This window comes from Ranitomeya imitator, chromosome 10 (assembly GCF_032444005.1).
Source record: "Ranitomeya imitator isolate aRanImi1 chromosome 10, aRanImi1.pri, whole genome shotgun sequence".
In the NCBI taxonomy this organism is placed as follows: domain Eukaryota; kingdom Metazoa; phylum Chordata; class Amphibia; order Anura; family Dendrobatidae; genus Ranitomeya; species Ranitomeya imitator.
In genome coordinates, this window is record NC_091291.1 from 32,316,305 (window position 1) to 32,388,393 (window position 72,089).

Below are 72,089 nucleotides of genomic sequence, written 5' to 3' on the forward strand. Positions count from 1 at the left end.
CCAGTTATAGAACTGGACTCTACCGTATTATATTGTTACTTGACTAAATCTTCATTATTTATTAACAAAGAAACAATGTATCACTAAACCTTGCACCTTCTCCTTCCAACACATAGAAGTCAGCAAGAAAAAAAAAAGAAAACAGAAGTCCTGGTTTACTGCAGCTCCACCGAAATCCTTCTCTCCCCATCTGACACTGCCTAATGTTACGCCTCCTACTCCCATCCAAGCCTCCTCCTTTCCTGGCCATCTCTAGCCCCAGCGAGCTGGCAGGGATCTCGAAGTCATCATCTGCAAGGCAAAGTCAGGAAGAGGGACTGCAGGCAGACACTCCTCTGGTAAGGCAACTCTGCTCTCTTTTACTCTACGCTTTCCCCTTGTTTTGGATGATGACCTCTAATTATAAAGCTTGGGGTCATTTCTGGACCACTCGCCCCGAGACCCCTCTCTGGAAGAGGTCTCCTAAGGTCCTGGGTGATTTGGAAATCATTAGGGGAGTAGGCAAAAGGCAGAAGTGGAAAACTGCACTGGAAGAAATCGAAGCGACGCTGGTTGTGTGGGGGCACATTCCGCACCTAGAAATAGCTTACAGGGGGCTGCGCTCCAAAAAGTTTACTTATTTTTAGCGCCAACATATTCCAAAGTGCTGTACGCCGTGTACAATCTAAAATCGCAGTCGTACGAGCGAGGGGTTCATTTGGGTGTGATATCTGTAGGTATGCTGTCAATCAAAGCAATGGAAGTAATAGCGGATTGTTTACTAGCTAAACGTTGTAAATTGGTTGTAGTTCTATAGCTCCAAGCTTCATTCATAAAAGTCCTAAGACGTCGGGGACAGTAAATCGCTTAAATATTCGGCCAACCGCCTGACAAATCGATCAAAACTTTGGATGGAAAATTGGAACACGCACGTGCCAAATTTATAAAGAGGTGCGCAGCTCCTAATTGGCACATCTTAGCCCAACTCCTATTGGTTTAATACTGGCGTATGAGACGAGAGTCGAAATAAAACCTTCATATAAAAGGAGTAATCCCATCTAGATTTGAAAACTTGTCTGAGAGATGTGCGGAACTTGTGCGGAGATACGGAAAAAAGTATAGCAAAATGAAGATCGAAGATGACCTAAAGGAGGTTTTTTCCGTTTTACGCTCCAAAAGTATAATTATTGGATCGCTAAAGGTTATGAAAATTTCCAAAATAATTTCAATTCATTAATTCCATTATCCTGTTACTACTCTGAAGAAGACGGGGTATTCTTTATGGCAGCCTGCCTGAACCAATGTCTATGGCAGAGGTCCCCAACGTTTCTGACCTTGAGAGCCACATTCAGCTCTGACAGAGGGTCGCGAGCCACATTCAACTCCCGCCCCATCATAATAGTGGCAACCAAAGCCCCCATTATAGTCATAATGGTAACTAAAGCTTTTCCACAAAAATCACCCCAAAGCAGTATACAAAGATCCAGGGGATCCCACAATATCCCCCATTCAGTGTTCTCCTATAAAGCACTCCCAAGACACTGTTACATCCAGCTTCAAACATCTCCTCTGACAGGTGGTGTCATCTTGTCTCCAGCGTACCATACTTAAATCATCTCAAAATCCCTAAGACCATTATATGTGCATCTAGATCTGCTCTTCTGTGCAGGGCTGCTCACAAAATTCACAATTTTCAGATGTGCTCTTCATACCGGTTTGCTAGATCTGGAACTAATGTACCAAGCTGACAGACAGCCGTGAGCCACAATTCATGGGACCGCGAGCCACATGTGGCTCCCGAGCTACAGGTTGGGGATCCCTGGTCTATGGGATAGGCTGCAGTAAAGATGGCCATGCTCACCATCGCTTTCCGCCCCCTCTCCTCAACTGAGCATGCACGTGTTCTGAATGGGAGTAAGCTTCCGCCATCCACCTCTGTCGATGGCTTTTGTACTGGGAGGAAAAATAAATTGGGAAAATAAGTACTCCACCTTTCTGTAACCCAACATTATCGGGCTAGAGTCACATGCCAAGAGGATTTCCTAATTTTTGGCAGATTCTTCATTTGTTGCCTTATTTTTTTTTTTTTGCACAAGCTCCTGATGCTTCTCGTGGCATGAAGTCAGCACAAGTGTCGCACATATGTGAGTTGCAAAAAGTTTTATAACTTTAATGTCGGTGCTTGTCCGGTATCGAGTGATGTGCAAAAGAGAAAACGATCCAACTTTCCGTCCAAAAATTGTAAAAAAATAAATAAATAATGAAAAATGGTTAAAAAATACACGGCATACCGAAACACACAAATGTGAAAAACATATTCGAACACCAAACATGTTTCGAAGGCACAGTAGCGAGTGATGACGGAAGAGTTAAGTTGTTTTCACCCACTATAAAGTAGGTCTTGTCATGGCCCTGGGCTCTTGGCAGATAGGAAGTGGGAATTTTCATGTGCCGCAGTTGTCCAGTCTCGGAGTTAGCATTTTATGTCCGTGTACAGTAGTCAGACAAATGACGGTATTCTCCTGAGCCCTAGCAAGAAAAAAATAGTCTGTGCAGCAAAGACAAATTACATAAATAGGGTGTGGCGCTTCATTTTACAAAACATGTAAACCAATAGAAGTAAAGTTCGAAATTCACCAAATGTCACCACCAAGATCCCCTGGAAGCAGACAGCTGATGGCATGGAAATTATCAGATGTTCTGTGAAACTCCAGGGTCAACATGCGCCTAGTCAAGTGGCTAGAGAGGGGTTTTTTTTTTGGGAGGAGGAGGGAGGGGGGTAAAACCCTAATAAAGAAGTTTTCTGGTTTATGTAAATGTTTGCAGTTTTCCTAAAGTGACTTTTCTTTATTATCATGAGCTATTCATCGGCGTTTTCAAATTCTTCAAAGCGGCGCGTGAATTTTGTGCAAAGTAAAAAAAAAAGTCTTTATTTTTGTTTTTAACCTTTTTAGGCTGGTTTCACATTTGCGTTTAAAAACGCAGCGTTTTAAACGCAAACGCATTTGGTGAAAAAACGCGTTTTATAGACACGAGCATTTTTGTATGTTTTAATACAAACGCGGCGTTTTGACGCGTTTACATGCGTTTTTTCCTGCATTTGCGTTTTTGAAACGCATGATGAGAAGTGTGTGACAGCTGCCAATCATCAAAATCAACAAGAAAACCCACTATAAACAGAAATAGCTAGGGTTAGGGTTAGGATGCCTAGTAACCCTAGGGATCCTAACCCTAACCCTAAGGGATCCTAACCCTAACACAAACCCAAACGCTAAGGGATCCTAACCCTAACACAAACCCAAACGCTAAGGGATCCTAACCCTAACCCTAACAGATCCTAACCCTAACCCTAAGGGATCCTAACCCTAACACAAACCCAAATGCTAAGGGATCCTAACCATAACCCTAACGGATCCTAACCCTAACCCTAAGGGATCCTAACCCTAACACAAACCCAAACGCTAAGGGATCCTAACCATAACCCTAAGGGATCCTAACCCTAACACAAACCCAAACGCTAAGGGATCCTAACCCTAAGGGATCCTAACCCTAACCCTAAGGGATCCTAACCCTAGCACAAACCCAAACGCTAAGGGTTCCTAACCCTAACCCTAACCCTAAGGGATCCTAACCCTAACCCTAACACAAACCCAACGGTTCCAGAGATATGGGCCTTTTTACTAAGGGGGCGTGACTCACAGATCCTCTGGGGCGTGTCTTTAGATTGCAACGCCCCATTGGAAAAGACCATAATAGTGTCAACTAAGCAAAAAAGTCCCATATCTCTGGAACCATATGGTGGATTTTAAAAAGAAAAAAAATGTAATATTCAGGGGAGTAGGGGGAACAAAATAAGAGCAACAAGTTGGCCACTTCCAACCCGGGGACAGGTACTCTCTAAGCCAGAAAGTAAAATTGTGGGGCTTTTGTTTGTGCCATTTTTGGCTTAAAACCTCGTAAAATTGGCCGATTGGATTGCAGGCCTCCCAATTTTCGTACCACTTTTCCAAGGTGGAGGTGGAAGGTCTCCATGCTCTTGGAGAGATTGGGTTGAAGGTGGCTTTTTATAATTTGCTCTTATCGTGCATTGATCCTATGGTACTAGTTAGCCAGTAGTACGCAGTGAAATTAGTTCCAGAAAGCCACAAATAAGACCAATGATGACAAAAACGATTGCAAAATGTTAGTCCGGTGGAGAGAAAAAGGGCACCGCTTGGATTCGACTCCAGGCAACATACGCTGAGGCATCCCATTAGACAGAGATCACGCGGAGAGGTCTTTGACTTTATTTCAATGGCTCCAAAGAAGTACTATAGAGATACAGTACCCGCTGGCTAGAAGCAACCCTCCTCTCTTCTGTCTGTATTGTTGCCAGGAAATAAAGGGATTTTTGCACACAAGATAACTTCTCCCTTTTCGTTTCATGCCCCCCTTCGGAAGCATGTGAACATCCAAGAACCCAAGACTCCGGGCTTTGAACAGAGAAGAAAAAAGTAGATTTTATAAGGAAAGACCTTTCTTTTCACACCTCCTCGGCTGCAAGAGAAGTGACAGACAATTTCTATTCTCTGTTTACCTCTCTGCCTGTCTGCCCCGAGCTCAGTAAAGATGGAGCCAAAGGCCTATTATTGTCAAAAAAGTGGATTTTTCTGTATTTCTGCACAGCTGTGAATGTAGGACAGGCGATTCCATTGGGATGATGGATTAAGTGCTGGATGGAAAAAAAAATTTACTGGAGAAAAGTTAAAAAGCAAAAGCAAACTGTGACAAAGAATAGATACCATCACAAAGAGGAAAATATGAAAAACCATCTGGGAAACAAGAAAGGAAAAGACGCGTACACTATTAGTACAGATGTCTGAAAAGAGTCTTTCGAGGTTTTCAGCAGTGGATCCAAACTATCCTCGAGGGTGCACGTTGCCTCCATCTTTTTGCCCCAACTCAAAAAGATGGGGCAGGATGAAGAAATCTCGGGGTTTCTCCATGCGTTAGTAATGGGGTCTGCCATTATTCTGGTTGGTCCAGAAGAGCGATATGGTCTTCATACCGTGCCTCTCAGATGACTACTAATTCATTGGGCTGAAGTCGGGGGACTCCAGAGCGGCTTGACGGGCTAGGATCTAATAATCTGTTGATTTTTGCTGATTTTATTGTGGCCCACTGTATATGGAGGTTTCATAATTTTCCAAAAATGGTCTTTTTTTGGGTGGACTTATTTTGGGGGACTTATCATATAACTTTTTCCACCCAAAAAAAGTCAATTTTCTTTCCCCTCCTTTATAACATGCTCACAGAGGTCCAGAGAGTAGTTTGCTGGGACTTTATTCGTCAGCTTTCCTGGAGTGCCTTGTAGGCTCCTAAATAAAGGGGAGACCACAGCAGAGTTGACACATGGAAAGTAGTGCTCCCTTGAAGTTTCCTGTGCGTAGTGTTAATCCAGGCGGTATAAAAAACGTCCAATTCATTGCAAAGCGTTTCGCATTAGAACTTACTCCTTCCTCAGGTGTCAAATGCTTGAGGAAGCAGTAAGTTCCACTGCGAAACACGTAGGAATAAATTGTAACTTTTTTATACTTACCGCCTGGATTAATCTTTGTCGGCGGCAGCACACGGGATCCACTGCACTTCTCCCTCATTAACCACCATTTGGAATAAGTATGGCAGCAACGATTGGATTATACCTCATGCATGATGCCGCAATGATCAGAAGAGGCGCAGAGGAATCTGGCAATTTTTTTTTTCAATGTGCTTTTTTTGTGCAGTTGAAAACCTGTGCTTTATAGTCCGAGCAAACTAAATTGGTTATTTAAAAAGAAAAAAATTAATTCACATGTTACATTTTTTAACCTTGCGTTTTTTTTAAATCCAGAGCATGTTAATTCTTTCTGCGTTTTTGCAACATTTTTCACGCATTCAATTATATGGGAAACATACGGTAAGTAGAAAAGCCCGCAAAAACACATGAAAAATGCACCAAAAAACGCGTGCACTGTACGCAGCATTTTTCCTGCTAGCACTTTTGTTTTTTGGAACCAAAAACATCCACCTCAAATATGCTACATGTGAACATAGTTTAAAGTTGTCAGTCTCTTATTTTGTCCAGACTGTAATAATTTAATATCAGAAGGACCACTGTCTCTATGCTCTATCTAAAAGAGGGATCCAAGGGTTAACATTTCTCCTTGCGGAGAGTGACATGTCAAGCCTGACATGCCAAGGTGAGGAGACTTTTAAGCCTTGCAATGCTCCTCTGGGAAATATGCAAATTGTCTTTTCAGCGAGGAAGAGGACTCGAACTCTAGTGCCACCTACTGGAAGTAACAATCCTAAAAGTCAATATTGACCCTACAAAGAGCCTTGCCAAGGCTTGTTAAGGTACCGTCACACTCAGCGATGCTGCAGCGATACCGACAACGATCCGGATCGCTGCAGCGTCGCTGTTTGGTCGCTGGAGAGCTGTCACACAGACCGCTCTCCAGCGACCAACGATCCAGAGGTCCCCGGTAACCAGGGTAAACATCGGGTAACTAAGCGCAGGGCCGCACTTAGTAACCCGATGTTTACCCTGGTTACCATCGTTAAAGTAAAAAAAACAAACGCTACATACTTACCTACCGCTGTCTGTCCCCGGCGCTCTGCTTCTCTGCTCTGGCTGTGAGCGGCAGGCAGCCGGAAAGCAGAGCGGTGACGTCACCGCTCTGCTTTCCGGCCGCTGTGCTCACAGCCAGAGCAGAGAAGCCCAGCACCGAGGACAGACAGCGGTAGGTAAGTATGTAGCGTTTGTTTTTTTTACTTTAACGATGGTAACCAGGGTAAACATCGGGTTACTAAGCGCAGCCCTGCGCTTAGTAACCCGATGTTTACCCTGGTTACCAGCGAAGACATCGCTGAATCGGCGTCACACACGCCGATTCAGCGATGTCAGCGGGACCTCAACGATCAAAAAATGGCCCAGGCCATTCCGACACGACCAGCGATCTCACAGCAGGGGCCTGATCGCTGGTACGTGTCACACATAGCGAGATCGCTACTGAGATCGCTGTTGCGTCACAAAACTTGTGACTCAGCAGCGACCTCGCTAGCGATCTCGCTATGTGTGACGGGGCCTTTAGAGGGTTGATATTGACTTTTAGGATTTGCTACTTCCAAAAGGTGGCGCTAGAGCTCTAGTCCTTTCCATTGCAGATTTCCCAGAGTAGAATTGCAGCTTAAATGTCTCCTCACCTTGGCATGTCAGGCTTAACATGTCACTCTCCGCAAGGAGAAATGTTAAGAAATCTATAAGAATTCCATCTTGTAAAGTATGATGTGTGTGCAGAAGACATTATTCGCCCGGTAGCGCCTTCTGCTCCATAAATGTTACTACTCTGCTCGGATTGTGCGCTGGTACATGCCAGGGAGGGTCCGCTGTACCCTCATGTGCTGTGATCTATACATAGCATGCTACGAGTACTATGCCGCATTTATTGCCCCTCTCAACTTACACCACAACCATGTGCACATGAAGAGAACTAAGACTGGTAGTAATGGAGGACCAAGAAGTGATAATGTCTTTTAAAGAGTACATAAACTTTTATTTATTACAACTTTATCCAGCATAGAAAGTTTTGAAACTTTGCAAATCACTTCATTAGAAAAGTTGTTTTCATTCCTGTAAAAAAAAAAAAAGAAGAAAAAATCCCATATAAATGGCCTCTAATCCCAACTTCTCCCAAGCATATTTGCCACCTTCAGCTGCACTGATATCAGAACAATCCTCATTTGGAGTACAGATGATGGCTGTGATGGGTCAACTCCATCCCTGAACAATCTCCTGCAGCAGCTTCTCCCCAGAGTAAGGGTTCATGCAAACATCCATGTATCTTGGTCCGATCATGGACCCAAATGCACGGACTCGCCGCTGTCTCCCGTCCTGAGCGTGAGAGTCTCATAGAAATATAGGAAGCTCTCATGCTTCGGTCTGGAGACCCGTAGCCTGTCCATATCCATGGAAATCTGCATGAGCCCTTATTGAGAAGTAGGTACTCACCATTTCACTGCCATCATCTGTACTCCAAAGGAGTACGTCCTGATAGCAGGCACGATTAGGGGAGTAGCAGGGTTTGGAAGCCAATTTTTTTTCCACATGACAAATCCTTTTAATAAAGCGATTTGCAAAGTTTTATAACTTTCCACGTTGCACAAAATTATTTAATAAAATGAAAGTTTAGTTACTCTCTAAATAATAATTCTTTAAAAGTCAAATCCAATTTATAGAGTTTGTTCATTCTTTTTTTTTTTAGTTCTTCAGTGTATCTATAATGAATCAACTTTGCAAGACGTTTTGAAATAATCTTATTTTTTTTTGTGACGGCAGTTTCTATGCAGACTTATGAGTCTCCATGGTTACAGACTACAAACAAACCATATGTAGTCGGATTCTGCAGTCATATGTTATTCTTTATCCTTGTGCCTGAAGCTTCGCTCGAGCCCGAGGCTTGCAGAATGGTGTAGATTTGCAAAACTCAGTACACTGTGCCATTAAGGAGCCTGTGAAGAAGCCATAAAGGAGTAGAGATACTGGAGATTTGGGTCATCATCATCTTTCGTTTAACTCTATGGAAGGATGTGTCTCGTATGAAACTCCATAGGAATTTTTAGGTCTTTTTTTTTTTTTTTTTGCACAGAATTCCCCTTTCCTCTTGGATTTATAAGTGTAACACAGATTTCTGTGGTCACAATGTCGGCTCATGGTGGTGGCATTATAACAGAACAGTGGAGGATTGCGGTAGTCCTTGGCCCCCTTCCATAGTTGCTAAAAGATCCCACCCAGGGGACATCACACAATCTGGAGAAGTGTCAGAGCGAGAAATAATCTCTCAAACAGAACAGCTAAAACCGATTCTATCTATACTTTTCCGAAGTTTCCATGATCGTCTGCCAGCGTGCCCTGCTCCCTTTAACTCTACTCTTCCCATGCTACTAAGAAATACTAGGGAACGGCATAAAAAGCCATTTCTATGGGCTGATGTTCCCTTGGAGTTACAGAGAACAGAAGCATAACCAGCAGCATGGTGGCGCCGCTAGTCTGAACTGTGCTCTCTTCCACGCTGCTATTAAGTGCAGTTTTGCCTCTGCTGCATCGGAGGAGTGCAGGGAACAGAACCTGCCCAGATTCAGAAACCCAGCCAGCTTCGCAGCAGCACTTGCGAGCACCTTCACTTGGAAATTCGGAGGTGGCCGGTAGCTAGGCAACAAACAGTAAACTATAAGATAAAAATCCCTGCATTTTTAAGAATAGTTATTTTTTTTTTACTAAGGCGTAAATTGCAAAGTTGCTTGTTCTTACAAGCACTTTTACATTTTTTACCCTTAAACTAACCTTACGAAGAGTTGTAGACCGTGTGTAGCAGTGGTGGGGGCTGGTGGTTTGCTCCTTGACACTCCAAGGGTTAAATGCATTTAATATTTATGTATTGTATGTTATAAAAGGATGATACCCACTGGGGCTGTAGTTAGCTTAGACAGAGTTAACTGTAATGGCCGGCCCAGTTTGGGAGGGGGGAGCTGAGAGTTAGTGGCAAATCTAGGAAGTTGACAGGGACAGTTAGAATGTGAAGTAGCAGGCCTAAGCCAAGAGGCTGCTAGGGACAGCGTGGGCCTAATACTCGGGGCAGTGGATTGCCGAAAATACCCTTTTGTGTTATTCCGTCTATTGGCCTGGGGCAACCTTGAGATGGTCTTCAGGGTTCTGGGGCACACTCAGCCTGTGAAGCTACAGGGAAAGATGGACTCCATGGGGCGGAAGGTATTGCAATTCAAATATACTGCTAATGTTGGAGAAGACTCCTTAAGGCTAGAGAAGCCAGTGAGAGGGACGTTATACCTATCCCGAGAACCAGGGCTGAAGTTGTATCCGGTTCCTGTGGGAAAGATGACAAGCTTTGGGCCTTATCCTTTATAACTGACTGGAAATACTGCCATTCACCAAGTAAAAGTTTTTGTTTTTATGAGCCTTGCGTCTCCAGGATTAATTGCTGCCCTGGTTCCAGAAGATGGATGCCTGGACTCAGAAAAATAAGAAGTCTCCAGGCCTAAAGTGAGTGTGATGTACACAAACGAGTGGGACACAAATTGTCTGTAAGAATCCAAAGCGAGTGGGAACAGAAGCTCGCCCATGAATACCCCGTTTGGGCATCTGACACGTGCACTGCTCCATTAGTCCAACGACAGTCAAGTTGTGCCCAAAGTGGCTGATGGCATCTGCCTTCTTATAGTTCAGCTGTGGGTCTCTGGGAAGCTACCCCCTGATGCAGCCTGCGTTTCTCCAGAAGTCACACCAGCCACTTTCATAGGTCTGCATTGCCCCTCCGTGGGGCTTCTTCAACACTAAGCAATTAGCTTTCACAGAGCTTTCTCCAAACTACCTGCAGCTGCAATCATTCAACGGGCTCATTGTCCAACATCCTGTGCAATAAATTTGGCCAATTCCTGAGAAAGGTTTCTAAATGAATCTGCAATTCTGATTATCATCCCATGGAGCCGTCTGCAGAACGTCAGACGTGACGGCTATAATGCATTTTGCTTCAAAGCGGAACTCCATTGTTAAAGGAATATGGCAGACAACTGCCTAAATGGCATTTACCTAAAATTAATCTAAGCAGAACGGCTTCGTTTTATCGCTGGAAAATAATATTACAGAATCTTGAAATCTCCAAAGCCCTGTTTGTTACTATAAAAACACCGCCCAGGATAAAGGAAGCATTTTCCAAAATTCTGTATCATCGAATTGCTATTTAAATGGGTTTTATGGTTTCCATATAAACATTTTCATAAGTCCTATTGGAAAATTCATAGGGGTCCTCTGCTCAGGATCTCTCTTGGCCAGTGGAGAGCTTCCACAAAGAGTGTCTTTACATTGCCAGAGCTGCTGAGCTCATTAACTGGTTGCAGTGGTCATGTGCGCTGAAGTCATGGCATCAGCGATAGAGAAGTGTTGCTGAAACATCACTGGAAAGACTTGTCGCTGGAACAGCGGGGGGATTGAAGTCGCTGGAGCAGCAGGGAAGAGGAGTCGCTGGAGCAGCGGGGGAGTGAAGTTGCTGGAGTTGCGGGGTGGAGTGGAGTCGCTTGAGCAGCGGGGTGGAGTGGAGTCGCTGGAGCAGTGGGGTGAAGTGGAGTCGCTTGAGCAGCGGGGTGGAGTGGAGTCGCTGGAGCAGTGGGGTGAAGTGGAGTCGCTTGAGCAGTGGGGTGGAGTGGAGTCGCTTGAGCAGCGGGGTGAAGTGGAGTCCTGCTGGAAAATTAATCTGGAGCCAATCAGGCGCCTCCCTGATGGTATTACATGATGGATAAGTATCTGCCTGTATTTCTCACCATTATTCCTGGCCAAGTCCCCAACTCCATTATCTGAAATGCAGCCCCCAAACTTTCAAGACCCTCCACCATCTTCACTGTTCCTACAGATACACATTATTGTTCCTCTCTCCAGCCCTTCACTAAACAAACTGTTACCATCAACTATTTCACATTTTGGCTCATCAGTCCAGAGCACCTGCTGCCATGTTTCAGCGCCTCAGTTCCTATGTTTTCGTCCATAGTTGAGTCAATTGACCTTGTTTCCATGGTGAAGATACGGCTTTTTGGGTGCATTTTGTCCAAGAAGACCACTTCTATTAGGCCTCTCAAATCAGTAGATGGGTATAGCTGGGTTCTACTGGTTGCTGTCAGTTCAGAGTTGATGGCACTGCTGGACATCTTCCGATTTCAAATGGCGTTAAGCATGATGTGTCTTTCATCTGCTGCACTAAGTTTCCTTGGCCGCCCACTGTGTCTCTGTTCGTCAATGTTGCCCATTTCTTGGTGTTCTCAGTGCTGAGAAATTCAGGCGGATACTTTTTTTGGCATGAAATACTTTGTAGAATTTTCCAAGACATGCAAAACAAGATGACAAACGGCAACAACAACTGGCCTATCAAGAGGCAGACATCAATAATATTTTAATATTTACTTCTCTATGTGCTCTCCAACTTTAAAAATTATCGAAACAATCGATGTTCGGAAAAAATATTCCCCCCAACTCTTGATAAAGGGGCAAGACCAAAATGTGTGGAATAGGGTAACCTCCCCAGTGTCGCAGCGCCAACAACGAGATGCAGTGCATGTGGGAACATTTTCTCCACTACTTAGTTGATAATTTGTAATTAGTATCTTTGTATCCAGACAAGAGGGGTATTATGTTCTAAAATAAAGATTCTAGTTTGCTTCTCTGGAGACCAGGATATCCCCAGGTCTCTTTCACATTTAGCCAGATAAGGGGAAAACTAGTCTGTCTGGGATGACATGAAGAAATTGAAGGATTTGCACAAGTGACATCCAATGAGAATCTGTGGTTAGTCCTCCAAGATGTTTGGAACAATTTCTTAGCTGTAACGAGGCACTGTTTGTGGTCACCTGCCACCTCTAAAGATGCTACATGTTTGGCGCTAGCTACTTCTTTTTCCAGATCCAAGGGGATGCTGTCACGATCCATGTTTGAATCTGTGGCAGATCTGGTTTCCCTCTGATTTAAACCTTTTTTCCTTTCTGGTCATTGGGGGTTAATGCAGTTTACCCCCCCTTCCCCCTGGTGGCAGCTGGTGTTATTGCATTGCATTGCTGCTGGGTCAGGTGATGTTTGTGACCACTCCCACCATCCTTTATAAGGTCACCTGGTGCATCAGCTGATTGTTGGTTATACAGGTCCTTTTAGGAGACCAACCCTGGTGTCAGCCAAGTCTGGTGTTTGGAGCTCAGTTGCTGTACTATCTATGTTGTGGAGTCTGCAGCGGCGTGCACAAGCTAAGTTCTGAGTTTTGTTTCTTTGTAGTTTGTGCATTCACTTTTTGGTATCATGTTCCCTTCACTCTCATATTGTTTCTTCCTGTTTATTTGCTCTGTGGTGCTGTTTACACTGCTCACCTCCTGGGGTGGGGGTTGAGGGTTTAACAGGAGACAGGGACAGGTCAGTGACTTGGGCCTCCCTACCTTCAAGGGTACCCCCTAGCCTGAGGGGCAGTTCAGGGGCCCAGATTCCTAATCTCCTGTCTCCTGTTATGATAAGGTAATTCAGTACCACAATGGACATAGAGGTCAGAGCACATACAGTGACCTGACAATAACCCAAAAACATAGAACGAGCTCTGAGACGTGGGAACTCTGCTGACCGCAATCCCTAATCCTCTCCAACCACACTAGAGGCAGCCGTGGATTGCGCCTAACGCTCCCTATGCAACTCGGCACAGCCTGAGAAACTAGCTAGCCTGAAGATAGAAAATAAGCCTACCTTGCCTCAGAGAAATACCCCAAAGGAAAAGGCAGCCCCCACATATAATGACTGTGAGTTAAGATGAAAAGACAAACGTAGAGATGAATTAGATTTAGCAAAGTGAGGCCCGACTTTCTGAACAGAGCGAGGATAGGAAAGGTAACTTTGCGGTCAACACAAAACCCTACAAAAACCACGCAAAGGGGGCAAAAAGACCCTCCGTACCGAACTAACGGCACGGAGGTACACCCTCTGCGTCCCAGAGCTTCCAGCAAGCAGGAAAAAACAAATAGACAAGCTGGACAAAAAAAAACAGCAAACAAAATAGCAAAGCGGAACTTAGCTATGCAGAGCAGCAGGCCACAGGAACGATCCAGGAGGAAACAGGTCCAATACTAGAACATTGACTGGAGGCCAGGATCAAAGCACTAGGTGGAGTTAAATAGAGCAGCACCTAACGACTTCACCACATCACCTGAGGAAGGAAACTCAGAAGCCGCAGTACCACTTTCCTCCACCAACGGAAGCTCACAGAGAGAATCAGCCGAAGTACCACTTGTGACCACAGGAGGGAGCTCTGCCACAGAATTCACAACAGTACCCCCCCCCTTGAGGAGGGGTCACCGAACCCTCACCAGAGCCCCCAGGACGACCAGGATGAGCCATATGAAAGGCACGAACAAGATCGGGAGCATGGACATCAGAGGCAAAGACCCAGGAATTATCTTCCTGAGCATAACCCTTCCACTTAACCAGATACTGGAGTTTCCGTCTTGAAACACGAGAATCCAAAATCTTCTCCACAATATACTCCAACTCCCCCTCCACCAAAACCGGGGCAGGAGGATCAACAGATGGAACCATAGGTGCCACGTATCTCCGCAACAATGACCTATGGAATACGTTATGTATGGAAAAAGAATCTGGAAGGGTCAGACGAAAAGACACAGGATTAAGAACCTCAGAAATCCTATACGGACCAATGAAACGAGGTTTAAACTTAGGAGAGGAAACCTTCATAGGAATATGACGAGAAGATAACCAAACCAAATCCCCAACACGAAGTCGGGGACCCACACAGCGTCTGCGATTAGCGAAACGTTGAGCCTTCTCCTGGGACAAGGTCAAATTGTCCACTACATGAGTCCAAATCTGCTGCAACCTGTCCACCACAGTATCCACACCAGGATAGTCCGAAGACTCAACCTGCCCTGAAGAGAAACGAGGATGGAACCCAGAGTTGCAGAAAAACGGCGAAAACAAGGTAGCCGAGCTGGCCCAATTATTAAGGGCGAACTCAGCCAAAGGCAAAAAGGACACCCAGTCATCCTGATCAGCAGAAACAAAGCATCTCAGATATGTTTCCAAGGTCTGATTGGTTCGTTCGGTCTGGCCATTAGTCTGAGGATGGAAAGCCGAGGAAAAAGACAAGTCAATGCCCATCCTACCACAAAAGGCTCGCCAAAACCTCGAAACAAACTGGGAACCTCTGTCAGAAACGATATTCTCTGGAATGCCATGTAAACGAACCACATGCTGGAAGAACAATGGCACCAAATCAGAGGAGGAAGGTAATTTAACCAAGGGTACCAAATGGACCATCTTAGAGAAGCGATCACAGACCACCCAAATGACTGACATCTTTTGAGAGACGGGGAGATCCGAAATAAAATCCATAGAGATATGTGTCCAAGGCCTCTTCGGGACCGGCAAGGGCAAAAGCAACCCACTGGCACGAGAACAGCAGGGCTTAGCCCGAGCACAAATCCCACAGGACTGCACAAAAGAACGCACATCCCGTGACAGAGATGGCCACCAAAAGGATCTAGCCACTAACTCTCTGGTACCAAAGATTCCAGGATGACCAGCCAACACCGAACAATGAACCTCAGAGATATCTTTATTTGTCCACCTATCAGGGACAAACAGTTTCTCCGCTGGGCAACGATCAGGTTTATTAGCCTGAAATTTTTGCAGCACCCGCCGCAAATCAGGGGAGATGGCAGACACAATTACTCCCTCTTTGAGGATACCCGCCGGCTCAGATAAACCCGGAGAGTCGGGCACAAAACTCCTAGACAGAGCATCCGCCTTCACATTTTTAGAGCCCGGAAGGTACGAAATCACAAAGTCAAAACGGGCAAAAAACAGCGACCAACGAGCCTGTCTAGGATTCAACCGCTTGGCGGACTCGAGATAAGTCAAGTTCTTATGATCAGTCAAGACCACCACGCGATGCTTAGCTCCTTCAAGCCAATGACGCCACTCCTCGAATGCCCACTTCATGGCCAGCAACTCTCGATTGCCAACATCATAATTTCGCTCAGCAGGCGAAAACTTCCTGGAAAAGAAGGCGCATGGTTTCATCACCGAACAATCAGAACTTCTCTGCGACAAAACAGCCCCTGCTCCAATCTCAGAAGCATCAACCTCGACCTGGAACGGAAGCGAAACATCTGGTTGACACAACACAGGGGCAGAAGAAAAACGACGCTTCAACTCTTGAAAAGCTTCCACAGCAGCAGAAGACCAATTGACCCCATCAGCACCCTTCTTGGTCAAATCGGTCAATGGTTTAGCAATACTAGAAAAATTGCAGATGAAGCGACAATAAAAATTAGCAAAGCCCAGGAACTTTTGCAGACTTTTCAGAGATGTCGGCTGAGTCCAATCATGGATGGCTTGGACCTTAACAGGGTCCATCTCGATAGTAGAAGGGGAAAAGATGAACCCCAAAAATGAAACCTTCTGAACACCAAAGAGACACTTTGATCCCTTCACAAACAAAGAATTAGCACGCAGGACCTGAAACACCGTTCTGACCTGCTTCACATGAGACTCCCAATCATCCGAGAAGATCAAAATGTCATCCAAGTACACAATCAGGAATTTATCCAGGTACTCTCGGAAGATGTCATGCATAAAGGACTGAAACACTGATGGAGCATTGGCAAGTCCGAATGGCATTACTAGATACTCAAAATGGCCCTCGGGCGTATTAAATGCAGTTTTCCATTCATCGCCTCGCTTAATACGCACAAGATTATACGCACCACGAAGATCTATCTTGGTGAACCAACTAGCCCCCTTAATCCGAGCAAACAAATCAGATAACAATGGCAAGGGGTACTGAAATTTAACCGTGATCTTATTTAGAAGGCGGTAATCTATACAAGGTCTCAGCGAACCATCCTTCTTGGCTACAAAAAAGAACCCTGTTCCTAATGGCGACGATGACAGGCGAATATGCCCCTTCTCCAAGGACTCCTTCACATAACTCCGCATAGCGCCGTGCTCAGGCACAGATAAATTAAACAGTCGACCTTTTGGGAATTTACTACCAGGAATCAAATCGATAGCACAATCACAATCCCTATGCGGAGGTAGGGTATCGGACTTGGGCTCATCAAATACATCTCGGTAATCAGACAAGAACTCTGGAACCTCAGAAGGGGTGGATGACGAAATAGTCAGAAATGGGACATCACCATGTACCCCCTGACAACCCCAGCTGGACACAGACATGGATTTCCAATCTAATACTGGATTATGGACTTGTAGCCATGGCAACCCCAACACGACCACATCATGCAGATTATGCAACACCAGAAAGCGAATAACCTCCTGATGTGCAGGAGCCATGCACATGGTCAGCTGGGTCCAGTACTGAGGCTTATTCTTGGCCAAAGGCGTAGCATCTATTCCTCTCAATGGAATAGGACACTGCAAGGGCTCCAAGAAAAACCCACAACGCCTAGCATACTCCAAGTCCATCAAATTCAGGGCAGCGCCTGAATCCACAAATGCCATGACAGAATACGATGACAAAGAGCAGATCAAGGTAACGGACATATAATTTGTAAAGCGCTGCGGAATATGTTGGCGCTATATAAATAAAAATTATTATTATTATTATTGACTGTACCGTACCAATGGTGGCAGACCTAGCGAACCGCTTAGTGCGCTTAGGACAATCAGAGATAGCATGAGTGGAATCACCACAGTAGAAACACAGCCCATTCAGACGTCTGTGTTCTTGCCGTTCAACTCTGGTCAAAGTCCTATCGCACTGCATAGGCTCAGGTTTAAGCTCAGGTAATACCGCCAAATGGTGCACAGATTTACGCTCACGCAAGCGTCGACCGATCTGAATGGCCAAAGACATAGACTCATTCAGACCAGCAGGCATAGGAAATCCCACCGTGACATCCTTAAGGGCTTCAGAGAGACCCTTTCTGAAAATAGCTGCGAGCGCACCTTCATTCCATTGAGTGAGTACGGACCACTTTCTAAATTTCTGACAATATACCTCTATCTCATCCTGACCCTGACACACAGCCAGCAAATTTTTCTCTGCCTGATCCATTGAATTAGGTTCATCGTACAGCAATCCGAGCGCCAGGAAAAACGCATCGATATTACTTAATGCAGGATCTCCTGACGCAAGAGAAAATGCCCAGTCCTGAGGGTCGCCATGTAAAAAAGAAATAATGATCCTAACTTGTTGAACTGGGTCACCAGAGGAGCGAGGTTTCAAAGCCAGAAATAGTTTACAATTATTTTTGAAACTCAGAAATTTAGTTCTATCTCCAAAAAACAAATCAGGAATAGGAATTCTCGGTTCTAACATAGAATTCTGAACCACAAAGTCTTGAATATTTTGTACTCTTGCCGTGAGCTGATCCACACATGAAGACAGACCTTTAATGTCCATCGCTACACCTGTGTCCTGAACCACCCAAATGTCTAGGGGAAAAAAAAGGCAAAACAAAGTGCAGAGAAAAAAAAATGGTGTCAGAACTTCTTTTTTCCCTCTATTGAGGATCATTAGTACTTTGGGCCTCCAGTACTGTTATGATAAGGTAATTCAGTACCACAATGGACATAGAGGTCAGAGCACATACAATGACCTGACAATAACCCAAAAACATAGAACGAGCTCTGAGACATGGGAACTCTGCTGACCGCAATCCCTAATCCTCTGCAACCACACTAGAGGCAGCCGTGGATTGCGCCTAACGCTCCCTATGCAACTCGGCACAGCCTGAGAAACTAGCTAGCCTGAAGATAGAAAATAAGCCTACCTTGCCTCAGAGAAATACCCCAAAGGAAAAGGCAGCCCCCACATATAATGACTGTGAGTTAAGATGAAAAGACAAACGTAGAGATGAATTAGATTTAGCAAAGTGAGGCCCGACTTTCTGAACAGAGCGAGGATAGGAAAGGTAACTTTGCGGTCAACACAAAACCCTACAAAACCCACGCAAAGGGGGCAAAAAGACCCTCCGTACCGAACTAACGGCACGGAGGTACACCCTCTGCGTCCCAGAGCTTCCAGCAAGCAGGAAAAAACAAATGGACAAGCTGGACAAAAAAAACAGCAAACAAAATAGCAAAGCGGAACTTAGCTATGCAGAGCAGCAGGCCACAGGAACGATCCAGGAGGAAGCAGGTCCAATACTAGAACATTGACTGGAGGCCAGGATCAAAGCACTAGGTGGAGTTAAATAGAGCAGCACCTAACGACTTCACCACATCACCTGAGGAAGGAAACTCAGAAGCCGCAGTACCACTTTCCTCCACCAACGGAAGCTCACAGAGAGAATCAGCCGAAGTACCACTTGTGACCACAGGAGGGAGCTCTGCCACAGAATTCACAACAGTCTCCCTAAACCTTGCTCCGTGACAGATGCCCTGTCCTTCAGCCTTTAACCCCTATACAGAGATCTGGACTTACACAGAGACCTCTAGGCAGGGGAGTTAGGTTCTTTTTGGTGGTGCGAGCTGGAAAGAAAAAATGCTCTGGTAGCCGAGTCATTACCAGGAGGTCAGTGCAGGGACAATTTCATAAGGCAGGAGAGTGGTCAAAAATCAGGAATGTCAACTGGGAAGCAAAACCAGGATACTAAGATGTTCACTGGAGCTAGTCAAATTATAACTGGCAGTGGACAGCAGGCTTTTAGGAGCTTAAATAGCTTGCTAGCCAAACAGGAGGAAGCAAACACTGACAAAAGTTAACACTTTAGAATCTCAAACACGGACGGAATTAAATGTCCTAAAGGACACAGAACTTCAATTGTTTTACGCAACAAGAGTGTGGCGCCACCTGCAGAGAGAAGCAGTGATAGGAAGGGCAGGTCACAGATGTCACACCAGCCAAATGCCTTCAATAATTGTGTGCAAGTTCCCCCTCTGCGTCTGAGCTCTGTGATGTCTCAGTGCAAAGGGTGCGATTATGTCACTACAGTGAGCCTTCCGTGCCGAGCAGTGGAGAGGGTCAGAAGATGTGCTGCAGTGACCGGAGCAGTGGGGAATGGGGAGAGGTGAGTATTTATTTTTGATGTGGAGTCCATAATAATGAATGTACAACTATATGTGGCCCATAATAATGTATGGAGGACTATGTGGGGTCCATTATACTGTATGGAGGATTGTCTGGGGCCCATTATACTGTATGAGGGAATATATGAGTTCCATTATACTGTATGGAGGAGTATGTGGGTCCCACTATACTATATGGAGGAATATGTGGGGCCCATTATACTGTATGAAGGAATAGGTGAGGCTCATTATACTGAATGGAGGAATATGTGGGGCCCATTATACTGTATGGTGGACTGTCTGGGGACCATTATACTGTATGGAGAAATATGTGGGGCTCATTATACTGTATGAAGGACTGTCTGGGGCCCGTTATACTGTATGGAGGAATATGTGAGGCCCATTATACTGTATGCAAGCAATTATACAGTGTGAAGGTTTTTGTGGGGTCCATCATGCTGTGTAGGGGCCAGTATGCTGTTTGCAGGGATGGGTGGGGTCATTATACTGTTTGGAGGGCTAGTGCGGGCCATTATACATTGTGGATAGTTATTTGGGGCCATCATACTGAATGCAGGGGTGTGGGGGCCATTATACTGTGTTGAGGGCTGTGTGGTGATCACAGTTGGGGAATCCTACTGTGTTGGGGTCACCATACTTTGCCAGGGGTAAAGGGTACAGTAAACTCCTCATACTGTGTGTGTGGAGGAATTCACTGTGGAGGTATCATACTGTGTCTCAGGGGGATAATATGGTTGGCATCATACTTTATGGGGGCAATGAAAGGACAATCTAGAGGCTTCAATGTGAGGAAAATTACTTTGTAAGGTGCTGCATAGTTGTGGGATATGATATTCTGTGTCTCCGTCGAATATTAATTGACCGCTTACTGTGTTCAAAATAGAGGTGCCCAAAGAAGAATGTCAATGTACCTAATATAGAGTGGAACCCCAAATCTGTTACAGGGAATTTCATTATCTGGTCTGGATATAGAGGTGGTCTTCTCATAGAGGTGGTATTTGTGAAGAGGTCTCGCTGTACAAGATGTCATACCGATGATAACAAAGCATTCACTCCTAATAATTGTATTTTTGTACATTTTCTCAAAAGTTACTATTAGTGTAGATGAGTGAAATAACGTCAGGCCTTACGTGTATTCAGAGATCCTATTTAGACGATGTATAGACTCTGTATACTAATGGCAGCGTCTGCCGTCACCGGTTTACTTCCACGTGCAATGATTATTACAGCAACGGACGCCGGCTCCCTAACAAGGTGCCAGATTTATTTATAATGGGATCCATAAATATCTCTCCAAGCCTGAGTAAGTTAATATATACAGTATATTCCTTCCAGAAAGCCCCAGGGTTGTCGTGTCACTCCCATAATTTGAGACATGTGTGCTGCATCGGGCATTTAGGACGATCAATCAATATTGATGTAGTCAGAAATTGGCCCAAATCTCTGCCTATGTATGAAATAGATAAATGGAAAACATAATAAGCAAATTGGGAAATAGATAAGTTACTGACAAATCAAACACGATTTCTGAATAAATGGTGCCCAAAGTGCATACATGGACATGTGCAGGACTAATAATGCATAATTCAATGAGAAACAAACTAAATGGGCGAAGGCAGTTCAGTCCAGTTAAATAGGTAGAAAGAATCTTTATTTAGTAATAAACAGATAAAAGCATAGCGGGAGTTTATCATGACAATAAAGCAGCATATAGACAGGGGCCGGTAACCGGCATGAGGATTTGGCATTGTATGGTGTGTAATAAGCAACACCACCAATAGTAACATAGATCAGAATAGGTCAGTAAGCACCATATCTATCAAATAGAGCGTACACATATTACATGCACCGACCTAATATCACTATACAATCAATAGTAGAAAATTGGAGGTGAACATACCAAAAATCCGAGATTCCAAGCCTCACCAACCCACCCCGACGCGCGTTTCAGAGAGATTCCTTTCTCGGGGCGTGTCTATGTTCTATGAGCGCAGATATTTATAGTGACGGCAACAGGAAGTGGGGCAGCGTCGCCATAGAAACAGATTCGCCGACTATAGCACTCACCGCTCGGTCAGCCAGCATAGAAGAATGTGGGTCCCTACGTGATCAAACGCCAAGTACACTGCGGGAGCGGAAGCCGTCAGAGTGAGAAGGTGACGAGGCAGCGCATGTGCAGCAGAAGGGATAAGAGAGCACGGCCATGTTGGTTGTGGTCATAAAAAAAGGGAAACCAGATTCCAAGTTAGTGTATAACCATATCTGCAGCCAATCATTGGATATAAATACATAGATAGATGTCTAAGGTGCCTGCACATTATGAGCAGCAAAAAGGAGTGAATGGAAAAATGCACCCCCATACATTGAGGACTCATTAACTACATAAAAAATTATTATAAATCGCCAACCATACACCGAACAATCATTGTTGCAGAGCGATCTATATTGCCAAGCAATCATACCATATTATTATTTCATGTCATAGTAGGGTTATATAACTATACAATAATTCTCTCCTACATATAAAGCATCAATATTGGATTGGAGACATACAAAGCATAAATGTAAATGAAACAAGAATCCACAAAGCAGACTATAGTCTATCCACTTGGTATCGTTCACAAGGGGCGATCACAAAAATGGGACAAAGGAAAGGTTCTCGTTCAGGCCGTAAGGCTGAATGGTCCGTAGAGTCCAAATCCAGCGCGTCTCCAACCTGTCCAGAGGCTTGGCCAATTGGCCCCCTCTAATATTGTGGAGGGCATCGATGCCACGTACCCTCAACAATGAGCCTTCACATGCATGGAACGTCTTGAAGTGACGCGATATCGTTTTAAGGGTGGAAGTGTCCGTGTGAATAGCGGCCGCCTGAATCCCCAACACGTGTTCCCTAATGCGGACCTTTAGTTGGCGTGTTGTAAAGCCAAGATATGTCAGTCCATATGGGCACGTAGCATGATAAATGACATATCTAGTAGAACATGTGATATGTTTTATCTCAAAAGATTTAGTGCCACTAGAGTCAGAGAAGGAAACACAACGGTCAATGTTGGAACAGGCAATACATCGACCACACAGAGCACAACCACCCCTAACAGGAAAATCGTCCAGGAATGTAGTCAAATGGGGTCCAGTATAATGACTCCGGGTAAGATGGTCTCTTTAGTTCTTGGCGCGTCTAAAGGTGATAGACAGTCTGTCCGGGAGAAATGTACTAATTACGGGATCCACTCTAAGGATAGGCCATGCCTTTTCTAATGCCGCTCTTACTCTACTGGATTGGGAATGAAATGATGTAATGAATCTCACTTTGCCATCACCATTGTATCTCGACTCAGGTCTATCCCTATAGAGTAAGTCCTGGCGAAAGGCATATTTGGCCCTAAGATATGCTCTTTTTATTACCCTTCCACTATATCCACGTGCCAAGAAACGCATCCTCAATTCCTCCGCCTTCCTCTCAAAATCCTTCTCAGTAGAGCATATGCGACATAAATGGAGGAATCACCCAACTGGAATAGACCTAATCATATGATCAGGATGACTTGGCGAGGCATGGAGTAATGTGTTAGTAGCTGTCGTTTTCCTATATATATCCGTCTGCACCATACCAGTAGAATCTTTTGAAATGGTCACATCCGAAAAGTCTATTGTATTCTCACTCCATACAGACGTGAGGTGGATGTTAAGGTCGTTGTTGTTCAAGGTAGAAAGGAATTGCACAAGGTCGGTGGATGTGCCCTGCCAGACGAAGAAGATATCGTCAATGTACCGAGTCCATAGAGGGCCGCGATCCATTGACGCCTGTTCGCCCAACAGGAGGAGGTCCCTCGCCCACAGCCCCAGGAAGAGACAGGCATAGGAGGGCGCAAAGGCCGCTCCCATGGCCGCCCCCTGGAGCTGCAGGTAGAAGGACCCTTTGAACACACAAACAAAGAAAAGTGTAGCAGGCTGGCTTTCAGGAATTCCGATATGTGTCAAATGTAAGAGGTAAAATATTGATAGGTTTATGACTGGTGTATGAGACATCAGCCCAATACATATGCCCCATATAGCTCTGTAATGCATCGGGAAATGTCACAGTAGAGGGAGAATGCACACAGTGCTATCACAGTGTTCACTACCACTGTACTGTGACATCACTGTGTGTATTCTTCAGCTACTGTTACATCACTGTGTGCATTACCTGTGTACACTGACTTCACTATGTGCATTCTCCAGGTACTGTTACATCACTCTGTGCGTTTACCATGTACTGTGACATCACTGTGTGCTTTATTCCTCTATATTGATATCCCTGTGTGTGTTATTCCACTATACCGATATCACTGTGTGCGTTATTCCTCTATATGAATATCACTGTGTGCGTTATTCTGCTATAGCGATATCGCTGTGTACGTTATTCCTCTACAGCGATATACCTGTGTGCGTTATTCCTCTATAGCGATATCGCTGTGTGCGTTATTCCACTATAGCGATATCGCTGTGTGCGTTATTCCTTTATATGAATATCACTGTGTGCGTTATTCTGCTATAGCGATATCGCTGTGTGCGTTATTCCTCTACAGCGATATACCTGTGTGCGTTATTCCTCTATAGCGATATCGCTGTGTGCGTTATTCCACTATAGCGATATCGCTGTGTGCGTTATTCCTTTATATGAATATCACTGTGTGCGTTATTCTGCTATAGCGATATCGCTGTGTGCGTTATTCCTCTACAGCGATATACCTATGTGCGTTATTCCTCTATAGCGATATCGCTGTGTGCGTTATTCCACTATAGCGATATCGCTGTGTGCATTATTCCTCTATATGAATATCACTGTGTGCGTTATTCTGCTATAGCGATATCGCTGTGTGCGTTATTCCTCTATATGAATATCACTGTGTGCGTTATTCTGCTATAGCGATATCGCTGTGTGCGTTATTCCTCTATAGCGATATCGCTGTGTGCGTTATTCCTCTATAGCGATATCGCTGTGTGCGTTATTCCACTATAGTGATATCGCTGTGTGCGTTATTCCTCTATATGAATATCACTGTGTGCGTTATTCTGCTATAGTGATATCGCTGTGTGCGTTATTCCTCTACAGCGATATACCTGTGTGCATTATTCCTCTATAGCGATATCGCTGTGTGTGTTATTCCACTATAGCGATATGCCTGTGTGCGTTATTCCTCTATAGCTATATCACTGTGTGCGTTATTCCTCTATAGCGATATCACTGCATTATTCCACTATAGTGATATCCCTGTGTGCGTTATTCCACAATAGCGATAGCCCTGTGTGCGTTATTCAGCTATATTGATATCACTGTGTGCGTTATTCCACTATAGCGATATCCCTGTGTGCGTTATTCCACAATAGCAATACCCTGTGTGCGTTATTCCACAATAGCGATACCCTATGTGCGTTATTCCACTATAGCGATATCCCTGTGTGCATTTATTCCACTGTAGCGATATCCCTATGTGAGTTATTCCACAATAGCGATACCCTGTGTGCGTTATTTCACTATAGTGATATCCCTGTGTGCGTTATTCCACTATAGTGATATCCCTGTGTGCGTTATTCCACAATAGCGATACCCTGTGTGCGTTATTCCACTATAGTGATATTACTGTGTGCGTTATTCCACTATAGCGCGTTATTCTACTCCATCATTATCCCATGTCCTTATTTTATGCCCGTTGCTCATCTCCAATCTTCTATATTCTTCCATACCTGAGTGTACAGATGTTTACGAGCTGCCAGCCTGGAAACCCATTGCAAGCTCCGTGTCATTGGCGCGACCTTGTCCACAGACACCAGCGCTACATTCCACGAATTCCCGCGGAGTAAAGATTAACCTAGTTATAGAGGAAATGTTCCAGCACTTCTCCTTTTAAGACTCTTCATTCCTTTTCTTAGTAATTTTAACTTCTGATTTTTCATAGTAATTCAGGGGTGTAAGCTTACAGAGGGTGAAGAGATAGCAGGAGCATCCAGGTTCTAGTACATGAGGGAGTCCAAACACCCCTTTAAAAGAATTATTAAATGGGTTGTCCACTTCGGGGGATATTATTTTTTTTTTACTTACCGTATATGCATGTATTTTTGACCCAAATAGTTTTTGCAGTTAGATTGCATTAAATAGTTTGGCTTTTACAGCTTCTTTCCTCCCCATAACATTCAACTTTGATGTGGTCTGTGGTCATAAATCCGCTAAAAAACAAAAAGATAAGAGTTACAAACTTTCCTATTGGATAGTAGGGATGAGCTCACTGACAGATTCTCAGTTACCTCATTTTGGAAGCTATAAGAGTCAACTGGTGCAACATTTTTAATGGAACCCAATTATTAACGTGATTTTCAGCTTAAAGATACACTATTCTGCAACAATATTTCTCCTCCTCCAAACTAGAAATGCACATTTTGACATTAAAAATGTTTCCACCCATTTTGTCCATCCTATCACCAGGTGGTAGAACATAAGTCATCTCTGAAGAAAATGCAATTGTGTTAAAGCCTGCAGGTCATATGATGTCCACCAGCCGACATTCAGCATCCTGCACAGAGATGGTGGGAATGTGTTTGTGGATCAGACGTAGACACCAATGGAGGCTTCTAGTGCTCTAGCCTCGATGGTAGAGGCATCTATAGGCAGGTCAGGCCCGATGGTAGAGGTATATACGTAGACAGGTCAGGCCCGATGGTAGAGGTATATAGACAGGTCAGGCCCGATGGTAGAGGTATATAGGCAGGTCAGGCCCGATGGTAGAGGTATATAGGCAGGTCAGGCCCGATGGTAGAGGTATATAGACAGGTCAGGCCCGATGGTAGAGGTATATAGACAGGTCAGGCCCGATGGTAGAGGTATATAGACAGGTCAGGCCTGATGGTAGAGGCATCTATAGGCAGGTCAGGCCCGATGGTAGAGGTATATAGACAGGTCAGGCCTGATGGTAGAGTTATATAGGCAGGTCAGGCCTGATGGTAGAGGTATATAGACAGGTCAGGCCCGATGGTAGAGTTATATAGGCAGGTCAGGCCTGATGGTAGAGGTATATAGGCAGGTCAGGCCTGATGGTAGAGGTATATAGACAGGTCAGGCCTGATGGTAGAGTTATATAGGCAGGTCAGGCCTGATGGTAGAGGTATATAGACAGGTCAGGCCCGATGGTAGAGGTATATAGACAGGTCAGGTCCGATGGTAGAGGTATATAGACAGGTCAGGCCCAATGGTAGAGGTATATAGGCAGGTCAGGCCCGATGGTAGAGGTATATAGGCAGGTCAGGCCCGATGGTAGAGGTATATAGACAGGTCAGGCCCGATGGTAGAGGTATATAGGCAGGTCAGGCCTGATGGTAGAGGTATATAGACAGGTCAGGCCTGATGGTAGAGTTATATAGGCAGGTCAGGCCTGATGGTAGAGGTATATAGACAGGTCAGGCCCAATGGTAGAGGTATATAGACAGGTCAGGCCTGATGGTAGAGGTATATAGGCAGGTCAGGCCTGATGGTAGAGGTATATAGACAGGTCAGGCCTGATGGTAGAGTTATATAGGCAGGTCAGGCCTGATGGTAGAGGTATATAGACAGGTCAGGCCTGATGGTAGAGGTATATAGACAGGTCAGGCCTGATGGTAGAGGTATATAGACAGGTCAGGCCTGATGGTAGAGGTATATAGACAGGTCAGGCCCAATGGTAGAGGTATATAGACAGGTCAGGCCTGATGGTAGAGTTATATAGGCAGGTCAGGCCTGATGGTAGAGGTATATAGACAGGTCAGGCCTGATGGTAGAGGTATATAGGCAGGTCAGGCCTGATGGTAGAGGTATATAGACAGGTCAGGCCTGATGGTAGAGTTATATAGGCAGGTCAGGCCCAATGGTAGAGGTATATAGGCAGGTCAGGCCTGATGGTAGAGGTATATAGACAGGTCAGGCCTGATGGTAGAGGTATATAGGATGGATGTGCCTGCCCTTGTCTGACCTGCCCATGTTCCCCTTTCATTACCACCAGAAGGTTCATTACTATTGATCCAGTGTACAGTGATTTCACTCTCTTGCCTCTCTATGGAGATTACATGATTCAATTACTAATTTTTTGCAACTGTTGGAGTAATGGGTGCGGTGGAAAGAGCTGCAGCCACCATGGAGTGACCACATGCCTGTCTCCACACAGTGTCTGCGAGCAGCTTACATAGCCGGGACCGAGGGGCCAACATCAGATGCTCGGCCTGGAATCCGGCAGAACAGGTCATAGCTCAGATATCTGCCAAGGCAATTAGTTGCAGAGCCCAAACTTTATGACTATTAGTTCTGCATGGAAAATACGTAAGCAGCCAGCGCTGTACCTGCCAACATACAACACATTGCTGCAGTGACACGACTGAATGTGCTGTATGGGGAGGTGGGGAGTGCTCCACACAGCCAGGAGATCTGCTCCAGGAATCTGCCACTCCAGGCTGGAAACGGTCCCAGATCCACGATTCATGAGCCTCTAGTCGTGACCAATGAAAAGTAGAGCCGGGGTGTGCAACTTCCCAAAAGTGCAAAGGGCTGACATACTGTGTACAAGTTACAGCGGCAACTGTCAGAGAGAAATGGATGGACGGAGAGATAAATAATAGACAGATAATAGATAGATGGATAATAGATAGATAGATAGATAGATAGATAATAGATAGATAGATAGATAGATAGATAGATGATAGATAGATAGATGATTGATAGATAGATAATAGATAGATAATAGATAGATAGATCATAGATAGATAGAAGATAGAAAATAGATAGATAATAGATAAATAATAGATAGATAATAGATAGATAAATAGATGGATGATAGATACATAGATAGATAATAGATATATAGATAATAGATAGATAGATAGATAGATAATAGATATATAGATGAGAGATTATAAATAGATTAGATAGATAATAAATAATAGATGATAGATAATAGATAAATAATAGATAGATAAATAGATAGATGATAGATAGATGGATAATAGATAGATAGATAGATAGATAGATAGATAGATAGATAATAGATGATGATAGATGATAGATTATAAATAGATAATAGATAGGTAATAAATAATAGATGGATGATAGATAATAGATAGATAACATATAAGTAATATATAGATGATAGATAATAGATGGATGGAGCTAGGTAGAGAAATGGATGAATAGATATATGTAGAGATGAATGGATGGACACATAGATGGAGGGATGGATAAATAACTACATGGATAGATATCTGATAGATACATAGAATAGATGGATGAATAGACTTGTCCTCATTTTCTAGACTGTTTTCATTGATAATTTCCCGGCCTTGGACCCGGACAGCAGATGTGACTCTATCAGACATCACATACGTGCATGTGGAACATATGTATTTGTTTCAGGCTTTAATCTATGTAATATCTGGCCGGTCCTTTCAGGGGGAAATTGAGGCCATCCTCGGGATGTGGCGCTGGGATCATGTGCTCGGATAGATCTGGTGCATGTGGACAATCTGCCCTCTGTTCCCGCAGCGGCTCTCATGCTGATCACTCGTCTGCACATTTCCTGCACTTACAAGAGGTCACTTCTTACTGAAGTCCCAATATTCAGCCTCCCACAGATGCTGGGGGACATACAATAATAGCAGCCATGACAGTTCCTGTACGGGCTGCCACCCAACTTTTCATAGACCCGAATATTGTCAGATAAATAAGCATCCACAGATAACACATTGTTTCATATGCTAATATCTGTGTAAGGACTAACTGACTTCGTTGTCAGGTTCCAGTGATTTGTAAGATGCTAAACTTTTACTTTTACACCTTTTGTGCATTTGATGCTGCTTAATTTCTCAATATAACAATTCAATCTTTGGAGATTAGTTTTTCTGATACAAAGTTCCAAATTTCCTGCATAATTATAGCATAAAATAATTAAAATTTTCTGTTGGCAGTCACCACTAGAGGGAGCTCACGAGCTCACTGCATACTCCCATGTATGCAGCTATCTCACAGGCTCCCTCTAGTGGTGGCTGCAGCCGGAAAGTTATCATTTAAAGGGGTATTCCAGTCTTCATGGATTATAACCTACAATCTATGCTATAAGTCTGCAGTATTGATGAAGATAAGTGAGCGCTGTCCTGGGCTAATATCGGAATTCTGGGGTACTTTAAAAAAGTTTTAAAAAAGTATATATGTTATATGTATATCAAAAACAAAAGGGGTAAAAAAACGCACCATTAAAATGAGATTTTAGAAATCTCATTTATTTACTGCGTGGGAAAAATGCTTAGTGTGAATATATTCTTAGGGCTATAATAGTAGTGGCTTCCAAGCAGAAGATGCCAGAAGAATGGACTTGTAACTGAAGTGACATTGATTTGATATGTTCCTTCTTTTTAATGATTATTGCGTGCATTTTTCAGGCGGATTCCCAGAGGTATCCTCCTGGAAAAGATGTGGTGTGAACATATCCTTAAATTGTGTACGCACCAAGTTTTTTTTGCTGAGTTTTTGGAGCAGAAACTGAGTGGAAACTCCAAGTTTTTGAGGTGGATTTGGAGAGTTTCTGCTTCAAAAACTCTGTAAAAACTCTGAGACACAACATCCATACTGGACGAGCTGGATTTAAATTAATGTAGTATGCAGTATTTCTGTCCAGGGTTTTATGTCGTATAATCCCGATTGGTGAAATTCCAGAGAGAAATATTTGTCTTTATTAAATGTAGGAAATTCATCCAACGCCTTCTCCTGTGACAGAGGAATTTCGGGTGGTTTTAGAAGAATGGATACTTGTAGGATCCACTTTCCACAACCTGTCACACATTGCAGACTTAGAAAACCACTTGAGAAGAAGCTGCTGGGATTGGTCCGAGTCGGTATTATTCTTCAGAGCTGGGTTTTAGACCACGTATATTAATCTAGTGATAGGGGTTGTTTCAGGGCGGACACTAACTGCATAACGCTGGGATATTCTATTGATCACTGGTGGCGCAACTGTTGTGACTCTCATCAATCACTAAACAACGATGGGCTGACCATGCTGCTATCGGAGAGTAGAATTGGGAACACAGCACCTAGAGGAGAATGGCTAGGTCTTAACAGTCAGATCTCCCATGTATCATTGGACCACCCCTTTAAAGGGGTTCTTTTAAGTTAAACTGGGTGGCTATTCCAGTTGCCGCTGATCCATTGATTCTGGAACCGTTTTCCTTTTTTTTCTGTGCCTCTCCGTTCCAAAGTTATGCCCCCAGAAACAAGCAGCACATTTTTCCTTCAATCAACTGGGTGTGTCTCTGTGGGTGTGGCCATGTTTTGATTGGCTAGAGTCAAAGAAGCAAACGCTCACAGAGAAGTCCTGTGCTGTTTGTCCATTTGATTTGAAGGGATGACTTCATGGGGGCATAACTTTAGAACGGAGGAGCGGAGAAGAAAAAGACAAACTGTTCCAGAATCAGTGAAAAGGTGACAATTTGAGGTGGTAGTCAGTTTCAATGAAAAAAATCCAGTGAAATATTCTCTTTAAATGCCACTGTCACAATTTACTGCAGCCACTTAAAATGCTGAAATCAGAGCTAGCTCCAATTGCAGCAGCTATTCTCTAGCTTCTATACCCCTCCATTCTAAAGTTATGCCCCCTGGAAATAAAGATGACAAATTTTCTCTTCAACAAAATGGGCTGGTACCACAAAACATCTGTCATAGCTTTCGAAGTGAGCTGCTCAGACAGCCCCCTTCACATACTGCACTGATGATATCACAACACAGGAAACACTGTCATGGGTCAAATAGAGGGGCAAAAGTGGCCCAGGACCTGGACTGATATCTGAAGTTGGGGTACATCTTGGATATACATGGCTTATTTTTCTCTGGACATCCCCTTTAACTCTGTCTTTGCAGATGATTTGCAGCTCTGTGTAAACTACATACAATATTAAATAGATCTCTTGCACCTGATAAGGCCAGTGTACTTTCTTTGACAATCTGTCAGATTGCTTCTATAACTCTGATATTAAAATGAACATTTCATGAGTTCAACTCAAGAGTGAGCGAGTTCATAAGTGTATTCAATCTCTGCCCGCCCATACATCTAGCCTGATTGCTAGCTGCGGCTTGTATGGAGCAGTGTGAGATCTCTGCAGGTAGGAGGAACACTGAGGCTGTAAGTAAGAAAGGTGAGAAGATTGGGCAAACATCAGCAGAGTGGAGAAACACTAATTGAGGTTAAACTTTCAAAAAGGATTCTGACATGGATTATCAAAGTTAGTACACCAGACTTTTCAGTTCTAAGACATCAGATATGTGATATTGTGTATGTTACTTGTATATAATTCAACCTAATTGTATAGTTGTATAGCAGGAGGTGGATGATAATGTTGGTGCAGTTTTCCTCCAGGGAGAGTAAGAGATTTAATTACTTATTGAAACAAAGAATGCCTGTAAATATTGTGCTGGAAAACAAAGTGCAGATTGTGTGCTAAATGGTGTGAACAGCTTGAAAAGACTGGAAATTTACAGTATAAGCCTTGTGCAATGTCAAATCCTTCTTCCCTCCATGGCACTGATCTCCAACCTGTGGCTCGTGTCCAACTCTTATGAAACTACAACTCTTAGCATAAATATCAAATCATTTGGTAGTTTACCAAACAGATGCCATCACTGAGTATTTTTGGCCTCTTTATGTCTGCATAACATTTAAAAAGGACTTGTCGCTTGCTCAAGAAAATAGAGTTAAATACCTTGTAAAAATCCTTGATCTCCCCCGATTCTGACGCTTTTTTCCGTTTTGCTCTACATTGTTCCATTACAGAGATATTCACATTTGTATCTTCTGGAGGGCAGTATGTGAAATCTCTGCTTGTAGTGCAACTGGGCGTTTTTTCAGTCTTCTTTGGGGGGCGTGTACTTTACCTCTCCCTCCCAGATGCAGCCAATCACAGACTGTTATATCAGTTCCCAAGCTGTGATTGGCAGCATCTGGGGAAGGTGTGTGTGTGTGTGTGTAAGCACATGACTCCAGAGTAGCCTGCATTGCAGTGTTCTGCAATAATAATCACAAGCCCCCCTGGACCTGTACTTCACCTAGTATTTACAAATGTTTACCTATTTCTAAAGTATTTGTTATAAAACTTCCATTGTGACCATGTGGAACCATTGGTTACCCAGCGTAATGGTTTCCACTTACTGCAACATTTTAATAGTCAAAATGAGGACATCTTCAGGGACTATTCTCTTTTCTTACTTAAATGCCAAGTTTTTTTTTGGCAAAAAAAAAATAATTTTGTAAATCGGTTTCATTAAACATTTTGCACCGTTTGCCTTCTCGAGCCTCTGTACAGCATTGTCTATTGCTGGCTGCAGAATGAGTTAACTGAGAATTCATCAGTAAGCTCATTCTTGACAGTCTGGCAAGAGACTTTGTATTTATTCTCTCTCTTCTTTTTTCTGAGCTCCTCAATAGCTGTTTTATAACGACATCAAAGGTGAAAGTACAGAGAAACAGAGTTTGTAAAAGTCAAACGGGGCCATTTGTTTATGATTCCTAGCCCCAAATACGTACATTTAAGCAAAAAAAAAAAAGTCCCTCAAACATGGACAACCCCTTTAAGCCCCAGCCCAGGAACACCCAAAACACTGGAACTTTTCTAAACTTCTCACTTTTCGGTCGGGTTTGCTCTGAAGTCTAGATGCTCGGTGGTCTCCGGTGCCCTTCTTTATTTTTAGGGGTAGGACTGATCATTCGATTATTTTTCACAGGTAGAACGAAGTGTAGCGCCTCCGATTTTAAGTGATGCAATATTCCTGAAGGCAGAGACCTTAAAGCAAATAATAAGAGAACGCAATCATGTCGGTGATCTACAGTGAAGTCGCGGTTGAGGAACCAACCAGCGACAGCTTCTGGATGGTAAGATGAAACTTTTCTTTTTGTTGTTTTTTTTTGTAATATTAATTTTACTGTAAAAAATAAACTCTAAATTCTACAGGTGTCAGTCCTGTCCTGGCAATACAAAATTTACATAATTAATTTTTATTTTACTACTTAAAATAAATGTATTTATTTATTTTTTATGTCGCCATATATTAAAAGCAAATCTGTTTTAATTTTCAGTCGGTAACAGTTGTATCAGGGCTTGTTTTTTTTTTTTTGTCGGATCATTTTGGGGTACATACATCTTAGCTTTGGGAAAATGGGGATCATTTGAATTATTATTAAAAAATAATTGAAACTGTTTTTATTTTTTACATTTTTTTTTTTTATCGGTCACCCTAAGGGAATTGAAACTGTGTGATTTCTTGATAAACTCATACAATACATTGTGATACTGCAGTATTGCAGTCTATGATAAATTTGACCCTCTCATGTGAAATTCAGTCACAGGCACTGCTGTCATCAAGGCACCACACGGGGCATCGACTGTTTCCAATCATTTAAAGGGGGCCTTTTATCGGAATTTTTCATTTAAAACGGAGGTCTGCATTCAATTACCGCTGATCCATTGATTCTGGAACAGCTTTTATTTTTCTTCTGGGCCCCTCCTTTCCAAAGCTATGCCCCTGTAAATTTTTCTCTTCAATCAACAGACTATATAATCACAGAACTTCTGTGGGCGTGGTCATGTTTTGATTGGCCAGAGTCAGAGGAGACAGCAGCAAAAGCATTTAGATTACTGCATTTTAAGAGATAAATGGCTGCAGTCTATTATAACAGTGTCATTTAAAGGTTTTTTTTAACATTTAAACTGAGTAGCTCTTCCAATTGTCACTGCTCCACTGAATCTGGAACAGTTTTTCTTTTTCTTCTGCACCCTTCCGTTCCAGAGTTATGCCCCCTTGAAATAATCCCTTCGATAAACTGGGCGTGTACTACAGAACATCTTTGTGGCTCTTTGCATTTTCTCCTCTGATTGTGACCAATCAAAACATGGCCACGCCCACAGAGAAGTTCTGTGGTATACACCCACATTATTGAAGGGATTATTTGCTAGGGGTATAACTTTGGAACAGAATGGCGCACAAGAGACAGAAAAACTGTTCCAGAATCAGTGAATCTGCACCAATTGGAAGAACTACTTAGTTGAAATAAAAAAAAACCCTTTAAATGCCACTGTTATAATACATTTTTCGTCAAAGCATATTAAAGTAAAATCATCCAGGGAAATCTCACTTCTCCTTAAAGGGATTTTCCAGTTTCAGAATTATTCACCCTCCATGGGTCAGTGCTGGGTGTCGGTCTCTTTTACTGTCTGCAGGCAATCAGTGAGCTCAATGACTCTCAGCGGCTTGTGCCATCCACTAGGGCAGACTCGTTAGGCTCATTGATTGGCTGCAGAACTGCAGAGAATGATAAACACCGGGAACTGTAGCAGAGACTCATTGCTGGACCCGGAAAGGGTGAAGGAGGCCCATTCTGATTTTTTTAAACAAACTGCATCCAGGAAACAAGTTTTTTTCTAAAACCAGAAAACCCCTTTAAGGCTATGGCTACTTTGGTCAAAAGTTTTGCAAATTGCCTGTAGCTACTGGTTGTGTTGTGACAACAACGCCAATGATAAGGTGATATACGGATGCACTACCATGAACTATGTAACAAGTCGTAGACTTGCAGGATAGCGACCCATTACTGATGGCAAGGTCGCCATCCAGAAAAACCAGATGATGGAGCCGGGTCCATGAGCATTTTTGTATTTCTTAAAATATAGTAAATTACTATAAGTGACAATTGCAAAATTAAAGTAATGATACTTTGTCTCAAAGCCAAATAATTACAGCAGCAGCGTAAAGCGGATGGATGAAGGATACCGGCTGTGCGATGATATTGTAGCCTGTTTCCAAGACAGAGCCAAGATAGAGAAGCAATATTCACTACAGATGGAAGAATGGGTCCGCAGATGGAAACCAATAGTGGATGCCAGTGAGTATTAGAGATGGAGCAGACAAGTAATTTAAGTCTATTATTCTGTGCGTCAGATGTGGTGAGTGAGAACTAATGGTATCAAAACACTCCGATGTCCTAATACAATCCCCTACAAAATAAAAAGATGACTGTGTAAAACAAAGGAAAAGTCTTATCAATAAAATAGACTTTTTCATTCAATTCGCCTTCCATTTTAGTGATGGCCATGCTGATTCAGTCTTCACAGCACAGCTGAAAAGCAAAATTTAAAAAATAGGCAGTATCATGCTCTAGGGCTCCCTCTAGTGGTCAATGTCAAAACTAATATTTTAGTAATTGCGATAAGAGGTTACTTTGTCTCCAAAGATAGGGATGATTTATAAATTAGCAAACTAAAAAATTTAAAAACTTAGACTATAAGCAAAACGATAACAATCAGATTCCGAATTTTGTATTTAGAATTTTGGTAATTTGACCAATAGGTCCCATGTACGGCTCCCTCTTACGTGCCTGGCAGTCTTTCATGACAGCGACTGAGCGGCTCAGCGAGCTGCACGTGCAGATCCAGAAGACACTAATGACAGACGACACAGAGAAAATCCGCAACTGGCAAAAGGAGAAGTATCACCGCAAAATCTTCGGTGGATTCAAGGAATCTTGCGAAATAGAAAACGGCTTCCATAAAGCCCAAAAACCCTGGGCCAAAAAGTTGAAAAAGGTAAATGACTAATTGGGGTTTAATAACCGAGCAGCTGTGAAAAATTAATGTTTCAGTGGGTGGAAGAAGTAACCAATATGTAATAGTAGCCAGAACGTTTATGGTCTAACTAAAAGAGGGCATAGTTGAAAGTTGGTCCCATGTGGAACTTTTTGGAGATGATAACTGGTTTCTGAAAGTTATTTCTGAACATATCGTCTTGGCCAATTTTTTTTTTTTTTTTTTTACAGCTTGAGAAAGCAAAATCATCCTATCACAAAGCCTGTAAGAAGGAACATTTAGCGAGTGTCCGAGAGAACAACGGAAAGATTAATCCGGAATTGTCTTTAGAGAAACAAAAGAAACTTACAGAAGATCACGAGAAATGTAAACAGGATAAAGAAAAGGTAAGGAGGAATCAAGACAGAGAGCTACACGTTGTTCCAAGTTCTTCCCATTGTAAAGGAAGCAAAAAGAGGGTCTTGAGACGAGGCTGCTGAATGTGTGCAAAAATCTGGGAAAGGAGACTTTCTATACATGCACGCATAGACTTGTTTTGAAAGGCTTGATACAGCGATGGTAGCACTTTTCAGATCGGAGTGACTTCAGGTCACCGCAGGGGCGACTTTTTTTGCATTTTTGCATTTGCATTTTTTTTTAAGTTTGGCGGTGTTTCAATGACCTAAACATTTTCTCGTATTAATTTCAGGTAAAACAAAGATATGAAAAATCCTTGCAAGAACTCAATAAATATAATCCCAAATACATGGAAGAAATGGAAACTGTGTTCGACCAAAGCCAGCAACAAGAGCAGAAGAAAATTGTATTTTTCAAACAGGCTCTTCACTCCATACACAAGCACCTGGACATCACTAATAACGAGAGGTAAGAGACCAAAAAGGTTCTTGAGGCTCATTCAGTCAATGGGTTTGTTCAACAATACCTGGTGGTCTAGATCAGATAGTGGTTAATGCTGTAGTGCAGCAATAGCACCGTATGCAGTAATGAGACAGTAACCCAGCAAAGTTCAAAGCAAAAGTCTCTTTAATGTTTAACTCACAAAAACACAGCACACAATATCCTCCGTACCGCAGCCGGAACCCATATCCTCTGGATTGCAGCCAATAAACACAGTCAGTCCACCTCCGATACCAGTTGCCGTGGGTGACTGCACCACCGTGTTAATGTTCAGCTCACAGCACTTCCCAGTACACGATATCCGATATCCTCCGGATCGCAGCCGGGAACCATATCCTCCAGTTTGCAGCCAATAAACACGCCAGTCCACCTCCGAGACCAGTTGCCATAGGTGACTGCACCGCTGTGTATGCTGTGGGTGCCAGGCGTCTCCGCTTCCCTTGTTTGTTTGGCTCCGCTTGTCTGTATTGCCTCACACACATGGAGCTCTGCAGAGCCGACCGCTCTGCCCTCTAGCAAACACCAGACTGACTCTGACCCTGACACACCCATACCCTTTACTGCAGGGCTTTTAACCAAAGAACCTGTGGCATTCGGCCACATAGAAAACAGGCCAGGAAGGAAACGGACTGCACGACTACCATCCTGTAGTCTGTTTCAAAACAAAAGCCCAGCAGGTTTTCTCAAATCTGCCCTGGACAAATAGCTTGTCCAAGACCAATACTCACTTTTTTTTAATTTTTCATTGCAATCACAACTACGCCTGTGACTGCAATGCACTCCCATGGCCTCAATACGCCTTTGTGTGCATCCTGGGGGGAACATACAGTGACCCTCATACGAAACACTGGTCACTGCCTCACAATGCCAACATCCTTAGTGTCCTAGATAACATAATGGTTAATGCCAACATCCCTGGTGGTCCAGATCAGATAGTGATTAATGCCAATATCCCTGGTGGTCTAGATATGATTGAGGTTAATGCTAACATCCATGGCTGGTCTAGATCAGATAGAGGTTAATTCAGTATCCCTGGTGGTCTAGATCAGATAGTGATTAATGCCAAATTCCTTGGTGGTCCAGATATGATAGAGGTTAATACCAACATCCCTGGTTGTCTAGATAAGATAGTGGTTAAAGTCAACATCCCTGGTGGTCTAGTTCAGATAAGGGTTAATGTCATTTTCTCTGATGATCTAAATCAGATACTGATTAATGCCAACATCTCTGGTGGTCTATATTGGTTAGGGATTAAAGCGAATATATCTGGTGGTCTACATTGGATACTGTTAAAGCCAACATCCCTGGTGGTTTAGATTGGATAGGGGTTAAAGCCAACATCCCTGGTGGTATAAATCAGATGGGGTTAACGCCAACATCCATGGTGGTCTAGATTGGATAGTGGTTAAAGCCAACATCCCTAGTGGAATAAATCAGATAAAGGTTTAAGTCAACATCCCTGGTGGTCTAGGTTGGATAGAGATTAAAACCTGCATCCCTGGTGTTATAAATCAGATAGGGGTTAACGCCAACATCCCTGGTGGTCTAGATTGGATAGAGGTTAAAGCCAACATCCCTGGTGTTATAAATCAGATAGGGGTTAACACCAACATCCCCGGTGGTCTAGATTGGATAGAGGTTAAAGCCAACATCCATGGTGGTCTAGATTGGGTAGAGGCTAAAGCTGACATCTCTAGTGGTATAAATCAGATAGGGGTTAAAGTCAACATCCCTGGTGGTCTAGATTGGATAGATGCTAAAGCCGACATCCCTGGTGGTATAGATCAGATAGGGGTTAACGCCAACATCCCTGGTGGTCTAGATTGGATAGAGGTTAAAGCCAACATCCATGGTGGTTTAGATTGGATAGAGGTTAAAGCCGACATCCCTAGTGGTATAAATCAGATAGGGGTTAAAGTCAACATCCCTGGTGGTCTAGATTGAATAGAGGTTAAAGCCGACATCCCTGGTGGTATAGATCAGATAGGGGTTAACACCAACATCCCTGGCGGTCTAGATTGGATAGAGGTTAAAGCCAACATCCATAGTGGTATAAATCAGATAGGGGTTAAAGTCAACATCCCTGGTGGTCTAGATTGAATAGAGGTTAAAGCCGACATCCCTGGGGATCTAGATTGGATAGAGGTTAAAGCCGACATCCCTGGTGGTATAGATCAGATAGGGGTTAACACCAACATCTCTGGGGTCGGGGATCTAGATTGGATAGAGGTTAAAGCCACGTGGAAGATCTGGACTGGACATTGTAAGTGAGCTCTTCTATACAGGTGGAGACCGCACTGATGATTTTGCTTTTCTGCATATTTAGTATTATGACGGTATACGGCGATTTGAACCAGGCTATAACAGTGGTCAGCGACCAGGATGATTTAAAGTGGTGGAGGAATAAACATGGCCCCGGGATGTTAATGAACTGGCCCCAGCTGGAGGTACAGTATCATTTATTACTTGTTCTTGTTAAAGTGTAAAAGAAAAAAAAACTTTTAAAAGGAAACGGTATAGATGAAAAAACAAAAACAGACCATATGTTACAAAGCCGAAAGAGCAGGTTGATCCAAAAATGTATTTACTTTAACTCCACTATTTCACCATTTTAAGTGCATAAAATAGTAAGATGATTGTTTTCATAGAAAATTGAAAAAACCCTCAAAAAATGCAATGAAAAAAGGGTAGAAAATAAAATTTTTTTAAATCTCACTTATTTTGCTGGTACTGTAAAATGCAGAATTTTCTGCACTAATAAAAGCGCCGAAAAAAGGCTGTAAAAACGCCATGTGTGAACATACCCTTAAAGGAACAATTGGTGCAAGTTGTTACCACTTTTCCTTTATCAGAAAACTAACAGTAACTGAAGTTTTGTCAATGTCTGACGCATTCGTTAGCGGAACGTATTGATTTCAGCTTCCTTATTCCTCTACAGGAGTGGAGTCCGGACGTTGAGCAACAGATAGTAAAAAAGAAGAAAGTGAAAGAGGAAAAAGTGAAGTTGTACAGTGTGACGCCCACGGAAAGCAGGTAAAGTTATATAAAATGCACGCAGAAATATCGCACCGCTCACAAAGTCAGAAAAGTAAACTTTTTAAAAAGGTTTTCCCGGCTGTAGTGAAACAACAACGGTGCTTTTGTTACCCTCCCCTGGTCCAGCGCTGAATCTCCTCCCCTGCTCCCTCTGTCCGCCATTGTGCATCACTGGCGTTGATAGCACTGCAGGCAATCAGTGCTCTGCTAGAGTTGATGGTAAAAGCCAACGTGTTCACTGATTAGCTGCAGCGCTGTTGACGTGACATAAGCGCTGCAGATATTAACAGAAACCGGGAACACTGGCGGAGATTCACCTACTATTAAATCTTTGCAGGCTTCATCATAAATATAGAGAGAAATAGGGAAGCAAATTAGTGAAAATTTTTAATGCAGATAGTGTAATACCCAATTGTTCCTGTGGAGGAGCTGCAGGGAAATCAGGAAAAACAAAATGTGGTGGTGGTGGGGGGTGATCCTCTTTCCAGTTTTCTATTTTTCTATTTTTACAAACCTAGTATTGAAATACCATTTTTTTATTCTTTAATAACAGAAGTGCTACATAAAATAGTATTATGGAGATCCCCTTTAATTCTTAATGGCTTCCTGTAGCTAATGGACAGCTCTGATATTACACGTGCAGAAAGATTGGGGGTTAATCAGCTAAATACAAAAAAATTCTATGACAATGCTGAAAATGTCTTATGCTTCCAACATTTACTAAGTGGTGCTACAAGATTTATCACCAAGGCAGAAGTGATCAGTTTTGGTTCCTATTTTATTCCTGCCTCTCCCCTGAATATTCTACTTTTTTATTTTTTAAAATCCGCGATGCGGTTCCAGAGATATGGGCCTTTTTATTTAGTGCTGATTTTTATAGTCTTTACTTGGGGGCGTGGTCTCACCGGGTAATTATTCAGAGCAGCCTAAAGACACGCCCCCGAGGAGCTGGTAAAGACCATAAAAATTAGCTCTAAATTAAAAGGCCCGTATCTCTTAAACGGCATGGCGGATTTTAAAATAGCAAAAAATGTAATACTCAGGGGACCGGCGGGAATAAAATAAGATCAAAAACTGATCTCTTTTGACCTGGCGACAGGTCCTTGTTATCTAATTGAAATAAATGTTTTATTTTCTGGTTCGTAGTATGAATAAAGCACCAGTAAATGTCCCCGGAGTCCGCGTACGAGCCGTCTATGATTATTCAGGACAGGAGTCTGATGAGCTCAGTTTTAAAGCAGGTAAGGACCTTACTAACACAAACTCTGCCCGTGCTGTAATAATTTAATACAGGTATATCTCCCCATTTGTGAGGTTTTCCAGGCTTAATATATTGAGGCCTCCTCACAGATCAACTGATTTTCACCAACAGTGAATGGGAGCAAACCGCACAGCTCCGTTCACTGCAGTACCCCACATGTACCTACATGTACCCCACCCCACATGTACCCACATGTACCCCACCCCACATGTACACCACATGTACCCCACCCCACATGTACACCACATGTACCCTACCCCACCTCACCTGTACCCCACATGTACCCCACCCCACATGTACCCACATGTACCCCACCCCACATGTACACCACATGTACCCCACCCCACATGTACACCACATGTACCCTACCCCACCTCACCTGTACCCCACATGTACCCCACATGTACCCCACATACATACATGTACCCCATGTAATGATATCATGAATGTGCTCATATTCAAAGGTACTCTCCTAGAATTTCCATTGCTTTGCCAGCATATACATGCTTCCCTTCACCCCATTAGGTCTGTGTAAATAAATAAAATCTGGAAATGGCACCATTACTAACTAAATGAAGGGTGCATACTACTTTATATGAGGAATGTTCCTTTTAGAACTTTGGTTCTCCTATAACGTTGTGATTTATTTTGCTTTATTGAACGCCACTCAGTCATTTGGTCTTTATTTCCCTACACTATTAGACCTTTATTATAATATGTTATATCATCTAATGAAAAAAACAAGCACTAACGGCTTATTGACTTTTATACATTTCTTCAGAATCCTGATTTATATTACTAAATCACTAACTTAAAAGGTCTAATGATGTAGGGATTTACTATTCATTATTATTTATTATTAGAAAATCCTCTGTTTATGTACATACGTCGACTCTCACAAGCACCAACTGTATGAACATTTATTCTTAAAGACCGATTTAATCAATACTGATTCCTTCTATGCTCTAACTTAGCAATAGGAGACCAATTTATCTAAGAGAAATATAATTGTTTACATATCCATATTGGTATTCATATTTCTGTGTCTTCAGATCCTTTTGGCGTTTACCCATTGAAAAATATATGTTTTTTAAAATATGTATGTTCTTTAGTGTTTAATAAAGATTTATGTCATTTTTTAACTTATGCTTCCTATGTGTTTATTGGTATAGATTTCAATGTGGAAGTGCCACTATTAGCTAGATCAACTTGTGTTTATTTCATATATTGATTTGAATGCAATTTGGGGGAAGCTATGAAGCAGAGTTTTAATAGTACAGAAAAGCTTTGATTCTGTGATTAAAAAAAAATGCAAGTGTATTTTTTTTTTTCCATGCGTTCTTTTCAGAAGAAGCTTATAGAGAAAAAGTGCACTGAAACCGCAGCGGCCAGCAGCGTCTTTAGAGATATAGTGAGCGGAGATTAAATGGAAATTTAAATTTTCCTGGAAACTTAGACCGTGTTCACATGTAGCATAAATGCTGTGTATTTTCTGCTGCTTTTTTGCACAAAATTCTGCTGTTTAATTGTTCAAGCAAAGCGGATGTGATTTCATTTCCGTGCGCCTGCTGTGCGCCCAAGGACTAGGCTGAACTGTGCTGTTTTGTTGCTCTTTTTTTTCCCTCTTGTCTTCTATGTGGAGCCTAAAAATACAAATGTAAACAACTGCACTATAAAAAACACATGAAAAATGGGGGAGAAGATGCAGTAGTTATTGTGTTATTATTGTAGCGTTTGCTGAATGTCCCTCACTGCCAGCGCCCCTCTGACAACTCCTCCTGCCAGGGGAGAAAGAAATGGTAAATGGGCGGGGATGGGAGGGACCAGGGTGCGCTACTCTGTTCCTCTTTCTATTCCTCAAAAGTTTGGAGTTATCAAGCCTGCACCCCCATATGCACCCTGTACCCCACATATAGCTTGCACCCATGTACCCTGACATATAGCCTGAAACCCCATATATAGCCTGCAACCCATATGTACCCCACCCCATATAGGCTGCAACCCCCATATGTACCCCCACCCCATCTAGCCTGCAATCCCCTATGCACCCCACCCAATATAATCTGCAACCCCCATATGTACCCCCACCCCATCTAGCCTGCAATCCCCTATGCACCCCACCCAATATAATCTGCAACCCCCATATGTTGAGCCGAGCATCTGCTATGTTGTTACATCTGGCCTTTGCGGGTTTGACGCTGCTTAAGCACGCAGCATCAAAACTGCAGCAATTCCTGAACGTGGGCACATTCCCTGAATCACTTGTAACCTGAAGCACGGCTCCACCCATAAGTCAAAACATTTTAATTTTCCTTTTTTAAAATTGTCCTTCACGGCGACGCCGCCTCTTGCCACTTGCCCCCCTAGGCAGCCGCCTTCAGGTGCCTAATGGCAAATACGGCTCTGCCGAGCTTCATCCCTTCACCAATTGTCTAAGCAAATCTATTTCTATAGGTGCTATTGACATGAAATTCACACCAGATGTCGGTAACAACCCATCCGATCCACACAGGCAAATAAATCATCCACAGATATCAGATCTGGTGAGAATTTCACATCAGTAGCACCTTTAGAAATAGATTTACTTTGAAAATTGGTGATGCATTCAATACTTATTTCACCGGCTGTATAGGCGACGTTGCGGTCTGAATCCTCAGCCCTTCATCAGACATAATGATTGAAAACAATGACGATCGAGAAAATCTGCGCGACACTTAACGGCACAAAAGTTGACTAATTTTTCCTGTTATAACCAGGTGACGAACTGACGAAGATTGAAGATGAGGACGAGCAAGGCTGGTGTAAAGGGGTGACCGATCGTGGCCAGGTGGGCCTCTATCCGGCCAACTATGTGGAAGTCATCACCGGGTAGAGAAAAGTTACCGAAGAGCATCAGGAGTTCAGTATTTGGTGTACGACAATCGGCTCTACAGGGACTGTACTTCTTTACTGATCCTCATGCCGGGCCGGGCTGCAGGGACATGAAAGTTTTTGGATTGTTACAGATTAAAGGACACAAGTTCTGATAATTAAAAGAAGTGGTAATTTATATTTACTTTTGCGAATGAGTTTCATTAAACTTTCTTGCTCCGTTTGGCTTTTATTTATCTCTGTGGCTGCAGAATGAGTTAACTGAGTATCCATAAGTGAGCTGGTTCTAACTTTGGAAGCTATAATTTTTTTTTTCTGAACTAAGTGCAGATTTATGACTAGGGATGAGCGGACCCGTGGAAGTTCGGGTTCAAGTAACCCAACCCGAAAGTTTATTCCAAAGTTCAGTTCGGGTACCAGAACTTCAACGTCATCGAAAACAATGGGGACCTGAACTTTTGATCTGGAAAATTTTCCCTCTAGCCACTAAAACAGACTTCCGGGAGAAGTCCGTGTTCAGGATTTATAGCAGCGGACACTTAGTGTCTGGTACGAACCCCGAAAGTTTAAGTTCGCTCTTCTCTATTTATGACCACAGACTGCAAAGTCTGAACTCAAAAAAAGAAAACAAAAACTAAAAAAAAAAAAAGATACAAACGCCCTTTCAGGACTAGCTCACTTATGGATTCTTAGTTTACTTATTCCGCAGCCAGCAATGTTTACAGGGAAACAAAGGGCCTGTAAAAGCCAAACGGTGCCACATGTTTAATGAAACCCAATCGCAAAAATTATTTTTAGCCTCAAATACATCCATTAAAGGAAGAAATAAGGCCCAGATGTCCATACTCTTTTCAGTTTTCATCAAAACACCATTGCCTTAGGGATTACCACTGCATGGGTATCATTGGTGCCAGTCTGTAATTTGCTCGGCTATATTTTCAATACCCCATACATAAAAAAAAAAAAAAAAATCTTCACCTTGAACTATAAGGCTATGTGCACACGTTGCGTTTTTTTTTTTGCGTCTTTCGCGGTAAAAACGCTTCCCATTATTACTAATGGAATTCCGCATTGTTGTGCGTTTTTTTTCTGCGAAAATACCGCATTGTGGAAAAAGATACAGCATGTTCATTCATTTTGCGGAATTTCTGCCGCTATATATTGTATTGGGAAGCTCCGGGAAAAAACGCACGAAAAACGCAAAAAAAAAAAAAAAAAAAAAAAACGAGAGCGGATTTCCTGCGAAAGGAGTCAGGTTTTGCTCAGGAAAATTCTGCAGACATTCTGCAACGTGTGCACATAGCCTAAGACGGCACCCAGCTCTCAGGAAATGTTCCCCCTGGCTTGGACCACCTTCATACCCGGCGTGACTCCGATCCTATGGATGCTGCAGTACAATGTGTGTGCGTGGCGTGTGCCTTTAAAAAAAAGTGACGGTCTCGGAATGATGGGTTTTATTTCCTTTGTTTTTTTAAAGAGATATTACAGCAATAAACAAATTCTAATGAAAAACAATGTGTCTACCTTTTCTTCCATGAGCCTTTTTCAGGGCATGTTCTAGTTTTTTATGACACCATTCAACTTCACTATATAATACAAAACAGAAGAGAAAAAAATTAGTGGGGTCAAATGGTGAAAAAAAAAATTGCAATCCCGCCATCGTTTTTTTTGTTTTCCAATTTTACAATGTGCAGTAAAAATTACCTGGTGACTTTATTCTGCAGGTCTGGTATTTTTCCCTGATTTAAAAAAAAAAAAAAAAAAATAACAAAAGTCTGTACGAGTATAGCCATTTTCTGGGACCTGTAACTTATTTTGCCATGGATTTTCCTTTTCGATTTTTTTTTTTATTATTTAAGCACTAACATTTTTTTTTATAATAACTCGGACTTTCACGGACACAGTGATACAAAAAATATATATTTTTAACCTTATTTTTTTGGTTTGGTGCCAAATAAAAGGGGAGGTATTAAACTTTTTTTTCCCTAGAATATTTTTTTTCCCGCACCTGCAATTCCTGCATCTGTATTATATACGGCAATACTAAAATCCTCAGGGTCAGGGACCCATCCGATCCATGAGATTACCTTGATGTTGGTGGATGGGCTCACATTTTTTGGCTACATTTTGTGCTCAGCATCTCATGTGTTTTTTCATAGATTTCACAAGCCATTATGCTATTCACATTTCATGTATCGCACATTCCCTTGCTTTAGTACAATTGAGTGCAGCCATTTATCTATTTGCTATGTAAGTTGTTTTTTGTTATGCACCAGTTAATACTAAAACACTATATAGCAAAAATTAACGATCTGGGTCTCCTGTTTAAACCAGCAACAAAATAGTGGAGACTTGGGCCTTTAGTAGAACCCCTGGATTCACATGGTAACTCAGATGCCCACATTGTTAAAGAAAAACGAAACATTTTTTCAGACAGCAGCACCTAAATGGTCAAACAGCAGCGATCAGAGCTCAGGTCTAGTCGCTGCTGTTTATAATATTTGGCCCCCTGGAACTTTTCAACCTTTTCCCACATATCATGCTTCACACATAAAGACACCAAATGTAAATTTTTGGTGAAGAATCAACAACAATTGGAATACAATTGTGAAGTTGAACAAAATTTATTGGTTATTTTAAATCTTTGCGGAAAATCAAAAACTGAAAAGTGGGGCGTGAAATATTATTCGGCCCATTACTTTCAGTGCAGCAAACTCACTCCAGAAGTTCATTGTGGATCTCTGAATGATCCAATGTTGTCCTAAATGCCTAATGATGATAACTATAATCCACCTGTGTGTAATATAGACTCCGTATAAATGCACCTGCTCTGTGATAGTCTCAGGGTTCTGTTTGAAGCACAGAGAGCATCATGAAGACCAAGGAACACAACAGGCAGGTCCGTGATACTGTTGTGGAGAAGTTTAAAGCCGGATTTGGATACAAAATGATTTCCAAAACTTTAGACATCCCAAGGAGCACTGTGCCAGTGATCATATTGAAATGGAAGGAGTATCATACCACTGCAAATCTACCAAGTCCTGGCCGTCCCTCTAAACTTTCATCTCAAACAAGGAGAAGACTGATCAGAGATGCAGACAAGAGGCCCATGATCACTCTGGATGAACTGCAGAGATCTACAGCTGAGGTGGGACAGTCTGTCCATAGGACAACAATCAGTCATACACTGCACACATCTGAACTTTATGGAAGAGTGGCAAGAAGAAAGCCATTTCTCAAAGGTATCCATAAAAAGTGTTGTTTAAAGTTTGCAACCAGCCACCTGGGAGACACCAAACATGTGGAAGAAGGTGCTCTGGTCAGATGAAACCAAAATCGAACTTTTTGGCAACAATGCTAAACGATATGTTTGGCGTAAAGGCAACACAGCTCATCACCCTGAACACACCATCCCCACTGTCAAACATGGTGGTGGCAGCATCATGGTTTGGGTCTGCTTTTCTTCAGCAGGGACAGGGAAGATGGTTAAAATTGAAGGGAAAATGGATGGAGCCAAATACAGGACCATTCTTGAAGAAAACCTGTTGGAGTCTGCAAAACACCTGAGACTGGGACGGAGATTTGTCTTCCAACAAGACAATGATCCCAAACATAAAGCAAAATCTACAATGGAATGGTTCACAAATAAACGTATCCAGGTGTTAGAATGGCCAAGTCAGAGTCCAGACCTCAATCCAATCGAGAATCTGTGGAAAGAGCTGAAAACTGCTGTTCACAAACGATCTCCATCAAACCTCACTGAGCTCGATCTGTTTGCCAAGGAAGAATGGGCAAGAATTTCAGTCTCTCGATGTACAAAACTGATAGAGACAGACCCCAAGAGACTTGTAATCGCAGCAAAAGGTGGCGCAACAAAGTATTAAGTTAAGGGGCCGAATAATATTGCACGCCCCACTTTTCAGTTTTTGAATTTCCACAAAAATTTAAAATAACCAATAAATTTCGTTCAACTTCACAATTGTGTTCCACTTGTTGTTGATTCTTCACCAAAAATTTACATTTGGTATCTTTATGTGTGAAGCATGATATGTGGGAAAAGGTGGAAACGTTCCAGGGAGCCGAATACTTTCGCAAGGCACTGTACATACATACATACACGTACCCCACATAAATACATACATACATGCACCCAACATACATACATATATGCATACACATACCCCACATACATACATACATACAAATATACACGTACATTGCATATATAACAATGTATTTCTATGGTCTCTGTATACTGAGGTGAAGAAAAATAATCTGTGCAAATGTCCCGTCACAGATTTATACATTCACTGTCCTTTCCAGGGATCAAACTCATGTCTCCATGTTTAGAGGCTGTTGCTGTACCAATGAGCCACAGATTATAATTATTTGCATTGCAGAATTTTTGGGGGACTACTAAAATAATAATGAGCAATTATAAAAATGAAACTTTTTCTTGCACATCTCATCCTCAGGGACACTTCATGCAATTAACGTTATATTTCCTGTCCTTCCCAGGAGTCAAACTCCCCCCATACATACATACCCCACATACATACACATACCCCACATATAGCCTGCAACCCCATATGTACTTCCTCATATGGCTTCATAGCTCTCAACTATCCCAGCTTCCGTCACAGATTATAACTCGTGTCTCCATGTTCGTAGGCTGCTGCTTTACCAATGAGCCACAGCTTATAATGATTTGCATTGTAGAATTTGGAAATCTTGACCTGTATTGCAGGCAATGAACCCAGAAACAGAATATTCAAATCCATAGAGATACATTGAATGCATAACAATTTATTTCTATGGTTCCTGTATATTGAGGTGAAGGAAAATATTTTTTGGGGCTTTTAAAAGAATAATGAGCAATTATAAAAATGTAATTTTTTTCTTGCACTTCTCCTCAGGATCACTTCATACTATTTACATTATATTATCTGTCCTTCCCAGGACACACACTCAAGTCTCGATGTTCATAGGATGTTACTCTACCAATGAGCCACAGCTTATCCTGATGCACGTAAGAGAACTTGATAATCTTGACCTGTATTGCAGGCATTGAAACCAGAAACAGAATATCCATAACCTTAGAGATACATTGGATATATAACAATGTATTTCTATGGTCCCTGTATACATACATACACGTACCTCACATACATACATGTACCACACATACATACATACACGTACCCCACATACATACACGAACCTCACATACATACACATACCCCACATACATACACGTACCCCATACATACACGTACCCCACATACATACATACACGTACCCCACATACATATATGTACGCACATACATACACGTACCCCAAATTCATACATACACATACCCCACATACATACATGTACCCCACATACATACACGTACCCCACATACATACAAATACGTACCCCACATACATACATGTACCCCACATACATACACGTACCCCACATACATACAAATGCGTACCCCACATACATAGATACACATACCCCACATACATACATAGACATACCCCACATACATACATACATGTACCCCACAATCATACATACATACATACACGTACATACATACATATACCCCGCATACAATCATACACGTACTCCACATACATACACGTACCCCACATACATACACGTACCACACATACATACACGTACCCCACATACATACATACATGTACCCTACATACATACTTTCACGTACCCCACATACATACACATACTCCACATACAAACACGTACCCCGAATACATACATACACGTTCCCCACATACATGTACCCCACATACATACACTTACCCCACATACATACGCGTACCGCACATACATACACGTACCCCACATACAAACTTGTAACCCACATATATGTACCCCACATAAATACATACACGTACTGCACATACATACACGTACCCCACATACATGTACCCCACACAAATACATACATGCAGGTACCCCACATACATACACGCACCCCACATTCATACACGCACCCAACATATAGACTAACACGTACCTGACATACATACACATACCCCACATGCATATACATACCCCACATATAGCCTGCAACCCAAAATGTACCTCCTCATATGGCTTCATAGCTCTCAACTGTCCCAGATTCCATCACAGATTATAACTCGTGTCTCCATGTTCGTAGGCTGTTGCTTTACCAATGAGCCACAGCTTATAATGATTTGCATTGTAGAATTTAGTAATCTTGACCTTTATTGCAGGCAATGAACCCAGAAACAGAATATTCATATCCATAGAGATACATTGTATATATAACAATGAATTTCTTTGGTCCCTGTATACTGAGGTGACGGAAAATATATATTTTTGATCTATTTAAAATAATAATGAGCAATTATAAAAATGTACTATTTTCTTGCACATCTCCTCAAGTCAACTTCATACAATAGAATAGAGACACATTGGATAAATAACAATGAATTTCTATGGTCCCTGTATATTGAGGTGAAGGAAAATATTTTTTTTTGGGCTATTAAAAATAATAATGATCAATTATAAAAATGTAATTTTTTTCTTGCACTTGTCCTCAGGGAACATAGCATAACCAGGAATTTGAAACATAACTTTTAATGTGTTTCTATAAAAAAAAGTGATGCAAAATACTGTGTCACCAAGAAAAATATCATAAAAAAGTACTACATGATGTGACTTGTTAAAAAATACACCATATCTCAGTTAGTACTCCTAAGCATTTAGTGAACGCGACACTAGCAATGGCCAAGTGTACTGTCACTCGACCCAAGGTACCTTATTTGATAGTGGTGATACACACACACACAACCGCACTTGTCAAGTGCCAAAACAAATAAACAGGTAACCCTGGTTGCATGAATATCAGCAGGTATCACAAAAAAGGGGTAAGGGTACCGTCACACTATACGATTTACCAACGATCACGACCAGCGATACGACCTGGCCGTGATCGTTGGTAAGTCGTAGTGTGGTCGCTGGAGAGCTGTCACACAGACAGCTCTCCAGCAACCAACGATGCCGAGGTCCCCGGGTAACCAGGGTAAACATCGGGTTACTAAGCGCAGGGCCGCGCTTAGTAACCCGATGTTTGCCCTGGTTACCAGCGTAAAAACAAACAAACAGTACATACTTACATTCCGGTGTCTGTCCCTTGCCGTCTGCTTCCCGCACTCACTGACTGCCGGCCGTAAAGTGAAAGCACAGCACAGCGGTGACGTCACCGCTGTGCTCTGCTTTCACTTTACGGCCAGCAGTCAATCAGTGCGGGAAGCAGACGGGAAGGGACCTGACGGACACCGGAATGTGAGTATGTACTGTTTTTTTTTTTTTTACATTTACGCTGGTAACCAGGGTAAACATCGGGTTACTAAGCGCGGCCCTGCGCTTAGTAACCCAATGTTTACCCTGGTTACAAGCGAACGCACCGCTAGATCGGTGTCACACACACCGATCCAGCGATGACAGCGGGAGATCCAGCGACGAAAGAATGTTCCAAACGATCTGCTACGACGTACGATTCTCAGCAGGATCCCTGATCGCTGCTGCGTGTCAGACACAGCGATATCGTAACGATATCGCTGGAACGTCACGAATCGTACCGTCGTAGCGACAAAAGTGCTACTGTGTGACGGTACCCTAAAATCAAAATGGTAAGCAAAGTAAACAAATGTATAAGTATTGGAACAATCTCACCAATTGCCGAGGATAGGTAAGGTGGAGTCAAAACTTGCTGGAGTGGAAAAATCCATCATGCCACAGCGTCGTCGGGAGACAATGCCCTGTCAATCCCTAAGGGGCTATCAATAATGCTGAATCCCCAAGCTCCCGCCCTTACAAGGGCAGTCCACATCTACCCCTAAAGTATAACGTGCCCTGCACTCTCCCTATATTGGTGTCCCAACGCATTTCTTTCAAGCTGGATCATCAGGGGACCAGCTTGCATGGGAGGTAAAGTGCTTAGGTGCTACATGGAAAGACATAGAGACCTGCCACCCTCTATGCTACACTGCAGAGAGTGGGAGGAACGATCAGTTCCCCTTAAATGGTGTGCTAAAGGGCATACACAGCCTATCACCTACTATACACGAATCATGTGATAGGTTTAATTACACAGATGGTATATACGGCGTTTACAAAGAATGAAACGCACTCTGCAGGATTTATCAAAAATAAAAGAACGTGCCGTAATATATTGCGCCCCTTAATACGTTGAAAATACCTGTTCGATCTTTTATATCAAGCTGATAAACGCCATAAGTGCATAGTGAAGCCGCGAGGACAACAGCTTCCGGTAGCGACCGGAAGCTGACGTTGCTTAGATAACGGGACGCAAACACAACATCACATGAAAAAGGCATCAGCGCATCTAAGTGAGTAACCGCCAGTGGGCGGTAAAGAATTACGGGCTGCTATGGTATGACTAAAAACAGCCAGAACAGCCAGACTAGATAGCGACCGGAAGTTGACGTTGCTTAGACAACGGGACGCAAACAAGACGTCACATGAAAGAAAGGGGCTCAGCGTATCTATGTGAATGTCCGCCAATGGGCGGTAAAGAATAACAGGCTGCTATGGTATGACTAAAAACAGCCAGACTAGAATAAATACGCTAACATAACAAGATATTTGATTTAAGGAAAAGATGCCCATATGCCATAATCTTGCGCATGCACACAAATGAATAATGAAAGAACAGCATCTCTATAGGTGCGCACGCCAATGGGCGGTGAAGCATCGCTGGGTTAATATGCTGTAACTTGAAAATAGCCTGACTAAAGTAGAGCGCTTGCGCTAACAGACCAGGGCATTCCAACTTATCCAAAAAACGCCCGTATCCAACAACACAAGCGTGCATGTGAAAAAGACTATTAAACCGTATATATCCCAGCATGTAGAGAGCCACATTAAATCTCCACACGATGTTAAATGGGAATGCTCAAGGTGTGGAGAATTACCATAACCATCTGAATTAAACAATTATTGTAACAAATATGCACTTGTCCTCAGCACCACTTCATACAATTATATTACCTGTCCTTCCCTGTACACACACTCAAGTCTCCATGTTCGTAGACTGTGGCTCTGCCAATGAGCCACAGCTTATCATGATGCACATAAGATAATCTTGACCTGTATTGCAGGCAATGAACCCAGAAAACAGAATATCCATAACCTTAGAGATAAATTGGATATATAACAATGTATTTATATGGTCCCTGTATACAATTCAATTCAATTCAAAGCTTTATTGGCAGGACCAAATAAACATTAGTTTTGCCAAAGCACGTGTACAGTAGGGAATAGGGAGAAGGGACTGTGGAAACGATGGATGGGGTACAGAGGGGGGTTAAGGAAATCCATGGCATATAATACATGCATGCATACATACATACAAGTAACCCCACATACATACACTTACCCCACATACATGCATACATACTGACACGTACCCCACATGTATACATACATACACGTACCCCATATATATACATGTATGTACCCCACATACATACATGTACCCCACATACATACACGTACCCCACATACATACATGCACCCCACATACATACACATAACCCACATGCATACATACACATACCCCACATATATACACGTACCCCACATACATACATGTACTCCACATACATACATACATACACGTACCCCACATACATACACATAACCCACATACATACATACACGTACCCCACATATATGCATACATGTACTCCACATACATACACGTACTCCACATTCATACATACGCGTACCCCACATACATACATACTGGTACCCTACATACATACACGTACCTCACATACATACGCATACCCCATATACATACATACATGTACCCCACATACATACTTATATGTACCCCACATTCATACATACACGTACCCCACATTAATATATACATACACATACCCCACATTTATGCATACATAAGCTCCTCGTACATACATACACATAACCCACATACATACATACATACACGTACCCCACATATATACACATATCCCACATACATACATGTACTCCACATACATACATACATACACATACCCCACATACATACACATAACCCACATACATACATACATACACGTATCCCACATATATCCATACATGTACTCCACATACACGTACCCCACATTCATACATACACATACCCCACATACATACGCGTACCCCAACATATTGGTACCCTACATACATACACATACGTCACACACATACATACACGTACCTCACATACATATACCCCATATACATACATACATGTACCCCACATTCATACATACACATACCCCACATACATACGCGTACCCCCACATACATACATACTGGTACCCTACATATATACACATACGTCACACACATACATACACGTACCTCACATACATACACATACTCCATATACAGTACATACATACATGTACCCCACATACATATACAGTATACACGTACCCCACATACATACATACAGTCATGGCCAAAAGTATTGCCACCCCTGCAATTCTGTCAGATAATACTCATTTTCTTCCTGAAAATGATTGCAAACACAAATTATTTGGTATTGTTATCTTCATTTAATTTGTCTTAAATGAAAAAAACACAAAAGAGAATGAAGCAAAAAGCAAAACATTGATCATTTCACACAAAACTCCAAAAATGGTCCAGACAGAAGTATTGGCACCCTCAGCCTAATACTTGGTTGCACAACCTTTAGCCAAAATAACTGCAAACAACTGCTTCCAGTAACCATCAATGAGTTTCTTACAATGCTCTGCTGGAATTTTAGACCATTCTTCTTTGGCAAACTGCTCCAGGGCCCCGATATTTGCAGGCGCCTTCTCCAAACTGCCATTTTTAGATCTCTCCACAGGTGTTCTATGGGATTCAGGTCTGGACTCATTGCTGGCCCCCTTAGAAGTCTCCAGTGCTTTCTCTCAAACCATTTTCTAGTGCTTTGTGAAGTGTGTTTTGTGTCATTGTGTTTTGTGTCATTGTCCTGCTGGAAGACCCATGACCTTTGAGGGAGACCCAGCTTTCTCACACTGGGCCCTACATTATGCTGCAAGATTTGTTGGTAGTCTTCAGACTTCATAATGCCATGCACACGGTCAAGCAGTCCAGTGCCAGAGGCAGCAAAGCAACCCCAAAACATCAGGGAACCTCCGCCATGTTTGACTGTAGGGAACGTGTTCTTTTCTTTGAATGCCTCTTTTTTTCTCCTGTAAACTCTATGCTGATGTCTTTGCCCAAAAAGCTCTACTTTTGTCTCATCTGACCAGAGAACATTCTTCCAAAACTTTTTAAGGTTTTTTTCAGGTAAGTTTTGGAAAACTCCAGCCTGGCTTTTTTATGTCTCGGAGTAAGAAGTGGGGTCTTCCTGGGTCTCCTACCATATAGTCCCTTTTTATTCAGATGCCGATGGATAGTACGGGTTGACACTGTTGTACCCTCGGACTGCAGGACAGCTTGAACTTGTTTGGATGTTAGTCGAGGTTCTTTATCCAACATCTGCACAATCTTGTATTGAAATCTCTTGTCAATTTTTCTTTTCCATCCACATCTAGGGAAGATAGCCACAGTGCCATGGGCTTTAAACTTCTTGATGACACTGCGCACGGGACATTCAGGTCTTTGGAGATGGACTTGTAGCCTTGAGATTGCTCATGCTTCCTCACAATTTGGTTTCTCAAGTCCTCAGACAGTTCTTTGGTCTTCTTTCTTTTCTCCATGCTCAATGTGGTACACACAAGGACACAGGACAGAGGTTGAGTCAACTTTAATCCATGTCAACTGGCTGCAAGTGTGATTTAGTTATTGCCAACACCTGTTAGGTGCCACAGGTAAGTTACAGGTGCTGTTAATTACACAAATTAGAGAAGCATCACATGATTTTTCAAACAGTGCCAATACTTTTGTCCACCCTCTTTTTTATGTTTGGTGTTGAATTATATCCAATTTGGCTTTAGGACAATTATTTTTGTGTTTTTTTCATTTAAGACAAATTAAATGAAGATAATAATACCAAATAATTTGCGTTTGCAATCATTTTCAGGAAGAAAATGAGTGTTATCTGACAGAATTGCAGGGGTGTCAATACTTTTGGCCATGACTGTACATACACGTACCCCACATACATACACGTACCTCACATACATACATACACGTACTCCACATACATACATACACGTACCCACATACAGTACATACAAACATACACGTAACCCACATACATGCACATACCCCAAATGCATACATACATACACGTACCCCACATACATACATACACGTACCTCACATACATACATACACATACGCCACATGCATACATGCATGTACCCCACATCCATACAAACATACACGTACCCTACATACATACATAGAAATACCACATATACATACATACACATACCCCACATACATACATACGTACACGCACCCCACATACATAGATACATACACGAACCCCACATACATACATACACGTACCGCAGATACATACATACATATATCTCCCATACATACATATACGTACCCCACGTTTCTACATACACGTACCCCACATTCATACATACACACACGTACCCCACATTCATACATACACATACTCCTCGTACATACATACACTTAACCCACATACATACATACATGCACCCCACATACATATATATACGTACCCCACATACAAACATATATACACGTGCCACACATACAGTACATACAAACATAGACGTAAGCCACATACATGCACATACCCCAAATGCATACATACATACACATACCCCACTTACATACATACACGTACCCCACATTCATACATATACATACTCCACATGCATACATACGTACACGCACCCCACATACATAGATGCATACACGTACTCCACATACATACATACATGTACCGCAGATACAAACATACATATACCTCCCATACATACATATACGTACCCCACATACATACATACACGTACCCCACATTCATACATACATACACGTACCCCACATTCATACATCCACACAAGTACCCCACATTCCTACATACACATACTCCTCGTACATACATGCACATAACCAACATATATACATGTACCCCACATACATATATACACGTACCCCACATACAAACATATATACACGTGCCCCACATACAGTACATACAAACATACACGTAACCCACATACATACACATACCCCAAATGCATACATACATACACGTACCCCACATACATACTTACATTCACGTACCCCATATACATACATACACATACCCCACATGCATGCATACATGTACCCCAAATCCATATAAACATACACATACCCCACATACATACATACATACATAGAAATACCCCATATACATACATATACGTACCCCACATACATACATACGTACACGCACCCCACATACATAGATACATACACGTACCCCACATACATACATACACGTACCCCTGATACATACATGCATACATATACCCCACATACATACATGTACCCCACATACATACATGTACTCCACATACATACATACACGTACCCCACATACAAACACATAACCCACATACATACATACACGTACCCATCACATATGCATACGTGTACCCCACATACTCACACGTACCCCACATTCATACATACAGGTACCTTACATACATACATACATACACGTACCTCACATACATATCCGAACCTCACATAAATACACACACCCCACATACATTTAAGCAAAGAATTTGTTAGCACTTTAGGGTCAATTGATTCTATACAAAATTACATATATACATATGAAACTATTTAGTAAACCCCAGTGCAACAAATAAGATGAGTGGTAACCACTCATATGAATAGCAATTACCAACCACCAGAACTATAGACCCAACTCCAAGAAATAAGTGGCATGGATATGTTTTATAAAAATATTACTTTATTTGTAGTGGTAACAACATACTTTATGTGCACATGTTTGAAAGACATATAGAAAAAAATAAAATATATATATAAAATAAGTGACATATATATATATATATATATATATATATAAATCACCAATATATATATAAAAACCTAAGTAGGCATAAGGTACACCATAAAAGGAACAATTTTTTACACAGGACTCCTACAGGTAAAATGAAGTTTAGTGTTTTCCACAAGTGATCATAAAATTGTAAAAATATATAAAATTATGTGTAAAAACAGAAACATATGGGGTAAATCTATAGCCCGCAAAGTGAGCAAATATAATTGGCTATAATCCGTGCAAAAAGTGCAATGTGCCAAGGAATGAAGCAAGGGACCGATGTGCTAAGTGCTCAGATTGAAAGGAAAAGGGATAGTGGAAGGGAATATATGGGAGTTCCTGTACCTTTACGGCATCACCAAATCCAAACAATGCGCACCCTATTTTATATATATATTTATATATATATATATATATATATATATATATATATATATATATATATATACATATATATATATTTTATTTTTTTCTATTTGTCTTTCAAACATGTGCACATAAAGTATGTTGTTACCACTACAAATAAAGTAATATTTTTATAAAACATATATCCGTGCCACTTATTTCTTGGAGTTGGGTCTATAGTTCTGGTGGTTGGTAATTGCTGTACACCCCACATACATACATACATACATGTACCCCACATACCCTATTTGAGAATAGGCAGCCCTGGAGGTGCGTTTTGAGGTTCGGCAACCTCGGTGGTGCCTTTCTAGGTCCGACAGCCTTGGCAGTGCGTGTCAAGGTCTGACAGCTCTGGCGGTGCGTTTTGAGGTCCAACAGACACGGCAGTGCTTTTCGAGGTCTGGCAGCGGAGTTGGTGCGTTTCGAGGTCCGACAGTCTCGGCGGTGCGTTTCGAGATCCGACTGCCCCGGTGGTGCGTTTTGAGGTCCGACAGCCCCAGCGATGCATTGCGAGGTCCAAAAGCAGCGGCGCTGCATTTCTAGGTTTCAAAGCCCCAGCAGTGCTTTTTGAGAACAGGCAGCCCCGGAGGTGCGTTTTGATGTCCGACTGCCCTGGGGGTGCGTTTCGAGGTTCAACAGCCTCGACGGTGTGTTTCGAGGTTCGAAACCCCCGGCGGTGCATTTCGAGGTCCAACAGCCCCGGCGATGAGTTTTGAGGTCTGACAACCCCGGCGGTGCTTTTCGAGGTCCGACAGATCCAGCGGTCCGGTTCCAGGTCTGACCGCTCCGGTGGTGCGTTTCCAGGTCCGACAGCGAGGGCGGTGTGTTTTGAGGTCCGACAGCCCCGGCGGTGCATTTCGAGGTCCAACAGCCCTGGCAGTACTTTTCCAGGACTGACAGCCCCAGCAGTGCATTTTGAGGTCCGACAGCCCCGGCAGAGCTTTTCAATGTCCGACATCCCTGGTGGTGCATTTCTAGGTCCAACAGCCCGGGCAGTGCTTTTCTAGATCCAAAAGCCCCGGCGGTGCTTTTCCAGGTCTGACAACCCCGACGGTGCTTTTCCAGGTCTGAGAGCTCCAGTGGTGCGTTTCGAGGTCCGACTGCCCCGACTTTCCGTTTCCAGGTCTGACAGCCCCGGCGGTGCTTTTAGAGGTTTGACAGCCCCGGCGGTGCGTTTTGAGCTCTGACAACCCTGGCGGTGCTTTTAGAGGTCCGACAGCCCCGACTTTCCGTTTCCAGGTCCGACAGCCCCGGTGGTGCGTTTCCCGGTCCGACAGCAAGGGCGGTGCATTTCGAGGTCCGACAGCCCCAGCGGTGCTTTTAGAGGTCCGACAGCCCCGGCGGTGCGTTTTGAGGTCTGACAACCCTGGCGGTGCTTATCGAGGTCTGACAGCCCCGGTGGTGCATTTTGAGATCCGACAACCCCGGCGGTGCTTTTTGTGGTCCGACAGCTCTGGCGGTGTGTTTCGAGGTCCGACAGCCCCGGCGGTCTGTTTCCAGGTCTGACAGCCAGGGCGGTGTGTTTCGAGGTCCGACAGCCCCGGTGGTTCGATTCGAGATCCGACATCCCCGGCGGTACTTTTCCAGGTCTGACAGCCCCAGCGGTGCATTTTGAGGTCCGACAACCCCGACGGTACATTTTGATGTCCGACAGCCCAGGCAGTGCTTTTCGAGGTCCGACAGCCCCGGTGGTGCTTTTTGATGTCCGACAGCGCTGGCGATGCATTTCTAGGTCTGACAGCCCCGGCAGTGCTTTTCCAGATCCGAAAGCCCCGACGGTTTGTTTCGAGGTCCGACATCCCCAGCGGTGCATTTCGATGTCCCACAGCCCCAGTGGTGCGTTTTGAAGTCTGACAGCCCTGGCGATCTGTTTCCAGGTCCGACAGCCTCGGCGATGCAATTCCAAGTACGATAGCCCTGGTGCTGCGCTTCAATGTCCGACAGACCCTGAGGTACGTTTCGAGGTCTTACAGCCCCGGCAGTGCTTTTCAAGGTCAGACAGCACCGGCGGTGCATTTCGAGGTCCGATAACTCGTGCGATACTTTTCGAGGTCTGACAGCCCCTGCGATGCGTTTCGAGGTCCGACAGCTCATGCGGTGCGTTTCGAAGTTCGACAGCCCCGGCGGCGTGTTTCAAGATCCGACATCAGCGGCGGCGCGTTTCAATTTCCCACATCCCCGGTGGTGCTTTTCAAGGACCGACAGCCCGGTGGTGCGTTTTGAGGTACGACAGACCAGGCGGTGCTTTTCAAGGTCCAAGATCCCCGGCGGTGCGTTTCGAGGTGAGGCAGGCCCAGCGATGCATTTTGAGGTCCGACAGCTGCGGTGGTGCGTTTTGAGGTTCAACAGCCCCGGCGGTGTGTTTCGAGGTCTGACAGCCCCGACGGGGCATTTCAAGGCCCGACATCCCCAACGGCAGTTCTTTTCCAGATCCGAAAGCCCGGCGGTGATTTTCCAGGTCCGACAGCCCCGACGGTGCGTTTCGAGGTCCGACAGGCTCGGCTGTCCTTTTCCAGGTCCGACAGCCCCGGTGGTTCAATTCCAGGTCCGACAGCCCTGTCGGTGCCTATCGAGGTCTGACAGCCCCGACGGTGTATTTTGATGTCCGACAGCCCAGGCGGTGCGTTTTGAGATTTGGAACCTGCGGGGCTGATTTTTGAGATTCGGCAACCACGGCTGTGATTTTTGAGATTCGGCACCCGCGGGGCTGATTTTCGAGATTCGGCACCCACGGGGCTGATTTTCGAGATTCGGCACCCGCGGCGGTGATTTTTGAGATTCGGCACCCGTGGGGCAGATTTTTGAGATTCGGCACCCGCGGCCGTGATTTTCAAAATATGGCACCTGCGGGACTGATTTTCACGATTCGGCCCTGCGACGGTGATTTTTGAGATTCGGCACCCGCGGCAGTGAATTTCGAGATTCGGCACCCGCGGGGCTGATATTTGAGATTCGGCACCCGTGGCACTGATTTTCGAGATTCGGCACCCGTGGGGCAGATTTTTGAGATTCGGCACCCGCGGCCGTGATTTTCAAAATATGGCACCTGCGGGACTGATTTTCACGATTCGGCCCTGCGACGGTGATTTTTGAGATTCGGCACCCGCGGCAGTGAATTTCGAGATTCGGCACCCGCGGGGCTGATTTTTGAGATTCGGCACCCGTGGCACTGATTTTCGAGATTCGGCACCCGCGGGGCTGATTTCGAGATTCGGCACCCGCGGGGCTGATTTTCGAGATTCGGCACCCGCTGGGCTGATTTTCGAGATTCGGCACCCGCGGCACTGATTTTCGAGATTCGGCACCCGCGGGGCTGATTTTCGAGATTCGGCACCCGCGGGGCTGATTTTCGAGATTCGGCACCCGCGGGGCTGATTTTCGAGATTCGGCACCCGCGGGGCTGATTTTCGAGATTTGGCACCCGCGGTGGTGATTTTTGAGATTCGGCACCCGCGGGGCTGATTTTCGAGATTCGGCACCCGTGGGGCTGATTTTCGAGATTCGGCACCCGCGGCGGTGCTTTTCGAGATTCTTTACCGCGGCACTGATTTTCGAGATTCGGCACCCGCGGGGCTGATTTACGAGATTCGGCACTCGCAGTGGTGATTTTCGAGATTCGGCAACCGCGGCACTGATTTTCGAGATTCGGCACCCGCGGGGCTTATTTTCGAGATTCGGCACCCGTGGTGGTGATTTCCGAGATTCAGCACTCGCGGTGGTGATTTTCGAGATTAGGCACCCGCGGCACTGATTTTCGAGATTTGGCATCCGCGAGGCTGATTTTTGAGATTCGGCACCCGTGGGGCTGATTTTCGAGATTCGGCACCCGCGGGGCTTATTTTCGAGATTCGGCACCCGCGGTGGTGATTTCCGAGATTCAGCACTCGCGGTGGTGATTTTCGGGATTCGGCACCCGCGGCGGTGATTTTCGAGATTTGGCACCCGCGGGGCTGATTTTCGAGATTCGGCACCTGCGTGGCTGATTTTCGAGATTCGGCACCCGCGGCACTGATTTTCGAGATTCGGCACCCGCGGTGGTGATTTTCGAGATTCGGTACCCGCAGCGGTGATTTTTGAGATTCGGCACCCGCGGGGCTGATTTTCGAGATTCGGCACCCGCTGGGCTGATTTTCGAGATTCGGCACCCGCAGCAGTGATTTTCGAGATTCGGCACCCGCAGGCCTGATTTTCACGATTCGGCCCTGCGACGGTGATTTTTGAGATTCGGCACCCGCGGCAGTGATTTTCGAGATTCGGCACCCGCGGGGCTGATTTTTGAGATTCGGCACCCGTGGCACTGATTTTTGAGATTCGGCACCTGCGGGGCTGATTTCCAGATTCGGCACCCGCGGGGCTGATTTTTGAGATTCGGCACCCGTGGCACTGATTTTCGAGATTCGGCACCCGCGGGGCTGATTTCCAGATTCGGCACCCGCGGCGGTGATTTTCAAGATTCGGCACCCGCTGGGCTGATTTTCGAGATTCGGCACCCGCGGCACTGATTTTCGAGATTCAGCACCCGCGGGACTGATTTTCGAAATTCGGCACCCGCGGGGCTGATTTTCGAGATTCGGCACCCGCGGGGCTGATTTTCGAGATTCGGCACCCGCGGGGCTGATTTTCGAGATTTGGCACCCGCGGTGCTTATTTTCGAAATTCGGCACCCGCGGTGGTGATTTTCGAGATTCGGTACCCGCGGCGGTGATTTTTGAGATTCGGCACCCGCGGGGCTGATTTTCGAGATTCGGCACCCGCTGGGCTGATTTTCGAGATTCGGCACCCGCAGCAGTGATTTTCGAGATTCGGCACCCGCGGGCCTGATTCTCACGATTCGGCCCTGCGACGGTGATTTTTGAGATTCGGCACCCGCGGCAGTGATTTTCGAGATTCGGCACCCGCGGGGCTGATTTTTGAGATTCAGCACCCGTGGCACTGATTTTCGAGATTTGGCACCCGCGGGGCTGATTTCCAGATTCGGCACCCGCGGCGGTGATTTTCAAGATTCGGCACCCGCTGGGCTGATTTTCGAGATTCAGCACCCGCGGCACTGATTTTCGAGATTCAGCACCCGCGGGGCTGATTTTCGAGATTCGGCACCCGCGGGGCTGATTTTCGAGATTCGGCACCCGCGGGGCTGATTTTCGAGATTCGGCACCCGCGGGGCTGATTTTCGAGATTTGGCACCCGCGGTGCTTATTTTCGAAATTCGGCACCCGCGGTGGTGATTTTCAAGATTCGGCACCCGCGGGGCTGATTTTCGAGATTCGGCACCCGCGGCACTGATTTTCGAGATTCGGCACCCGCGGCGGTGCTTTTCGAGATTCTTTACCGCGGCACTGATTTTCGAGATTCGGCACCCGTGGGGCTGATTTTCGAGATTCGGCACCCGCGGCGGTGCTTTTCGAGATTCTTTACCGCGGCACTGATTTTCGAGATTCGGCACCCGCGGGGCTGATTTACGAGATTCGGCACTCGCAGTGGTGATTTTCGAGAATCGGCACCCGCGGCGGTGATTTTCGAGATTCGGCACCCGCGGGGCTGATTTTTGAGATTCGGCACCCGCGGCACTGATTTTCGAGATTCGGCACCCGCGGGGCTGATTTTCGAAATTCGGCACCCGCGGGGCTGATTTTCGAGATTTGGCACCCACGGTGTTGATTTTCGAGATTCGGCACCCGCGGCGGTGATTTTCGAGTTTCAGCACCCGCGGGGCTGATTTTTGAGATTCGGCACTCGCGGCACTGATTTTCGAGATTCGGCACCCGTGGCGGTGCTTTTCGAGATTCGGCACTCGCAGTGGTGATTTTCGAGATTCGGCAACCGCGGCACTGATTTTCGAGATTCGGCACCCGCGGGGCTTATTTTCGAGATTCGGCACCCGCGGTGGTGATTTCCGAGATTCAGCACTCGCGGTGGTGATTTTCGAGATTAGGCACCCGCGGCGGTGATTTTCGAGATTTGGCATCCGCGAGGCTGATTTTTGAGATTCGGCACCCGTGGGGCTGATTTTCGAAATTCGGCACCCGCGGGGCTTATTTTCGAGATTCGGCACCCGCGGTGGTGATTTCCGAGATTCAGCACTCGCGGTGGTGATTTTCGGGATTCGGCACCCGCGGCGGTGATTTTCGAGATTTGGCACCCGCGGGGCTGATTTTCGAGATTCGGCACCCGCGTGGCTGATTTTCGAGATTCGGCACCCGCGGGGCTGATTTTCGAGATTCGGCACCCGCGGCACTGATTTTCGAGATTCAGCACCCGCGGGGCTGATTTTCGAGATTCGGCACCCGCGGGGCTGATTTTCGAGATTCGGCACCCGCGGGGCTGATTTTCGAGATTCGGCACCCGCGGGGCTGATTTTCGAGATTTGGCACCCGCGGTGCTTATTTTCGAAATTCGGCACCCGCGGTGGTGATTTTCGAGATTCGGTACCCGCGGCGGTGATTTTTGAGATTCGGCACCCGCGGGGCTGATTTTCGAGATTCGGCACCCGCTGGGCTGATTTTCGAGATTCGGCACCCGCAGCAGTGATTTTCGAGATTCGGCACCCGCGGGCCTGATTTTCACGATTCGGCCCTGCGACGGTGATTTTTGAGATTCGGCACCCGCGGCAGTGATTTTCGAGATTCGGCACCCGCGGGGCTGATTTTCGAGATTCGGCACCCGCGTGGCTGATTTTCGAGATTCGGCACCCGCGGGGCTGATTTTCGAGATTTGGCACCCACGGTGTTGATTTTCGAGATTCGGCACCCGCGGCGGTGATTTTCGAGTTTCAGCACCCGCGGGGCTGATTTTTGAGATTCGGCACTCGCGGCACTGATTTTCGAGATTCGGCACCCGTGGCGGTGCTTTTCGAGATTCGGCACTCGCAGTGGTGATTTTCGAGATTCGGCAACCGTGGCACTGATTTTCGAGATTCGGCACCCGCGGGGCTTATTTTCGAGATTCGGCACCCGCGGTGGTGATTTCCGAGATTCAGCACTCGCGGTGGTGATTTTCGAGATTAGGCACCCGCGGCGGTGATTTTTGAGATTTGGCATCCGCGAGGCTGATTTTTGAGATTCGGCACCCGTGGGGCTGATTTCCGAGATTCAGCACTCGCGGTGGTGATTTTCGGGATTCGGCACCCGCGGCGGTGATTTTCGAGATTTGGCACCCGCGGGGCTGATTTTCGAGATTCGGCACCCGCGTGGCTGATTTTCGAGATTCGGCACCCGCGGGGCTGATTTTCGAGATTCGGCACCCGCGGCACTGATTTTCGAGATTCAGCACCCGCGGGGCTGATTTTCGAGATTCGGCACCCGCGGGGCTGATTTTCGAGATTCGGCACCCGCGGGGCTGATTTTCGAGATTCGGCACCCGCGGGGCTGATTTTCGAGATTTGGCACCCGCGGTGCTTATTTTCGAAATTCGGCACCCGCGGTGGTGATTTTCGAGATTCGGTACCCGCGGCGGTGATTTTTGAGATTCGGCACCCGCGGGGCTGATTTTCGAGATTCGGCACCCGCTGGGCTGATTTTCGAGAATCGGCACCCGCAGCAGTGATTTTCGAGATTCGGCACCCGCGGGCCTGATTTTCACGATTCGGCCCTGCGACGGTGATTTTTGAGATTCGGCACCCGCGGCAGTGATTTTCGAGATTCGGCACCCGCGGGGCTGATTTTCGAGATTCGGCACCCGCGTGGCTGATTTTCGAGATTCGGCACCCGCGGCACTGATTTTCGAGATTCGGCACCCGCGGTGGTGATTTTCGAGATTCGGTACCCGCGGCGGTGATTTTTGAGATTCGGCACCCGCGGGGCTGATTTTCGAGATTCGGCACCCGCTGGGCTGATTTTCGAGATTCGGCACCCGCAGCAGTGATTTTCGAGATTCGGCACCCGCGGGCCAGATTTTCACGATTCGGCCCTGCGACGGTGATTTTTGAGATTCGGCACCCGCGGCAGTGATTTTCGAGATTCGGCACCCGCGGGGCTGATTTTTGAGATTCGGCACCCGTGGCACTGATTTTCGAGATTCGGCACCCGCGGGGCTGATTTCCAGATTCGGCACCCGCGGCGGTGATTTTCAAGATTCGGCACCCGCTGGGCTGATTTTCGAGATTCGGCACCCGCGGCACTGATTTTCGAGACTCAGCACCCGCGGGACTGATTTTCGAAATTCGGCACCCGCGGGGCTGATTTTCGAGATTCGGCACCCGCGGGGCTGATTTTCGAGATTCGGCACCCGCGGGGCTGATTTTCGAGATTTGGCACCCGCGGTGCTTATTTTCGAAATTCGGCACCCGCGGTGGTGATTTTCGAGATTCGGTACCCGCGGCGGTGATTTTTGAGATTCGGCACCCGCGGGGCTGATTTTCGAGATTCGGCACCCGCGGGGCTGATTTTTGAGATTCAGCACCCGTGGCACTGATTTTCGAGATTTGGCACCCGCGGGGCTGATTTCCAGATTCGGCACCCGCGGCGGTGATTTTCAAGATTCGGCACCTGCTGGGCTGATTTTCGAGATTCACCACCCGCGGCACTGATTTTCGAGATTCAGCACCCGCGGGGCTGATTTTCGAGATTCGGCACCCGCGGGGCTGATTTTCGAGATTCGGCACCCGCGGGGCTGATTTTCGAGATTCGGCACCCGCGGGGCTGATTTTCGAGATTCGGCACCCGCGGGGCTGATTTTCGAGATTTGGCACCCGCGGTGCTTATTTTCGAAATTCGGCACCCGCGGGGCTGATTTTCAAGATTCGGCACCCGCGGGGCTGATTTTCGAGATTCGGCACCCGCGGCACTGATTTTCGAGATTCAGCACCCACGGCAGTGCTTTTCGAGATTCTTTACCGCGGCACTGATTTTCGAGATTCGGCACCCGCGGGGCTGATTTACGAGATTCGGCACTCGCAGTGGTGATTTTCGAGAATCGGCACCCGCGGCGGTGATTTTCGAGATTCGGCACCCGCGGGGCTGATTTTTGAGATTCGGCACCCGCGGCACTGATTTTCAAGATTCGGCACCCGCGGGGCTGATTTTCGAAATTCGGCACCCGCGGGGCTGATTTTCGAGATTTGGCACCCACGGTGTTGATTTTCGAGATTCGGCACCCGCGGCGGTGATTTTCGAGTTTCAGCACCCGCGGGGCTGATTTTTGAGATTCGGCACTCGCGGCACTGATTTTCGAGATTCGGCACCCGTGGCGGTGCTTTTCGAGATTCGGCACTCGCAGTGGTGATTTTCGAGATTCGGCAACCGCGGCACTGATTTTCGAGATTCGGCACCCGCGGGGCTTATTTTCGAGATTCGGCACCCGCGGTGGTGATTTCCGAGATTCAGCACTCGCGGTGGTGATTTTCGAGATTAGGCACCCGCGGCGGTGATTTTCGAGATTTGGCATCCGCGAGGCTGATTTTTGAGATTCGGCACCCGTGCGGCTGATTTTCGAGATTCGGCACCCGCGGGGCTTATTTTCGAGATTCGGCACCCGCGGTGGTGATTTCCGAGATTCAGCACTCGCGGTGGTGATTTTCGGGATTCGGCACCCGCGGCGGTGATTTTCGAGATTTGGCACCCGCGGGGCTGATTTTCGAGATTCGGCACCCGCGTGGCTGATTTTCGAGATTCGGCACCCGCGGCACTGATTTTCGAGATTCGGCACCCGCGGTGGTGATTTTCGAGATTCGGTACCCGCGGCGGTGATTTTTGAGATTCGGCACCCGCGGGGCTGATTTTCGAGATTCGGCACCTGCTGGGCTGATTTTCGAGATTCGGCACCCGCAGCAGTGATTTTCGAGATTCGGCACCCGCAGGCCTGATTTTCACGATTCGGCCCTGCGACGGTGATTTTTGAGATTCGGCACCCGCGGCAGTGATTTTCGAGATTCGGCACCCGCGGGGCTGATTTTTGAGATTCGGCACCCGTGGCACTGATTTTTGAGATTCGGCACCTGCGGTGCTGATTTCCAGATTCGGCACCCGCGGCGGTGATTTTCAAGATTCGGCACCCGCTGGGCTGATTTTCGAGATTCGGCACCCGCGGCACTGATTTTCGAGATTCGGCACCCGCGGGGCTGATTTTCGAGATTCGGCACCCGCGGGGCTGATTTTCGAGATTAGGCACCCGCGGTGCTTATTTTCGAAATTCGGCACCCGCGGTGGTGATTTTCGAGATTCGGCACCCGCTGGGCTGATTTTCGAGATTCGGCACCCGCAGCAGTGATTTTCGAGATTCGGCACCCGCGGGCCTGATTTTCACGATTCGGCCCTGCGACGGTGATTTTTGAGATTCGGCACCCGCGGCAGTGATTTTCGAGATTCGGCACCCGCGGGGCTGATTTTCGAGATTCGGCACCCGCGTGGCTGATTTTCGAGATTCGGCACCCGCGGCACTGATTTTCGAGATTCGGCACCCGCGGTGGTGATTTTCGAGATTCGGTACCCGCGGCGGTGATTTTTGAGATTCGGCACCCGCGGGGCTGATTTTCGAGATTCGGCACCCGCTGGGCTGATTTTCGAGATTCGGCACCCGCAGCAGTGATTTTCGAGATTCGGCACCCGCGGGCCAGATTTTCACGATTCGGCCCTGCGACGGTGATTTTTGAGATTCGGCACCCGCGGCAGTGATTTTCGAGATTCGGCACCCGCGGGGCTGATTTTTGAGATTCGGCACCCGTGGCACTGATTTTCGAGATTCGGCACCCGCGGGGCTGATTTCCAGATTCGGCACCCGCGGCGGTGATTTTCAAGATTCGGCACCCGCTGGGCTGATTTTCGAGATTCGGCACCCGCGGCACTGATTTTCGAGATTCAGCACCCGCGGGACTGATTTTCGAGATTCGGCACCCGCGGGGCTGATTTTCGAGATTCGGCACCCGCGGGGCTGATTTTCGAGATTCGGCACCCGCGGGGCTGATTTTCGAGATTTGGCACCCGCGGTGCTTATTTTCGAAATTAGGCACCCGCGGTAGTGATTTTCGAGATTCGTTACCCGCGGCGGTGATTTTTGAGATTCGGCACCCGCGGGGCTGATTTTCGAGATTCGGCACCCGCTGGGCTGATTTTCGAGATTCGGCACCCGCAGCAGTGATTTTCGAGATTCGGCACCCGCGGGCCTGATTTTCACGATTCGGCCCTGCGACGGTGATTTTTGAGATTCGGCACCCGCGGCAGTGATTTTCGAGATTCGGCACCCGCGGGGCTGATTTTTGAGATTCGGCACCCGTGGCACTGATTTTCGAGATTCGGCACCCGCGGGGCTGATTTCCAGATTCGGCACCCGCGGCGGTGATTTTCAAGATTCGGCACCCGCTGGGCTGATTTTCGAGATTCAGCACCCGCGGCACTGATTTTCGAGATTCAGCACCCGCGGGGCTGATTTTCGAGATTCGGCACCCGCGGGGCTGATTTTCGAGATTCGGCACCCGCGGGGCTGATTTTCGAGATTCGGCACCCGCGGGGCTGATTTTCGAGATTTGGCACCCGCGGTGCTTATTTTCGAAATTCGGCACCCGCGGTGGTGATTTTCAAGATTCGGCACCCGCGGGGCTGATTTTCGAGATTCGGCACCCGCGGCACTGATTTTCGAGATTCGGCACCCGCGGCGGTGCTTTTCGAGATTCTTTACCGCGGCACTGATTTTTGAGATTCGGCACCCGCGGGGCTGATTTTCGAGATTCAACATCCGCGACGGTAATTTCCGAGATTCGGCACTCGCAGTGGTGATTTTCGAGAATCGGCACCCGCGGCGGTGATTTTCGAGATTTGGCACTCTCGGGGCTGATTTTTGAGAGATTTGGCACCCGCGGCACTGATTTTCGAGATTCGGCACCCGCGGGGCTGATTTCCGAGATTTGGCACCCACGGTGCTGATTTTCGAGATTCGGCACCCGCGGCGGTGATTTTCGAGATTCAGCACCCGCGGCGGTGATTTTCGAGATTCAGCACCCGCGGGGCTGATTTTCGAGATTCGGCACTCGCGGCACTGATTTTCGAGATTCGGCACCCGTGGCGGTGCTTTTCGAGATTCGGCACTCGCAGTGGTGATTTTCGAGATTCGGCAACCGCGGCACTGATTTTCGAGATTCGGCACCCGCGGGGCTTATTTTCGAGATTCGGCACCCGCGGTGGTGATTTCCGAGATTCAGCACTCGCGGTGGTGATTTTCGAGATTAGGCACCCGCGGCGGTGATTTTCGAGATTTGGCATCCGCGGGGCTGATTTTTGAGATTCGGCACTCGCGGTGGTGATTTTCGGGATTCGGCACCCGCGGGGCTGATTTTCGAGATTCGGCACCCGCGTGGCTGATTTTCGAGATTCGGCACCCGCGGCACTGATTTTCGAGATTCGGCACCCGCGGTGGTGATTTTCGAGATTCGGTACCCGCGGCGGTGATTTTTGAGATTCGGCACCCGCGGGGCTGATTTTCGAGATTCGGCACCCGCAGCAGTGATTTTCGAGATTCGGCACCCGCGGGCCTGATTTTCACGATTCGGCCCTGCGACGGTGATTTTTGAGATTCGGCACCCGCGGCAGTGATTTTCGAGATTCGGCACCCGCGGGGCTGATTTTTGAGATTCGGCACCCGTGGCACTGATTTTCGAGATTCGGCTTCCGCGGGGCTGATTTCCAGATTCGGCACCCGCGGCGGTGATTTTCAAGATTCGGCACCCGCTGCGCTGATTTTCGAGATTCGGCACCCGCGGCACTGATTTTCGAGATTCAGCACCCGCGGGGCTGATTTTCGAGATTCGGCACCCGCGGGGCTGATTTTCGAGATTCGGCACCCGCAGGGCTGATTTTTGAGATTTGGCACCCGCGGTGATTATTTTTGAAATTTGGCACCCGCGGTGGTGATTTTCGAGATTCGGCACCCGCGGGGCTGATTTTCGAGATTCGGCACCCGCGGCACTGATTTTCGAGATTCGGCACCCGCGGCTGTGCTTTTCGAGATTCTTTACCGCGGCACTGATTTTCGAGATTCGGCACCCGCGGGGCTGATTTTCGAGATTCAACATCCGCGACGGTAATTTCCGAGATTCGGCACTCGCAGTGGTGATTTTCGAGAATCGGCACCCGCGGCGGTGATTTTCGAGATTCGGCACTCGCGGGGCTGATTTTTGAGATTTGGCACCCGCGGCACTGATTTTCAAGATTCGGCACCGGCGGGGATGATTTTCGAAATTCGGCACCCACGGGGCTGATTTTCGAGATTTGGCACCCACGGTGCTTATTTTCGAAATTCGGCACCCGCGGTGGTGATTTTCGAGATTCGGTACCCGCGGCGGTGATTTTTGAGATTCGGCACCCGCGGGGCTGATTTTCGAGATTCGGCACCCGCTGGGCTGATTTTCGAGAT

The 72,089-nt window shown here is 45.2% G+C and overlaps 1 protein-coding gene across 1 annotated transcript; it reads left to right on the forward strand.

The window, feature by feature from the left end:
• The first annotated feature begins 207 nt into the window (after positions 1–207).
• On the forward strand, positions 208–44,616 carry LOC138651656 (protein kinase C and casein kinase substrate in neurons protein 1-like). The gene is made up of 10 exons (XM_069742020.1): positions 208–338; positions 33,366–33,513; positions 35,364–35,520; positions 35,985–36,220; positions 36,451–36,606; positions 36,909–37,084; positions 39,444–39,564; positions 40,056–40,150; positions 41,300–41,394; positions 44,171–44,616. Exons 2-10 carry the CDS (start codon positions 33,454–33,456, stop codon positions 44,284–44,286), a joined length of 1,212 nt encoding a protein of 403 aa, XP_069598121.1. The 5' UTR covers positions 208–338; positions 33,366–33,453; the 3' UTR covers positions 44,287–44,616.
• Positions 44,617–72,089: the final 27,473 nt, after the last annotated feature.

Coding starts and splice junctions, on each gene's coding strand:
- LOC138651656 (XM_069742020.1), top strand. CDS start 33,454: ATGTCGGTGATCTACAGTGAAGTCGCGGTTGAGGAACCAACCAGCGAC. Junction 36,221..36,450: donor GGGCCAAAAAGTTGAAAAAG/GTAAATGACTAA, acceptor TTTTTTTTACAG/CTTGAGAAAGCAAAATCATC. Junction 41,395..44,170: donor TGAGCTCAGTTTTAAAGCAG/GTAAGGACCTTA, acceptor TGTTATAACCAG/GTGACGAACTGACGAAGATT.